This window comes from Hibiscus syriacus, unplaced genomic scaffold (assembly GCF_006381635.1).
Source record: "Hibiscus syriacus cultivar Baekdansim isolate YM2019G1 unplaced genomic scaffold, ASM638163v2 tig00011718_pilon, whole genome shotgun sequence".
Classification (NCBI taxonomy): Eukaryota; Viridiplantae; Streptophyta; class Magnoliopsida; order Malvales; family Malvaceae; genus Hibiscus; species Hibiscus syriacus.
The window spans coordinates 767,189-837,279 of NW_024062254.1; the positions used below are offsets into that span (position 1 = coordinate 767,189).

At 35.7% G+C, this 70,091-nt stretch overlaps 7 protein-coding genes and 1 pseudogene across 13 annotated transcripts in view; 5 read left to right on the top strand and 3 right to left on the bottom strand.

The window, feature by feature from the left end:
* The first annotated feature begins 2,632 nt into the window (after nt 1–2,632).
* LOC120204785 (dihydroxy-acid dehydratase, chloroplastic-like) lies at nt 2,633–6,187 on the top strand. The gene is made up of 5 exons (XM_039204803.1): nt 2,633–2,908; nt 2,994–3,105; nt 3,254–3,323; nt 3,427–3,485; nt 6,053–6,187. Exons 1-5 carry the CDS (start codon nt 2,838–2,840, stop codon nt 6,185–6,187), a joined length of 447 nt encoding a protein of 148 aa, XP_039060734.1. The 5' UTR covers nt 2,633–2,837.
* A 657-nt stretch (nt 6,188–6,844) lies between these two features.
* LOC120204786 lies at nt 6,845–11,841 on the bottom strand. The gene is made up of 5 exons (XM_039204805.1): nt 11,812–11,841; nt 11,064–11,699; nt 7,599–10,871; nt 7,301–7,508; nt 6,845–7,212 (listed from the first exon to the last, which is right to left on the bottom strand). Exons 1-5 carry the CDS (start codon nt 11,839–11,841, stop codon nt 6,845–6,847), a joined length of 4,515 nt encoding a protein of 1,504 aa, XP_039060736.1.
* Nucleotides 11,842–12,937: 1,096 nt separating this feature from the next.
* LOC120204867 lies at nt 12,938–14,233 on the top strand. The gene is made up of 2 exons (XM_039204876.1): nt 12,938–13,162; nt 13,281–14,233. Exon 2 carries the CDS (start codon nt 13,337–13,339, stop codon nt 13,889–13,891), a length of 555 nt encoding a protein of 184 aa, XP_039060807.1. The 5' UTR covers nt 12,938–13,162; nt 13,281–13,336; the 3' UTR covers nt 13,892–14,233.
* Nucleotides 14,234–26,076: 11,843 nt separating this feature from the next.
* On the top strand, nt 26,077–31,993 carry LOC120204868 (annotated as a pseudogene).
* A 13,237-nt stretch (nt 31,994–45,230) lies between these two features.
* On the top strand, nt 45,231–50,826 carry LOC120204869 (mitogen-activated protein kinase 16-like). Of its 4 annotated transcripts, none has more exons than XM_039204878.1 (11): nt 45,231–45,630; nt 45,728–45,895; nt 46,376–46,784; nt 46,922–47,049; nt 47,157–47,216; nt 47,463–47,612; nt 47,719–47,874; nt 47,960–48,171; nt 48,451–48,552; nt 49,337–49,497; nt 50,135–50,826. In XM_039204878.1, exons 2-11 carry the CDS (start codon nt 45,872–45,874, stop codon nt 50,407–50,409), a joined length of 1,677 nt encoding a protein of 558 aa, XP_039060809.1. In that variant the 5' UTR covers nt 45,231–45,630; nt 45,728–45,871; the 3' UTR covers nt 50,410–50,826. The 4 variants fall into 4 exon arrangements, with proteins under 4 accessions (XP_039060809.1, XP_039060808.1, XP_039060810.1 ...); XM_039204877.1 differs by lacking the exon at nt 45,231–45,630 and adding an exon at nt 45,672–45,718 and having other exon boundaries at nt 45,770–45,895; XM_039204879.1 differs by lacking the exon at nt 45,231–45,630 and adding an exon at nt 45,672–45,718 and having other exon boundaries at nt 45,770–45,895; nt 50,138–50,826.
* Nucleotides 50,827–51,080: 254 nt separating this feature from the next.
* LOC120204871 (BTB/POZ and MATH domain-containing protein 2-like) lies at nt 51,081–56,012 on the bottom strand. Of its 3 annotated transcripts, XM_039204883.1 has the most exons (6): nt 55,064–56,012; nt 54,424–54,772; nt 53,907–53,916; nt 52,670–52,743; nt 51,759–52,035; nt 51,081–51,406 (listed from the first exon to the last, which is right to left on the bottom strand). In XM_039204883.1, exons 1-6 carry the CDS (start codon nt 55,480–55,482, stop codon nt 51,222–51,224), a joined length of 1,314 nt encoding a protein of 437 aa, XP_039060814.1. In that variant the 5' UTR covers nt 55,483–56,012; the 3' UTR covers nt 51,081–51,221. The 3 variants fall into 3 exon arrangements, with proteins under 3 accessions (XP_039060814.1, XP_039060813.1, XP_039060812.1); XM_039204882.1 differs by lacking the exons at nt 52,670–52,743; nt 53,907–53,916 and having other exon boundaries at nt 55,064–55,505; nt 55,546–56,010; XM_039204881.1 differs by lacking the exons at nt 52,670–52,743; nt 53,907–53,916 and having other exon boundaries at nt 55,064–56,010.
* A 935-nt stretch (nt 56,013–56,947) lies between these two features.
* LOC120204872 (glutamine synthetase leaf isozyme, chloroplastic-like) lies at nt 56,948–60,868 on the top strand. The gene is made up of 14 exons (XM_039204884.1): nt 56,948–57,060; nt 58,249–58,515; nt 58,633–58,672; nt 58,763–58,866; nt 58,955–59,003; nt 59,110–59,216; nt 59,316–59,403; nt 59,525–59,653; nt 59,764–59,838; nt 59,958–60,011; nt 60,091–60,128; nt 60,229–60,388; nt 60,491–60,551; nt 60,642–60,868. The coding sequence occupies exons 2-14, from the start codon at nt 58,265–58,267 to the stop codon at nt 60,779–60,781; spliced, it is 1,296 nt and encodes a 431-aa protein (XP_039060815.1). The 5' UTR covers nt 56,948–57,060; nt 58,249–58,264; the 3' UTR covers nt 60,782–60,868.
* A 3,743-nt stretch (nt 60,869–64,611) lies between these two features.
* Nucleotides 64,612–70,091, bottom strand: part of LOC120204873 — a 9,570-nt gene continuing 4,090 nt past the window's right edge. Inside the window, exons 8-18 of one of the 2 annotated variants that reach the window (XM_039204886.1) lie at nt 69,526–70,091; nt 69,328–69,390; nt 69,203–69,249; nt 68,940–68,985; nt 68,725–68,804; nt 68,187–68,300; nt 67,709–67,790; nt 65,947–66,072; nt 65,666–65,746; nt 65,029–65,154; nt 64,612–64,838 (exon numbers count right to left, since the gene is read on the bottom strand). The exon at nt 69,526–70,091 is cut by the window's right edge and continues 526 nt beyond it. In XM_039204886.1, coding sequence (XP_039060817.1) covers nt 64,767–64,838; nt 65,029–65,154; nt 65,666–65,746; nt 65,947–66,072; nt 67,709–67,790; nt 68,187–68,300; nt 68,725–68,804; nt 68,940–68,985; nt 69,203–69,249; nt 69,328–69,390; nt 69,526–70,091 — 1,403 coding nt within the window. In that variant the 3' untranslated portion in view covers nt 64,612–64,766. Of the gene's footprint in view, nt 64,839–65,028; nt 65,155–65,665; nt 65,747–65,946; nt 66,073–67,708; nt 67,791–68,183; nt 68,301–68,724; nt 68,805–68,939; nt 68,986–69,202; nt 69,250–69,327; nt 69,391–69,525 lie in introns of both variants that reach the window. The other variant, XM_039204885.1, reaches the window with a different exon arrangement.

Here is a 70,091-nt window from a genome sequence, read left to right on the forward strand (position 1 = left end):
AGTAAAGCTTTAAGTCCTAGACACTCAGCTCTATCTATTTATGAAAGAGAATATCTTGCTATTCTATTGGCTGTTTCTAAATAGAGGCATTATTTGGAGAGTAGGCCATTTATTATTAAGACTGGTCATGAACCATTAAAATTTCTGTTGGAGTAGAAGCTAACTACCACTATTCAGAATAAAGGTTTGACAAAGTTATTGTGTTTAGACTATACTATTCAGTATAGAAAGGGGAAATCAAATGTAGTTGATGATGCTTTATCTAGAACATGGGAGGATCAAGCTCATTGTATGGCTATGGGTGACAGTTTTGGTTCCTACTTGGGTTCAAGAGATTGAAGACAACTATAAAAATGATTCTCTAGCTCAAAATTGGATTTCCATCCTAACTATTAATCTTGCTGCTGACAATAAATGGAAATATTCTAAGGATGTTCTTAGATATGATGAGAGAGTTTATATTGGAGCTAATGGAAGCCTTAGGTGAAAGTTATGCAGACTTTGCATGATTCTCCTCAGGTGGGACATTCTGGGCACATGCTACATATTATAGGATTAGGTCAAATTTTTATTGGCCAAATCTTAAAGCTATGGTTGCTACCTATGTGAGATGTTGTGAAGTTTTCCAGCAAACTAAGGTGGAACATGTAGCAAAACCTGGTTTGCTACAGCCCCTGCCTGTTCCTAATCAAGCCTGGGAATCATTACTATGGATTTCATTGAAGGATTGCCTACTTTCTTCAAGAAAACTGTATTTTGGTCATTGGATAAATTCACCAAATACAACCATTTCTGCCTCTATCTCATCCTTATTCAGCAGAGGTTGCTAAGCTCTACCTAGACAGTGTTTATAAACTACACGGCCAGCCTAAAATGGCCATTTCTGACAGAGATAAGACCTTTACTAGTTTGTTTGGAAAGAATGATGAAACAATTGGGTACAAGGACATTGTTCAGCACTGCTTATCATCCTGAAACGGATGGACAAACAGAGAGGGTCGTCAATCAGTGTTTAGAGCAATATTTAAGGGGCATTTGTTTTTATCAGCCTAGATATGGGCTAAATGGCTACCTCTGGCAGAGTGGTGGTACAACACACTTACCATACGAATTTAAAATTAACTCCTTTCCAGGCTTTATATGGTTACAAATCACCGTGTTTAGAGCAATATTTAAGGGGCATTTGTTTTTATCAGCCTAGATATTGGGCTAAATGGCTACCTCTGGCAGAGTGGTGGTACAACACCACTTACCATACGAATTTAAAATTAACTCCTTTCCAGGCTTTATATGGGTACAAATCACCTACTATGGTTTGGCCAACAGATACTACAGTTCAGTCAGTTAGTGAAATTATGACTGACAGGAAGCATATAAGGCAATTGGTCAAGCATCAATTAGAATTAGCCAGTAACAAAATGAAGTAGCAGGCTGATAAAATAGAACAAAAAGGGTTTTTCAAATTGGAGATTGGTGTACCTGAAATTGCAGCCTTATAGACAATCTTCGATTGCCCTGCGAAGAATCTTAAGTTAGCAGCCAAATATTTGGACCATACAAAATAATCGAAAAAATAGGTGAAGTAGCTTATCGACTGGATTTACCTGATTCTGCAAGACTCCACCCTGTATTTCATGTAAGTCTTCTGAAGAGATTCATCGGGGATTCATCAATGACTGCTACAGATCCTCCTGCCATAGACGAAGAAGGTCAGTTGCAAATAAAACCCTTGAAAACTGTGGGAAGACGTATCGTAAATAGAAATGGAAAACCAGTCACTCAACTTTTGGTTCGATGGCAAAACTTGGATGCATCGAATGATACTTGGGAAGATTATTCGTTTCTGCGTGGCCAGTTTCCTACGTTTGATCCTTGGGGACAAGGCTCGTCTCGTGGGGCGGGTATTGTTTTAGTTGGAGAAGAAGACGAAGAACGAAGGAATGAGCAGGATTTGGGAATGAAGAAAGGAGGTTAGGGATTTGGGAGAAAGAAGGGTTAGGGATTTGGAGAGTAAATTGGGGATTGAAATCAGAAAAGGAATTGAAGCACGAGGGGAGTTTGACTTATCTGATGAAGTGGAGGCGGGCCAAGGGAGTTTGGTGCGAGATGGAGTGGCCCAGTCAATGGCCCAATACCTGAACAGCAAAAGGAATCAGTTTGTTAAGCATTCAGTTATAGAGAATTGTCAGCTGGCATTACTAGATTTACCCGTACGAATTTGTAACTAAATAATACCTCTTGTAGAGCACATTTCCTTCTAGGATTTGAATGAATGAGAATTTCCTTTCTGTAAATACTTTTCTTCTTCTTCTACAACCTTTCTTCTTCGATAATTTCTTCTCTTTTATCCTCAATCTACAACATTCCCCCTGTTTGTATGAGTTTGAGGATTAAAATATGGACATGAATTTATCCGAGATTACCAGTGTGCTAATATGTGAAGATTAACTTCTATGACATAAATTTATCTGAAAATACCAATACATTTACTCATTTTGGTAGCCTTATTTAATTTCCCCCCATTTGTTGGCCTTGCAGTGTAACTCGTGCCCAGGCTGGAGCCTGTAGGGGATTGAATACCGCAAACATCATGGCTTCTGCAATCGAAGCCCTGGGAATGTCTCTTCCTTACAGTAGAACTATGCTCTCGAATCATTTTGATTGTGAAGTTGACATTCTGCCTTTTCCTTATTGTTTCTTTGTATCTGACAAGCTCTTCAATACCTGCTGAACACCCATGAAATTGGATGAATGTCGTTTGGCTGGAAAGTGTCTACTGAATTGTTGAAAATGGATTTAAAACCCCAAGATATCATCACCCCGCAAAACTTTAAATAATGCAATGGTTTGTTGTCAAGGCCCTAGGTGGATCAGCCGATTACGTGCAACATTTGATTACCATAGCAAGGTTAGAACTGAGTTTATGCCAGATATCCCTCAGGCCTTAAAATTATTGAAAATTTAGGGAAATGATCTTGGAATTGTTCATGCAGGTCTGTTGGTCTAGAATTGACGCTTGATGATTTCCAGGAGGTTAGTAATGAGGTCCCGTTTCTGGCTGATCTGAAGCCCAGTGGCAAATATGTCTTGGAGGATGTACACAAGGTATAAGATTAACTGCAGATCTTCTGCATCATTCTTATTTTTCAAGTTTATTTTTTCTTCCTGTGCTTAAGAACCATGACATCAGTAGCTTTCTCAGTATATGTTATCTATTCTATCATTTCAATAAATGGGAAAAATGTTTTGATAGATTGGAGGAACAACTGCTGTGATTCATCATCTTTTGGAGCTTGGATATCTTGATGGGGATTGCATGACTGGTATGTCGCTTGGATTCTACTTAGATTTCTATATTTATTGCAATTCTAGAGCTTTAATTTTCAATATTCTTAAATATTTGCTACGATGATTTTTCTACTGTAGTAACTGGGAAGACATTGGCAGAAAATGTTAAAAGCTACCCCCTTTTACCTGAAGGACAGGTAGTTACTGTTATTTTTTCCCACAGTTTTAACGGCATTTGTTTAAAAATGCGTAGCTGCACAGTTACTTGTCAAATGCTATGATTTGAACTATTTGTTGTCAGTTGGTACTGTTATTTTTTCCCCACAGTTTTAGCGGCATTTTTTTAAAAATGCGTAAGCTGCACAGTTTACTTGTCAATGCTATGAATTTGAACTCTTTATTGTAAGGTTGGCACTATTGTTTTTTCCCAAAATTTTAATGGCATTTGTTAAAAAAAATGGCGTAAGCTGCACAGTTTACTTGTCAAATGCTATGAATTTGAACTCTTTGTTGTAAGGTTGGCACTATTTTTTTTTCCCATAGTTTAATGACATTTTGTTTAGAAAATATGCGTAAGCTACACAGTTGTCAAATGATATGAATTTGAACTCATTGTTGCAAGGTTGGCACTATTGTTCTTCCCATGGTTTTAATGGCATTTTGTTTAGAAAATATGCGTAAGCTGCACAGTTTACTTGTCAAATGCTATGAATTTGAACTCATTGTTGTCAGGTTGGTACTGTTGTTTTTTCCCACAGTTTTAATGGCATCGTTTTTTTAAAAGCGTAAGCTGCACAGTTTACTTGTCAATGCTATGAATTGAACTCGTTGTTGTAAGATTGGTACTGTTGTTTTTTCCCACAGTTTTAATGGCATCGTTTTTTTTAAAATGCGTAAGCTGCACAGTTTACTTGTCAAATGCTATGAATTTGAACTCTTTGTTTTAAGGTTGGCACTATTATTTTTTCTCACAGTTTTAATGACATTTTGTTTAGAAAAAATGCGTAAGCTGCACTGTTCACTTGTCAAATGCTATGAATTTGAACTCAAAGTTGTAAGGTTGGTATTGTTGTTTTTTCCCACAGTTTTAATGGCATCGTTTTTTTTAAATGATTAAGCTGCACAGTTTATTTGTGAAATGCTATGAATTCGAACTCTTTGTTGTAAGTTTGGCACTATTGTTTTTCCCATAGTTTTAATGGCATTTTATTTAGAAAATATGCGTAAGCTGCACAGTTTACTTGTCAAATGCTATGAATTTGAACTCATTGTTGTAAGGTCGGTACTGTTGTTTTTTCCCACAGTTTTAATGGCATCGTATTTTTTAAAATGCGTAAGCTGCACAGTTTACTTGTCAAATGCTATGAATTTGAACACATTGTTGTAAGGATGGTACTGTTGTTTCTTCCCACAGTTTTAATAGCATCATTTTTTTAAAAATGCGTAAGCTGCACTGTTTACTTGTCAAATGCTATGAATTTGAACTCTGTTGGAAGGTTGGCACTATTATTTTTTTCCACAGTTTTAATGCATTTTGTTATAAAGAAATGCGTAAGCTGCACAGTTTACTTGTCAAATGCTATGAATTTGAACTCATTGTTGTAAGGTTAGTACTGTTGTTTTTTCCTACAGTTTTAATGGCATCATTTTTTTAAAAATGCGTACGCTGCACTGTTTACTTATCAAATGCTATGAATTTGAAGTCATTGTTGTAAGGTTGGCACTATTATTTTTTCTCACAGTTTTAATGGCATTTTGTTTAGAAAAAATGCCTAAGCTGCACAATTTACTTGTCAAATGCTATGAATTTGAACTCATTGTTGTAAGGTTGGTACTGTTGTTTTTTCCCACAGTTTTATGGCATTTTTTTTCAAATGCGTAAGCTGCATAGTTTACTTGTCAAATGCTTTTTCCCACAGTTTTAATGGCATCGTTTTTTTTTAAAATGCGTAAGCTGCACAGTTTACTTGTCAAATGCTATGAATTTGAACTCTTTGTTGTAAGGTTGGCACTATTATTTTTTCTCACAGTTTTAGCGGCATTTTGTTTAAAAAATTGCGTAAGCTGCACAGTTTACTTGTCAAATGCTATGAATTTGAACTCTTTGTTGCAAGGTTGGCACTATTGTTTTTTCCCAAAGTTTAATGGCATTTTGTTAGAAAAAATGGCGTAAGCTGCACAGTTTATTGTCAAATGCTATGAATTTGAACTCTTTGTTGTAAGGTTGGCACTATTGTTTTTTCCCACAGTTTTAATGGCATTTTGTTAAAAAAATGCGTAAGCTGCACAATTTACTTGTCAAATGCTATGAATTTGAACTCATTGTTGCAAGGTTGGCACTATTGTTCTTCCCATAGTTTTAATGGCATTTTGTTTAGAAAAATTGCGTAAGCTGCACAGTTTACTTGTCAAATGCTATGAATTTGAACTCATTGTTGTAAGGTTGGTAATGTTTTTTCCCACAGTTTTAATGGCATCGTTTTTTTCAATGCGTAAGCTGCACAGTTTACTTGTCAAATGCTATGAATTTGAACTCATTGTTGTAAAGTTGGTACTGTTGTTTTTCCCACAGTTTTAATTGCATCGTTTTTTTTTAAATGCGTAAGCTGCATAATTTACTTGTCAAATGCTATGAATTTGAACTCTTTGTTGTATGGTTGGCACTATTGTTTTTCCCACAGTTTTAATGGCATTTTGTTAAAAAAATGCGTAAGCTGCACAGTTTACTTGTCAAATGATATGAATTTGAACTCATTGTTGTCAGGTTGGCACTATTGTTCTTCCCACAGTTTTAATGGCATTTTGTTTAGAAAATATGCGTAAGCTGCACAGTTTACTTGTCAAATGCTATGAATTTGAACTCATTGTTGCAAGGTTGGCACTATTGTTCTTCCCATAGTTTTAATTGCATTTTGTTTAGAAAAAATGCGTAAGCTGCACAGTTACTTGTCAAATGCTATGAATTTGAACTCATTGTTGTAAGGTTGGTAGTGTTGTTTTATCCCACAGTTTTAATGGCATCGTTTTTTTTAAATGCGTAAGCTGCACAGTTTACTTGTCAAATGCTATGAATTTGAACTCATTGTTGTAAAGTTGGTACTGTTGTTTTTTCCCACAGTTTTAATTGCATCGTTTTTTTTAAATGCGTAAGCTGCACAATTTACTTGTCAAATGCTATGAATTTGAACTCTTTGTTGTAAGGTTGGCACTATTGTTTTTTCCCACAGTTTTAATGGCATTTTGTTAAAAAAAATGCGTAAGCTGCACAGTTTACTTGTCAAAAGCTATGAATTTGAACTCATTGTTGCAAGGTTGGGACTATTGTTCTTCCCATAGTTTTAATGGCATTTTTTTTATAAGAATTTCATGTCTCATTAAAAACATCCTTCTTGATTGAAGGTGCTTGTTGATAAGCTCCTTAATCAGCGAAGGAGGAAAAAAGTGCCTTAGGATATTATTGAACAAAACAATAATATACAAGATACAACCCTAAAAGTAAAGTAAACAGACAGGTCAACACAAGGCAACCTTGTGACCCATAAACATCAACATTTAATCAACCGATTCCTTCTTTAGCTAAGGCATCAGCCTCTAAGTTGGTTGTCCTGCTTACCCATCTAACCACACCATCGAACATATTAAGCCAGTAAACAATGTCTCTAACCAAATAAGCATAAACATGAGGACATAATTCAGCCCCCTTAACCCAATCCACTGCCATCTTTCTGTCACTTTCAATAATCAACCTGTCTTTGATCCTCGCTCGAAAATCAGCATAAATCATTAGCGCTTTTTGAATAGCTTTTAACTCCATAAATGTTGGAGGCCCCGGACCTGCAGTCTCCTTGAAAGACCTTAATGTAGTTCCAGAGGAATCTTTTAAAACTCCTCCTAAACCACTCTTCTTCCAATCCTTAGTCGTAGCTGCATCAATATTAATTTTCACAAAACCCATAGGAGGAGGATGTCACGGAATAGAAGACACAATCATATTAGAATGGGTGGAACAAACGTCCCCTAAGGAGGGGTCTGAAATGAGAGTCTTTAAGAATATACACCCCTTTATTCTTCGCTAGGAACCATGAAGCAAGCCTAAACCTTGCTAAGAAGAAGAATTCAACCTCATCCAACTTCCCTCCTTCAAAAACAATTGAGTTCCTCAATTTCCAAGTAGTCCAAATAACTACCCCTGGAATGAGAGACCAAATCGGAGAATTAGTCTTCAACGCATCCCAATTCAAGAGAAAACTTTTAGCATTATAATGAAAAACAGTTTGAATCTTCCAGAAGTTGAGAAATTTATTTCAAACAGCCCACACCACCGAACACGAGAAAAACAAATATGAAGGAGACTCTTCTTGCATCATGCAAATAGGGCATAACAGATTCTGAATTCCTTCTATTCCTCTTTTCACCAGTTCTGTTTTAACAGCTAACCTCCCTAGAACAACCTGCCACAAAAAGGACTCCACTTTTGGTGGCAGCTGACCACTCCAAACAATCTTACACCAGAAGTAGGCCTCATCCGAACCTAAAGAACCTGATGAGCATAGATTGACAGCAGATTTCACAGTGAACAACCCATCCCCAGACCCTTTCCAAATCATCCCATCCGAATTATCCAAATTTAGAGCAAAAGCCGAGATGATAGTCATCAAATTAGCCCACTGCTCTATCTCCCAGTCATTTAAATTCCTACGAAACTGCACATCCCAAATCCAGCCGAAAGAGCTATACTCCCCAAACTCAAATAATTTGCCTGTTTTGTTAATCGAAATGGAAAACAGTCTAGGGAAAATTAGTAGAAGTGGATAATCCAAAACCCAATTGTCCTGCCAGAATCGAATAAATTTACCATCTCCGACTAAAAAAGAATACAAACTTCTCAACTTTGAGCCGATAGGGCCATCTTTAAAGTGGTTATTAACCACTAATCTCCAAATCCAAGATACTCTGTTTGGAGTCTTACTATCAAACAATAACAAAGATGGGTCCAAATTATATTTAGAACAAATAAGATCCCTCCAGACAGACCCCCTTTCATTTGCAAACCTCCAAGCCCATTTTTCTAGAAGTGCTCTATTCATCAAATTTAGATTCAGCACACCCAAACCCCCCTCCATCTTTGGTCTGCATACATTCAGCCAGCTAACCCAATGGATCTTACTTTTTTCAGCACCCCCTCCCCATAGGAAATTTGACATCAGTGAATTCAGGGTTTTAAGAACCGAAACTGGTATCTTAAAAAGAGATAAATAGTAAATAGGAAGCGAACATAGTACCGACTTAAGCAAGACCAGTCTCCCTGCTAAAGAAAGAGAGGCAGCCTTCCATCCTGTTAATTTTTTGGAAAAATTACTGATTACAGGATTCCATATAGCAGCAGAATTCCTAGAATCCCCCAAAGTAAGCCCTAGATATTCAGAAGGAAAGCTTCCAACAGAACAACCAATAGTATTAGTCCACTCATTCACATCCTCATCATTCAAATTCACACCAAAAAGCTTGCATTTCCTCAAATTGAGCTGTAAACCCGAAATAACTTGGACTACACGAAACACCCTTTTTACATTTAGAATTTGCATTTTCGAAGCACCACTAAAGATAATGAGATCATCTGCAAACTGTAATTGAGAAAGATTAAAAGACCCCTCTCCCCTCCCAATAGCCAATCCAGAAAACAACCATTGTGAAACAGCCTTTAAAATCAGTAAATTAAGGAGTTCACCAATCAAATTAAATAGCAGAGGGGATAAAGGACATCCCTGCCTAAGACCCTTTGCCATAGGAATTTCCTCAGTAGGGACTCCATTAACCAGAACAGATACTGAAGCTGTTGAAACACATTTTTTGATCCAGCCTCTCCACCTTGAACCAAAACCCATTTTCTCCATAACTAAAAACAGAATATTCCAATCCACCAAATCATAAGCTTTCTTGAAATCAGCTTTGAAAACACAGCCTTTGAGTCCACTTTTCCTCAAAAAATCAATTCTTTCATTGGCAATTAACGAGCAATCTAATATTTGACGGCCTGGTATAAAAACGAATTGTGTGGGACTGATTAAATCTGAAATACAGCTCCTCAACCTCCTTGAAAGACACTTGGAGAGGATCTTATATAATCCACCAACTAAGCTAATAGGTCTAAAGTCATCAAGATCGCCACTATTAGAAACCTTAGGGATAAGAGTAATAAATGTATGATTAATACCGTGTTCCCACTCTTTTCCCAAATAGAAATTATTGAAAAATTTCATAACATCCCCCTTAAGCATATTCCAGAATCTTTTAAAAAATCCCATATTTAGACCGTCTGGCCCAGGAGCTTTATTCCCATTACAAGACTCAATAGACTCCCAAATTTCCTCCTCGGTAAATTCTTTCTCTAATCTCAAACTCTGTTCGAGTGTAATACTAGAAAAATCCAGCCCAATGTCTTCCACTTGAAGAGTAAACTGATCATTGAAAGCCTTGAAAAAATGATCTCTAACTGTTGATTTAATAACATTCGGGTCATGAACAAAATTGCCATTGACAAGAATAGCATTCAATGCATTTCTTTTCCTCCTAACTGAAGCACATGTATGAAAATATCTTGTGTTTCTGTCGCCATCTTCTACCCACTTCGATCTTGAGTTCTGGAACCAAATCTGCTCCTCTATCTTATACAGCCTCCATAGTTCTGCTCTTGATCTCTTCAACTCAAGTGCTATCTCAGAATTGTAATCAATTAGACCCTGATGAATATCCACCTCTAGCTTTTGAATTTTCGATTCAAGATCAGAAATCAAATCCCCTGGAAACTTGTCTCTCCTCCCTACCCAATTTTTTATTGCCATTTTGGTATTCTTCAGTATGCTGAAAATTCCAGCATTCCTCTGGTTTTTCTTACAATCTCGAATTGATAAGCTGACCACATCCTCGAATCCGACTTCATCCATCAGATAATTAAAAAGTTTAAAAGGTTTCTTTCCCCAATTATCCCCACCATTTTCAATAATTACTGCATTATGGTCAGACACAGACCTGGGCAAAAGAGATTGAGTTAAATCTGGAAATTCGGCTAAGAACTGGCTATCAACCAAAAATCTGTCCAGTCTAACATAGGTTGGTGAATCTTGGTTATTACACCAAGTATATCGACCCCCACTCAATTGCAGATCAATTAAACCTGTGTTCAGCAAAAAATGACTAAAAATCTCTACTGAATTCCTATTTTGGGCCCTACCCATCTTCTCGTCCTCATGAAGATAAACATTTAGGTCCCCTCCAACACAAATATGATCACTGTAACCTCCAATGAACATGCCTAATTCTTCAAAGAAGCCTCCTTTCTCCTCCTCAAAAGAAGGACCATATACATTGATGAACCTACATCTGAAATTATTTGCACGAAACCTCCCAGAAATAGCTATGAATCTACTGGAAACAAATTGATTATCCAACACAAAAATATTGTCATTCCAGCAACTTAGTAAACCCCCTGAAGCACCAACCGAAGGAGACTCAATACATCCTTGCAAGTTGTTTAAACCACACCTTCTAGAAATAGATTTTTGAATTTTCTCCAATTTAGTTTCCTGTAACCACAAAAAATGAGGGTAGTGATGATACAGTAATCTCTGCACAACCCTTTGCTTCTCTTTTCTACCCAACCCTCTGACATTCCAAGTCACAATAGATAACTTTAACATCATCATATAAAAAAGGAAAAACCTCCCTTGATCTTCGCCGAGAAATCAACCTTCCCTGAGAAGTCAATCATTCCTAACAGTCTCCGAGCCATTATCAAGACTAATAATTTTTTCAATGAAAGTCTTCTTCCCTTCCTTGAAGGAAATACCTAGCAACTGACAGACTTCCCAAGTTGCCATGGCTTCCTCCACCAATTTCGAAAATTGAGGGGAAAAGACAGTTAACATATTAACCAGGTCCACAGCTTCCCTTGTTAAAATTCTTTTTTCCCTCCTGAAATTCCTGCAAATCTGTGAAGCAGAAAGTAGGGTTGATGTCCGATCCTCAAAATGATTATTACAAAATAATGGAACCAACGCTGTATTCTGCTTAATAACAGAACAAGAGACATCAACATCCTGTTCAGATCCCCTGTTTTCGGAAGAAACCGGTTGAATAAAACCTTCAGGAGCATTTTGATCTTTATTCATAAAAACCTGACAGCCACTTTTAGAATCCTCCTTCCTCGAGCTTAGCCAAATTCTTCTACCTCTTGATCTTCTGTAGACTCTTGAAAAGCGACCGCTGCTCCTCTTCCCACCAATATTTTTAATTGATAAACCAGCTGAAACTGGAAAACCCAGTTTCCAACGATTCTGACTCTTCTTAATTTCTGCACAACCATTGTGAATTACTGAACTTCTTCCCCTCTCACAAGAAGATGAAGCGCTACACTATTGTTTTTTCCCACAGTTTTAATGGCATTTTGTTTAGAAAAATTGCATAAGCTGCACAGTTTACTTGTCAAATGCTATGAATTTGAACTCATTGTTGTAAGGTTGGTACTGTTGTTTTTTCCCACAGTTTTAATGGCATCGTTTTTTTAAATGCGTAAGCTGCACAGTTTACTTGTCAAATGCTATGAATTTGAACTCATTGTTGTAAAGTTGGTACTGTTGTTTTTTCCCACAGTTTTAATTGCATCGTTTTTTTTAAATGCGTAAGCTGCACAATTTACTTGTCAAATGCTATGAATTTGAACTCTTTGTTGTATGGTTGGCACTATTGTTTTTTCCCACAGTTTTAATGGCATTTTGTTAAAAAAAATGCGTAAGCTGCACAGTTTACTTGTCAAATGATATGAATTTGAACTCATTGTTGTCAGGTTGGCACTATTGTTCTTCCCACAGTTTTAATGGCATTTTGTTTAGAAAATATGCGTAAGCTGCACAGTTTACTTGTCAAATGCTATGAATTTGAACTCATTGTTGCAAGGTTGGCACTATTGTTCTTCCCATAGTTTTAATGGCATTTTGTTTAGAAAAATTGCGTAAGCTGCACGGTTTACTTGTCAAATGCTATGAATTTGAACTCATTGTTGTAAGGTTGGTACTGTTGTTTTTTCCCACAGTTTTAATGGCATCTTTTTTTTAAATGCTTAAGCTGCACAGTTTACTTGTCAAATTCTATGAATTTGAACTCATTGTTGTAAGGTTGGTACTGTTGTTTTTTCCCACAGTTTTAATGGCATCGTTTTTTTTAAAATGCGTAAGCTGCACAGTTTACTTGTCAAATGCTATGAATTTGAACTCTTTGTTTTAAGGTTGGCACTATTATTTTTTCTCACAGTTTTAATGACATTTTGTTTAGAAAAAATGCGTAAGCTGCACTGTTCACTTGTCAAATGCTATGAATTTGAACTCAAAGTTGTAAGGTTGGTATTGTTGTTTTTTTCCCACAGTTTTAATGGCATCGTTTTTTTTTAAATGATTAAGCTGCACAGTTTACTTGTGAAATGCTATGAATTCGAACTCTTTGTTGTAAGTTTGGCACTATTGTTTTTCCCATAGTTTTAATGGCATTTTGTTTAGAAAATATGCGTAAGCTGCACAGTTTACTTGTCAAATGCTATGAATTTGAACTCTTTGTTGTAAAGTTGGCACTATTGTTTTTAAAAAAATGCGTAAGCTCCACAGTTTACTTGTTAACGGCTGAGGGTTTTTAATTCTCATATCTTCTATGTTCTTTAGCGTGATCTTTATTTGTGTACCTTTAAGTCCAGAATGTGTGTTTGAATGTGTATTCCTTGTATGTCTATCTGCATTTTCTAAAGTCTGAGCTCGTAAATTTCCAGGGAAATGTTCATATTGTTATGTTGACACGAGCAATTGAAATAATGAGAGCAGTTCATAGCAAGGTACTGTGATTTCAAATTGATGGGCACTTAAATGTGCATATTTAAGAAGGTTTTAAAACTACCATTTTACATTTAGAATGTCATTAATTCCCCAACTAAAGCACATCTACATTCGTAGGCAATTCTAGTGGTGTATCATGCGGCGAAGTTCATGCCGATGTGGGCAGCGAGTTCATGCCGATGTTGGCAGCGAAGTTCATGCTGAAGTTGGCAGCGAAGTTCATGCTGAAGTTGGCAGCGAAGTTGGTGGTGTGGAATCTGGTCGCTGAGTTTGTCAGAAAGCAACTAACAGATTCCTTGGCACGGTTGACAATAGATTCCATGGCACCGTTAGCGATAAAGTCAACGATGATGTCAATGACTGTGGTGACATTTTTCGTGGCACCGTTAGCGGCAGTTTTGGTGGACAGGTTTGCCGCAGGTTTGGTGGACCGGTTTGTGACAAAGTTGGTGGCAAAGATGGCCAGAGAATTAGTGGCACCCAGGTTAGTGACTAAGTTAGCCACTAATTTTGTGGCGCCGGCGTATCTGGTGGAATGGTTGGTGGCGTATTTGATGGAATTGTTGATGGTGAAATTGCTGAAAAATCGGGTCGAATTCAATGACGATCTATATCATCCTTTCCTGCATTTACTCCTCAACTGCTCTCTTGACTTGTGCTTTTGTTTTTGGTATTTGCTTATTGGATGCGAGACATCGTGCCCCGTTGGTGGCATTCGGCTCCCTTAGCGGCTTATCGGGTCTCACTAAAGCCCCTGCTTACCGAAGCTCAATTATTCTAAACAGCGGGAAGAGGAATTCAAAGACATTGCAATGCATAAATGACAATTTAAGAGGACAAGTGTAGTACCATTTCTTTGAACTATATTTCTCAACTCTTTTGTGGGTTTCGAAACAGGTTCGTAATTGTACCAGCATAAGCTATTTCATGGAAGAGTCCCGGGGATGTCGGACGAGTGTCTCGGATGTCGGAAGATGTACGCGTGGGAACCGGCGGAACACGTGACCTAAGTGGAATCGTATATCTTAGAAAATAAAGGACATATTATGAACAAGTGTAGTACCATTTGAACCAGGAATGCATGCAAGTGCCTCAATGAGGAACAATGAATTATTTCAAGTGCATCACCACATCATCGCTTCCTTTAGAAACCTCTCACAGTTTATTATCTGAAAAAAAATGTTTTCGACGTCAATCGGATGAATTATTAAATTTAATAATTATTTTTATAATTAATCAATTAATTATAAGCTCATATTATGCTACTTTCTTATTATTTATCAATAATTCTTTTAAATCAAATAATATTTTTAATATTATAAAGTCTATCCTATTTTCTTAATATTAATCGATTATTTTCTTTATGATGATAATAATTTTAGTATGGTAAACTATTGGATTAATCACTTTCTTTTCATATATATATATATATATATACATTTTTGCTTATTAAATTTAAAAAGTGATGTTTTGATCACTTATATTATTGGCTTATTAAATTTTAGTCACTTTATTAATTGGTACATTTTAGTCATTGAGCCGTTTACTATTGTTAGTTTGATGACGTGGTGTGTTAGTTAAAAGGAGTTATTTTTTATGTGTCTCCTGAGCTTTAAAGAGAATATTAATTGCCTCCGAACTTTTGATGAACTATCATTTTACCTATTAACTTTAGATAAAATACCAATTTGACATATGAATTTAATCAAAGCCTTTCGTAGTCAACTATCGATAGTCAACGTCAGTCATTGTTTTTGTTGATTGTTGGACTTCAAAATTTCTAGTTCATTCATTTTGACGGCTTCAACACAAACCCAATACCTGTTTCATAAAAATATCTCAAACATTTGACCTATGAATTTAACTAAAGCCTTCTGTTGTCTTCAGCTATCGTCAGTCAACATCAGTCATTGTTTTCGTTGATTGTTAGACTTCAAAATTTTTAGTTCATTCATTTTGACGGCTTGAACACAAATCCAACATCCGTTTCATAAAAAATATCCCAAACACAATAACTTTAGCCTATAACCCTTCAACTTCCTTTAAACTTAAACCATAAATCCTAATAAAACAAATCCTCCATTGTGGTTTAACATGAGCCAATACCAATTTCTCATTATTAATTGGAGAAACCCTAAATTCTAATTAAACAAACACCAAACACATGGATATTAAAAGAGAAAATCTATTTTCGAAATACTTTAGTGGTCAAATAGAGAATCCTAACAATGAAAAAGTGATCATCAAAGACAACAATATATCTCAAAATCATGATAATCTGACAATCAGACGTTGAAATCGATGGAGGACGAGGGTGAAAGTTTGGGAAAAGTTTTGTGGCTTTTGTGAAGTTTCAGTGATAAACTAAATCAACATACCTTTTAGAGTAAAAAAGATGGGTCAAACAACATTATTATTGGCTGAAAGTGATTTCGAATGGTAACAGTTTGTTAACTTGTAGTTTCTGAATGCTAAATTTTGTGAAGTTTCAATTGTTTTGTGATTAAATGATCACCAGAGTTGCATTCGAGAGGAAGAAACATGCCACACCCCAAAATTCTTGGATTAATGTGGTAATTTTTAAATTTTTCATTAGAGGGACCAACATATTAGATTTTGGAAATTAAGATCTATTTTGCGAGCTTCTGATTAGGTCAGGGGCTTGGACCATGATTGTTCCATTAATCTTTGGCTTTGAATATAAAAGGGTGTGCAGTTTGTGAGGAATGAATTGTGGTCTCCTGAACAATCTGTCTAACCCTCGAATTCGTTCCGAACAGCTTACCTGTGAAAACCAAAATTTGCAGACTTTCTTCGTCCCCAAACCTGACCCTTCCATCGTTCTTCAGCCTCTAGTCAGTAGTGACCGTCACCGCCAATACCAACGGCTTCTTCACCACCAATACCAACGGCTTCTTCATCATCGTACGACCCCAAACCCAACCGCCTTTCACCCAAGCCAGTTGCCGTTTGTCGCAAGTCAATGAAAAACCGTTCGATGGCCCGTTGTTGATCTCCGCCTTCGTTGAACGGTGATCGTTATAGTCGGTATCGGTGTGAACGCCAGGCCACCGCAATCAAAACCCTGGTGGCCGATTGTCGAGGCTCTTCATCGTTTGTCGTGGAGAAACATTTGAAGCTTTGTCAGAGAACTAAGATACTACTTCGGTTTTAATGATTTATCTCATGAAATCCAAAACAAATTATAAAAATCAAAATAAAATTGAAAAATCAAAATTAAAAAAAATATATTTTTTAAAATATAAAATATTTTTTAAAAAATACATAAAATGTATAAAAAAAACCATATATTCATTTTGGCTTAATTATAAAATAAGTGTCCTTTTCACAAATAGATGTCCAAACTTTTTTTTAACGATCCATGTGCGAATGTTACAAACATTGCAACTTTAGGAGTCTGAGCCATAAATGCCATTAATTTTCTCCGTTAAGTGATACATGTCAAATTTGGTAATTTTAAAATTTTTATTTAAAATCTAAAAATTAAAGCTATATATATTTTTGAAAAAACACAAAATTTGAAATAGCTCTAGAACTTTGAAAACCTTTATGTCAACCCTTAAACCTATATCGACCGTCGCCCTTTGCCATCGATGAAGTTCCACCCAACCTCACTTCCCTCGACAATCAATAACCGTACGAAATCACGACCAATCGATGGTCAATGAACGTTTTGTACCCTCTCGAGCCTTAGGTTGAAAATCGTGATCCCACACGATCCTGACAATCAATCGACGACAGTTATAGCGGCATATGACAGGAAAATGTTAGACTACATTGGCGGCGGTGTTCATGGCCGACAATGACGACGAAGGCATGTAAGAGATTTAGGGTTTTGAGTTTTTTTGTAATTTAATAAACATTAGTTTTTTTTAATAAATATAACATTTTCTTTAAATTTTTAATTTCAAAATTAATAGAATGTGACACGTGTCACTTAAAAGAGAAAATTAATGGTATTTATAGCTCGAACACTTAAAATGGTAAGTTTGTAGCATTAGACATTCTCAAAAAAAAAATTTAAACGACTATTTATAAAAAGTTGTATAATTTGGACACATATTTTCTAATTAAGCCTTCATTTTTTAATATAAACTAATAAACCCTATTGCTTTCTATTAATAGTCTCTCACATTGTGGCATTAGATGAAACCTAAGGTTTTGTTACTCTAGAGACTCTTGGGAGCCGCCAGAAATATCCCCGTTGGCTCGCCGACATTGGAGTTTCTTGAAGAGAAAATCTGAACGGTGATAGATTCTAAGTGCATACCTGCATTTGTTGAAGCTGTCGGAGGGAGTGAAACGGTTCGTTGAGGAGATCGGGAAGGCTGGGTTTAGATTCAGTACGGTCGGGGTTAGCAATGGGGATACAGTGCAGTCGAGGGTTTTGGACGCCGATAGCATTGAAACTATGTGAGCTTTATTATTCAAACTTTACTCTTTAATTGCTAATATGCTTATTGATTATAATTGTGAGAAAATGTAGGGAAGAGAAGACCAGGGATTCATCTGCTGCATTTCTCTCACTTTTGGCTTGAATGGCAGAACCTAATCAAGGTGATCAATTGATTCATTAGGGTTATAAACTGTTTTTGCTATGAATGGAGGTTTGGATTGCATGGAACTTGTATGATCCTTTAGTAGAGTCATTGCTTAGAATTTCTTACTCTTTAGGGAAGAGGTAGAGCTCAAATCTATCTGCAATCTTTTGTTTAGGGAAGAGGTGGAGCTCAAATCTTTTGTTTGGGGAGGCTCAATTCAAATCTAACTTGCATGATTTGATGTTAGGGGACGAACTTGAATTTTTAAAATTTCGGGGCGAAAATAGATTTTCAATAAAAAATATATTTTAAAAAATCTAAAATATATATTGATTTTAAACCCAAATATCTATTGAACACAAATATGGTTATATTTTTCTAAGTTACTTCATATATTTCACACAATCATCATAGAAAGTAAGTAGTCTGAATGGTTAATCCAATTCTAGCTGATGATAGTGTTGGCCAATATCAATGGCATTTTTTTTATTTTCATATTGGCATTTTGCAGCCTATCATTTTCCAGGCAATACGACAGAGTATCTGCCATCCAGGCCGTAGGGATGACGTTATTGCTGGTTTATTACTTATTTGGACTCAAGTATGCATATGGGTTTGACATGTCAAATGAGTCAAACTATAAGAAAAAAAACCAGAGTATAAGAGACAAAAGACACTTAGTTTTAAGGGTAAATTACGGTTTTAGTACTTAAACTATTAGTTTTGATTTGTTTTAATACTTTAACTCTCAATTTTTTTTTCAAAACCATACATAAAGTTTAGTTTTTTTCTTCTCATTTTAGTATATGTTCAAAATTTAATGTCACTTTTTGGAATAAAATTAAAAGTTTAGGTATTAAAACGGACCAAAACTGATAGTTTAGGTATTAAACGTGTTAAGTTTTTAACGGCGGATACTAAAATGAAACAAAAATTAAACGTTAGGTATGATTTTGAAAAAATTAAAACTTTAAGTACTAAAACAGACTAAAACTAATAGTTTAAGTACTAAATGCATAGTTTACCCTAGTTTTAAATATAAAAAATATAAAAAATTATTGCTAGGAATATTTTGGGCCTTCTAATGGAGACTTTATTATTATTATTTTTATATTTCGAGACATATAAAGTTCATTCTATGTTCATTCTTTGACTTTAGGCTTGATTTTTATTTGGAGATAAAAATATAGAGTCCGAGTGATATGGGTTTTATTCACATTCCTTGTGTTTCTATTTGCATTGACTGAATATTTGGTTATGCTGCTGCCACATTTTCAGGGGAAAGTAGCTTTCATTAGAGGAGGGCCTAGCAAGTGCAATAATGGATTTGAGAAGGTATTGAGATTTAAAACAGATGAGTGCTTGAAAAAAGTAGTTCAAGTTGATAAGATTAGTGGTAAATTTAGTAGGCAGCTGTTAGTCGAATTTGGTGGCAAAGTTAGTGACGAATTTGATGATAAAGAACGATATTTATAAACTTTGTTATTTACTTTGTCACTAACTTTGTCACTAAATTTATAACCTTCTATTGATTTTACCATTAAATTTGTCATTAAATCTAATTAATAGTTTCAATGGTAAAAAATATTATTATTTCTAAAAGATTGAGAGTTGGTGTGTGTATATATATATATATAAAGTGTGCGTATGTGTTATTAAGATAGTAATTCTGATCCTCTAAACTACAAGTTCAAAGCAATAAGCAAGCGATCTTGATTTGTGCATCAACATGATTAGGGCTAATGTAACATATATTATTTTAATGGGTAAATTATGTGTTTAATATTTAAACTATCTGTTTTATTCCGTTTTAGTTCTTAGATTTTATTTTTTTAAATCATACTTAACGTTTAGTTTGTGTTTCATGTAGTACTCCACCGTTAAAAACTTAATGGCATGAATAAAGCGATCTCGAAGGTAAAAAAATTGTTGTTATGCCTTGAAAAATGACGAGGCAATGAATACCCTTCAAGAACCAAGAAAAATCATTTAAACTTGTCTTTAATTTGATTAGTTTAATTCAGGTTTAAAAGGTCTAATCCATCATTGGAGGTTTAATGCAAGTTTAAAAGGTCTAATCCCCTTCTCCTTAATACACTTTTAGGGTACCAAAATGAAATAAAGAAGAAAGAAAGAAATCCATTTTGATTTTAGGATACCAAAATGAAACTTAAATTAAAACGTTAGACATAATTTTGATATAAAATAAAGTTTAAGCTATTAAAATAGAATAAAATTGATAGTTTAGATACTAAATGCATAATTTACCTATTTTAATTGATTTGTCCATATATTTAAGAAGAGTTAGATATTTAGTATATGTTGGAAAAATAATCTAATTAATTAACACCGTTAATATTTTATATTAGTATTGAATAGAGCCAATAATATAATGGCACATATAATTATAATTTAATTTTTTATGTTGTTCCTTTGCCCTCTTGTAGCTTCCTTTTAATCGACATTTGTTTGTCCACGTGTCAAATATATAGAGAGAGAGATAAAAGAAAAATTTTAAAAATGGGGTAGAATTGAGGTAGACTTTAGCAGGAAGTTTCTTGAATATCAAAGCTAAACTAAAGGTTTGGGACTAAGATTATTATAATAAAACATATAATTTATTAAACTATGATAATTTTTTTATTATTAAAAATTATAAAATAAATATTAAAATTTTGATGTTATTATATAAAAGATATTGTATTATATTTATTTTGTAATTAAATTAATAATTTAATAATGAATTTATAATTTTAGAAAACTCGGTGATAAAAAATAATCTTAACATAATTTAGTGATGGGTAAAGTACACAAATGGTCCATAACAATAGGGTATTATTTTATTAAGTTCGTTGTCTATTAAAAGTTACAAAATGATCATTTGATTTTAGAGTGTTGCTTTGTTGACTCCTTCAATTATTAAAAGTTATAAATTGTTCACTGACTATTCATTATGTTCTAAACCTTTTTTTCTGTTAAAAAATTGACAATTAAGTTGGATTTTAATATGATGACTGAGATATGATAGTCTTTAAAGATTCTGAGATTATATTTTATTATATCATAGTTAGCATATTAATGTTTAACTCATAATATCGTCAGTTTTTTTAATGGAAAATGAAGTGTTTGGAATATAATGAATGGTCGGGTGGCCATTTTATAACTTTTAATATCGATGGATTCAAGAAAGTAACTCTTTATAGTCAAATGACCATTTGTCATTTTTAATAATTGAGGGACTTAATAGAGTAGTATCTTAAGTCGGAGGACCCTTTATGCACTTTATCCTTTAGTGATTTAACAGTGGTTGTTATTGTCCATTTAAAAGGCATCACGTATCCTAGAGCATCACTTACTGTCGACTTAACCACAAACCAACACCCGAGCCACTTGTCCGAGCCACCGCATTTCTAACCCGGTGAGCCACCGTCCCCGTCCCTTCAAACCGTCGCCAATGGTCTCTCCGTACAAATTTCTCCCTTTTCTCCAACCGTACGGCGCAAACAACACAGCTCAAGGATAACGATGGTGAAGCCACAGGCCGTGCTGTACGCAGTCTGATTACCGGAAGATGTCTTGCCGAAACCCAAAGTGGGGATATCGTCGACAGGGACGAGAGGGATGGGCAACGGTTTCCAACCAAGGGATTTGGTTGCTGATAGCATTGAAACAGTGATGAGGGCATATCTTTATTCCTGGTTGTGATGAAAATGTAAGTTTCATTATTTCAAATTTTACCCTTTTTTTATTGTTCCTCCTGATTTTGGTTGATTTGTTTATTTAGCATATTAAAAATTATGTAAGGCAGTATGAACTTAAAAAAAATTATTAAAAATTTTAGGGGTGCGGAGTTATGGAATCTTAAGGGTACGAAATTGGATAATCAATAGAAAATATAAAATATATAAAATATAAGATAATTTAAAATTTTTAGGAGGTTTGACAGCACCCGAACACCCCGCCGGTCCATCCCTGGGTGGTTCTGTGGTTGCCAGGTACAATTATTAATTAAAAAAGAACTCAACATCTCAAACATTATTTGATTATACTTGTATTTTATAAACCTATCATTTTCCGGGGAATACGACATAGAATCTGCCTTCCAGGCTTTAGGGATGACGTTTTTGCTAGTTTATTACTTATTTGGACTCGAGTATACATCTAGGTGTTTGATCTGTCAATTGAGTTAAACATAAAAGCACAAGATACGGCACTAAAGACATAATATATGTTTAATTATATTGTTCGATTTTAAATATAAGAAATATATAAAAAGTATTTCTAGGAATATTTTGGTCCTCCAGAAGTAAGACTAGTAGAGGTTTTATGTAAACGTTTATAATTTTTTTTTATATTTGAGAATAAATAATGTTAATTTTATGGTTTTTTATTAATTTAGAATTCTTACAAGTAATATTATATGTTCTAAAGACTCTGAACCATTTGACAATAAACGCTCAAATATCCTACAGTTTCTAGTACTCAAACCTGGGAGCTCTAAGAATAAAAACCATTCCTTTAACCACTGAGGTAGCTTGGTTCGTGTGTTACTTTTATGTTCATTCTTTGATTTTAGGCTTGATTTTTATTTGGAAATAAAAATAAACAGTCCGTGTAATATAGGCTTTAATGGCATACCTTGTGCATGTATTTGTATTGGTTACACTCTGAATATTTGGTTAGGCTGCCACATTTTCAGGGAAAAGCAGCCTTCGTTAGAGGAGGACCAAGCAACTGCAATAATGGATTGGAGCAGCTCTTGGGAAGGTACTGTGCTCTTGGGCAGGGTTAGTGGTGGCATGATGGGGTAAATTTTTTATTAAGTTAGTGGTAGATTTGGTGTTCAAGTTGGTGGAAATTAGTCACAAATTTGGTTGTAATTTGGATGACAATTGGAGGTAAATTTAGTAGAAAACTGTTGGTGAATTTGGTGGCAAAGTTAGTGGCGAATTTGATGGCTAATAACGATTGATATGAAGTTTGTCATTTAGTTTGTCACTAACTTTGTCACTAAATTTGCTATCTTCTATTGATTTTACTATCTAAATTGTCATTGAATCTATAATTAGATTTGTCACTATTTTTTTTTGAATCTATCACCGTATTTATCACTAACTTCGTAATGGTCATAGATTACTTCTTGAGATAATTTATGGCTAAATGTTTTACTTGTCATTTGGTTGTAATTTTGCATGCTGGTTGATGTTCTCGTTATATGTCATGGTCATGGTCATGGTCGTGGAAAATTATACTTAGGTATATATGCATGTAAAATTTCCCTGTCATGTGCTTCGATCTAGGTGTCCGACGTCGATACTTCAATGAAAATGAAAGGTCCGAGCAATGTAGGCTTGAATCTCTTTCCTTGTATATCTATTTGTAATGGCCAAAGTCTGAATATTGGGCTGTGCTGGTAGATTTTCAGGGAAAAGTAGCAGTCGTTAGAAGAGAGGGAGCAGGCAAGTGCAATAATGGATGGGAAAAGGTCTTGGGAAGGTACTTTCTTCCATTAAATGGGACTTTAAAATGTTACTATTACACTTGCAGTTCCATTAAGTTCCCTAGGCAAAGCACTTGATCATTCTTGGGCGGGGTTATTGGCGACATGATGGGTTTATTTGTTGACAAGGTTGTGGTAAATTTAGTGGTGAACTTGATGTTTGAAGCTGGCTTTAATGTTAAAGCTAGTGGCGGATTTGGTGTCAAAGTTAGTGGTGAATTTCATGACAAAGAACGACTGATAAAATTTTTGTCATCTAGTTTGTCATTAACTTTGTCACTAAATTTATAACATTCTATTGATTTTGTCATCAAATTTACCACTAACATTGTCATCAAGGAGGGATGAAAAACGGGCGGTGTGAGTGCGGATACTCCTTTCTCCATCCTCATACTCACATAATATTTTTGTATCCACCACCTATCCACTGTTCACGATGGGTAAAATTTTTAATCCATACCCGCCCACATGGTTACATTCTCAAATCCACTCTCGCACCCACTATCCATCTAGATATCCACGACTCATCCTGTAACCGTCTATACCCTCTCGTATTCGCCCATACCCGCCAATTTGAGAAAGGAGAAACAAAGATCTTCAATTCTAAAAATATTTATACCAAAACATTTGATTAAATTACAAGTCTTGTCCTATAAATTCTTATGATTTACATAATAGTATCTAGAATTATATCTAAATTCATAATGGTTCAAAATTTATATAGTGAGTAGTAAATGGGTAGGCGGATGAGTGACGGGTGGATGCGGGGCGGGTAAGGTTTGGGTATGACTTTTTACATCCATACCCACCCACTACCCACTAAAATTATCCATCTCCGCCTCAATTAAAACGGGTACGGTGCGAAACCTACGAAATTATACCCGTCTACCATCCTTATCATCATGTTTTTCGTGTCAAATTTGTCGATAACTTCAATTAAGAATGGAATAACTCTTTGGTCAAGGGATTTAATCACTACTTCAAATTTAGGATTTGATCTCAAAAAGCATATCAAATCTACATTATAAAAGTGTTCATCATTGATCTTACAAACTACAAGATAAGTTCAAGAAAGAACTAAACAAGGGATGTCGATCTTTGCTCCAACATCTCATTTCCTTTACCCTTGAGGTCTCTTTTGAACATTATAAAAGTTGGAGGTTGATATGCTTGGATGGTGATTGTATTTATTAATATTTTGGAACGAATTTAATTAACCCGTAGAAAATGAGATGAAAGCAACCTGAAACCAACTGATGCCGGTGGATGACGCCATTGTGAGTAAAAGTAAGGTAAACTATTTATTTAGTATATAAACTATCAGTTTTAATATGTTTTGGTACCTAGGTTTTCATTTTTTTAAAATCATATCTAATTTTTAATATTTATTTCATTTTAGTATCATGCTGTTAAAAACTTAATGCGTTTAGTACTTAAACTATTAGTTTTGTTTTGTTTTAGTAACTAAACTTTTAATTTTTTTTAAACTTAATGTTAAATTTTGAATGGGTGTACTAAAGTGAAAAAAATTTAAAGTTTTTAACTGTATGTATTAAAATAAAGGGTAAATTACATTGCTCTTCTCTTAACTTTATTCTCTCTTCTATTTTACTCATCGTACTTTTGATTTTTCAAATTTGCTCATTGAGTTTTATAGATTGAATCACTTTGCTCACTTTGTTGTTAACTTTTTATCGGTGTTATGACATAGCACAAGAATCAAAACGACGTCATTTGCATGATTTTGAAGAAAAAAAACTAACCTTTAAGTATGTTTTTGAAAAAAAATTAAAAGTTAAGAAATTAAAATGGATCAAAACTAATAATTTAGGAATTAAATGGATCAAAACTTGATTTTAAAAATTTGAAATGAAGCTCTTTTAGTTAGAAATCACTCTCCTTAAGGTTTGGATGAAGAAAACCCTCCTTTTCTTGTAAAGACAAAACTCAAAGCTTGAATCTTTAATAATGATGTTGTTGGGGGCAATTAGGACGAAAATGAATTAATAAAAAGGTTCAAGACCTTACCTTGGAACTGTCGTTACTTAGAGAAGATGAAGGAAGAAGAAATTAAGTAGAAGATAAGATAAATGAGAAATGAAACTCACGTCCAAAAACTTATAAAATCCCTAATCTTAGCTTTAAAATCTCATAATGATCTAATTGTTCTTTTAGTCCTTTACATTTTGTCACTTATTTAAAAATCTTCTTTTTATGGTTAATTAGGTCCCAAAATCAACTCAATTACATGTCGGGTAAACATGAAACTACTAGCTCGAAATTTGGGATGTTACAATATATGCATTGTATATATTATAAATATTTATAATATCATAATATTATAAATATTTATAATTAAATTTAAATAAAATCTCAAAGATTCGATTCGACTCAATTCAATTTTATAAATTCAACTTGAGAATATTTCAAGTCAATTTAAAGTTTATAAAATATGATTTATCAACTCGAATAATTTTAATTTTTTTAATTAACTCGACCTTATCTAATGTTGATTAATGGACATAAAATCCAAAATTCGAGCAAATGGCTGAGATAATGTGTTGAAAAAAAAATCCTCAAATAGTCTTCTTACATAATTATTTCTCAGGTTAGGGTGTTTTGAACAATAATTTAGAGAAGATCCTAAGATTATCTCGCGTCTTCACCCAATTCCTTTTTTTCTCTCATGAAAAAAATGAAATTGCATGATAATCTATGCGTTTTTGTCTTGAGACGATAGAAAATACTCTAATTCAAAAAATAATTTGGTGATGGCCTTATACCAGGATTTTTTTCCAAGGCCCTATCTGGGCCAGGAAGCCTCCGAAATTCGATATCGAGTAATAAATACCAAACGCTTTGCTAATCCGCTCTAACAAATACTAATCAACTAGACCCGTTATTTTCAAACTATTCTAGGCAAAAATTTATAGGGCTCCGATATCCGGATCCGACCCGGACCGGGTTATCCAAATTGAAGATTGGAGAGACAAAACCGAAATTTGTAGAGGCGAGGCTTGAGGCTCTCTGAGAAGCGTTGATGGCATTGCCTTCTTAGGGATTTGAAGGATACAATTTCTTCTGTGATTTTGTTCCATTTTTTTCGATTCCGATCATCACGATACAAAATCTGGTAACTATTTTTGGTACTGATATTATTATATATATTTTTTTAATTTCTCAATGTCAAAATTCCTTGATTTTGTTTTTGTTTTTTACTTTTGTGATGCCATGCTAATTTATTTTATTTTTTGAATGTGTGAATCTTGAAAATATTAACCCTAAATGCAGGAAAAAGTTTTTTTAAAAGAAAATTCGGTATGATTATTTATCTACATCGATTTATATTCCTTTTTGTATTATTAATATCAGTAATTCAAAGTAATTAATATTTAATATTATTAGAATTATAATTTTCAGGATATTTGTTTTTTAGGGTTTATTTTATTTTATTATAATCAAACTACCATTTGTATAATTATTGCCTGGGTGCAATGACTGAGAAAGGTTTGTTTTTCTATGCTTCATAGCAACAATAAATTTCTAATTGTGAATTTATGTATTTTGATATTTACTAGAAGGTTCTTTTTGAAGAAAAAAAATGATTTTTTTCACTATTTTGTATTTATAGTATAAGGCCATTGTTCTTTGATTCCATTTTTCTTGGTAGGTGGATGTTTGGTGTGTGTAAAGTTTATACGTTAAATAGGAACCAGTTAATGTAATTGTAAGTTTTAAAAAATGCATGAAAGTCCTGCTTCTGTAAGTAAAATATATTTGCAAAATTTTACTTTCGCTTGTACTGATGCTGTATTACTCATCTGCAAGAGAGTTTTTGATGTCTAACTTTCTCTATCACTTTTTATGTTGCTTATGGAATAATTAACATTTTAAAAAAGTCCGAAAGAGTAATATAGGCGAGTAAGGTATTGATTTTTTTTTTTTTGATACACAGGTATTGATTTTATTAGGTGGGCTAAGTTGCTCTTATATTATCATCATGAAAAGGTAACCTTCCTAGTGGTGGCATTTAGTTTTGGAGTGTAATGTTGTTAAACTGCCTTTGGACCAGATGCAAATTCGTGTGTTTCTGATTGAGGTTTCATGTGAAGGACTGACTTTTATGTTGTGTAATACAGAAAATGGAGGACATGGACATCGATTCAGTAGTGGACATACCCGACACTCCTGATAGGCCATCTTTAAAGCAAGTGAAGGGAGGGAACTTTGTTGACAAAGTGGGAGGTTCTAATACTACAGGTGAAGGATCTTTGGATAGGCTAAGGGGCAGAGGTAGACTGCTTTCTGCAAATGGGTTCAATAGAAAACATTATATGCATCCGCAAAAGCTTTCTGATAGTACTTGTGATATTGAGCGTCTGAAAAACACGATTGTCTTATCTCCGGAAGAGAATGCTCGAGAGCGTGCTCCTTTATTTAGAAAAACAAGAACAGAGAGAAGCAGAAATTCCCTTGGAGAGCAAAACAAGGATAAAGGAAAAGCTCCTTGCTCTAAGTTACCTTCTAAATCATCTGGATTCCCCGAAGATCATGCCATCCTAGATTTAACTGAACAGAAAACACACAAGCATATAAGTGAAATGGAATCTCTCCAAAGTGGATCTGAAAACTGCATAGCTGAAGGAAGAAAAGGTCAGGCACCAAGAAATGGTGGCTTTCATGCATTTAACTCTTCAAGATTTTCTGAAACATCTCGAAATAGCTGCAAGGGAAAGGAGAAAGTAGATGATATTGGACTTAAAAGTATAGGTTCAGTTACAAGTAACGGAAAAGGGGTAAGTCTTTCTAATGGTTCCCCTCTTAGAATGGAAAAACAATTGCCTGCATCTCATCAATCAATTGCCTCACCAAGAGCTGTTGAGAAAAGAAGATTGGTCCGGAATGGCTGCATCTCCCCCCATAATATAGCCATCAGGGCTAAACAAAATGAGAAATCCCAAAACAACTTTACACCTGAACAAAATTTTGTGAATGTGGGTAGCAGCAGTCCTTGTTTGATTAGCGAGATAGTTGCTGAAGATAATGATAATGATGGTAAAGGAAAAAGAGTTGCCCATGCTCATGCATCTACGGGGCATGATATTAATTTTATTAGTTTATCTGGCAGGTAAATTAAGCATTTTACTCTAGCTAGATTTCTTTGCTTATTGTCTATTGGATGTTTTCTTCCTATTGTGTATCGGTTTCATTTTTGTGTTAAAACTTTGCTAAAGAGACAAGCATGATCTGTCAGAACCTTTGGAATAGTACGTAATAAAAACGACTAGTTTTTTTTTTTTAATTTTTATTCAGGACATATTATATTGATATCTGGAGAATCTTGGTTGTGTTTTTCCTGTTGCAGTCCTATGAGTAATAATGGAGAAGCTGGTGGTATTGGTGATGCAAATAGAGATGCATGCTTTGAAGAAAAAGGTGGATGGAGAAGCACTCGCAACCGTTCAAAGAATGTAGATCAAGCATCTAAACATCACTTAAGTGGATTTAATAATGTTGGATGTCAAGTGAGTCAACGAAATGAAAATGGATTTGTGAAAAGAAATCATGCTAGTGGAGGAAAGATCAGGATTCTATGTGATTCTCCTGAAACTCACGCAACTGAGACAGCTCCTGTGATCTCAAAAATAAACCAACCAAGTGAACCTTCTCATGCAAACATGCTGCCTGAAAGGCAAATGAAACATATATTATCTTCAAGAAATAATGGTGAAAGCTCAAGGGTCACTCCTAATGACCCAGACATTGTGTTTCTTGGTTCAACTTTGGAATCATCTCAATCAAGGTCATCTAGAATTCATATTGCGGAACATCTGAATGTTATGGATCTTGACAACTCATCTCAAATGAGAGGGATACATGCCAATCACATCGATTCTATGAATGATGAGGACACAAGCTAATGCAAGACAAATTGAAGCAGATGAAATGCTGGCCCGTGAACTCCAAGAACAATTATATCATGAGGTCTTGATCTTTTATGATGACAGTTTGATGCTTTCTCCCTTTTTATCTTTTACTTTGTTATTTACATGCCTTAGCTTTAAATGTTTATGAACCTTTTAACAGGTTGATGAAAACATTGCACGGGCACTTCAGCAGGAGGAAGATGCATTCCTTACTACATCTTTTCGGGCTCTCCATGAGCCAGATCATGTTAGTAAGCTTGAGTTTGTTTCTTTTCTTTTTTTCGTTGATAATAACCAGAGCCTACACTGCATGAAATAGACTGTGCATGCGTGAAATCCATTCTGGTTAAAGGTGTAATATATATTTGCTAGGTATTGAAACATGCCATACAGTGGGCACGAGCCTTGCTGTCAAAAGTAGAATAGACTTGGGTTTAGTAATGTTCTCCCTAGATCCCAGCATGGCAAATCATCAGGATTATACACAAAATGATAATGGGCATAAATCTTTGTTTGCTTGTTTAGACTCGAGAGTGTGTTGGCATCTTTGAATATATATATATTTATATATATTTGTATTGATAATTAAGTTTATCTTGCTATCTTATCTTTTCTGGTAGCAACACAAGATTGAATGTGTTGCTTCCTAAGTGGCTATTTGTCCCTTGGTTTCATGTATAATATTGGACATTAATGTTCCCTTGATCATTGCTAATTGGGTGATCTTGTTCTTGTTCCTCTATCAGTTTCCTTTGTTTATCAGTTGACTCTGCCCCCCCCCCCTTTTTTCTCCAATAACCCCTTCTTGTGTATCGTACTTTATGGCATGCGTAGATAATTTAAGGAAATAGTTTTATTTCAATCAATATGATAGATTTATATGTTAGGAATCCTTGGCTGAACCAGTATTTAGATGCTTAAAAGCTAACCAACTTTATGAATTCTCTCCTGTTACAGCAGAGCCATTTGACCTTCACTCTATTATTCTGTTTGATTGAAGCTAATCTCTGCTAGCTGAAAAGAAGGGATATCATTTATTTTGTTTTAGTTGAGTGGAAGAACATTTTTTTTGTGGGATCTGTACCTGTATTATCCTATCTAGTATCATGATAATGTTATATGCTAGTATTCAACCTAGGTTTCCCTTTTTTGTTGTATAAAATAGATGTCTCGCTTACGATTTTTTTATGTACTTTAGTATGTATTTGTTTTCTCATCAACCATATGAAGTTGATACTTCTCTTTTTTGGATTTGTATGAGTTCCTGTAATATTATTCTTTGCCTCTTATGCAGCAAGGCCCAACAAAGCAATATCGTATTCAGCCTCCATCGCGGAATTTTCAGAATTCTTCGAATAGGAGAGGAGTGCAGACTCAGTTCCCCGATTCTTCTAGAGTTTCAAGGTTGAGGAATCGAGTTTTGAATCAAACTCAAGCAGCACCATCCAGGACAAGAAATTTTCGGTTCCCTTTAGACATGGACTTGGCTATGGTAAACCCCCCCTCCCAACACAGTTTTTGGTGTAGTGTATCCTGTATTGCTTTATTTTCAGCAATAACTGAATCATGGCTTTCTGGTACAGAGACTCGATATATTGGAAGCCATGGAGGCTGCGATGGGAGATGCTGATGACATGGGAATGGCTAGTCGTATCTTCCAAGTTCAACGTGATTTTAATGAGTAAGATTGTTTTCCCCATTATGGACATGTTTTGACCATGTTGAATGATCTTACCTTGAATTTGATTGACAATTTATTTAGAGTTTGCAATGGTGGCATTGTTTATTGAAACGGTAAGTGCTTGGACTGCGTAAGGCAAATGCAGCCTCAATATGGCTCCTGCTTTGGTAAAGACCAGCTCTGGCAGTGGCAATGATACAATGTGAACAATTTTAAATTTTGGTAGACATCCATTCAATTTTAAATCACACTTCAGTGTGGATTAATATTCCATTCACTTTGTCTTGCAGAAACGATTACGAAATGCTGTTGGCCCTTGATGATAACAATCATCAGCATGGCGGTGCATCGGTTAACCAGATTAATTGTTTGCCACTGTCCAAAGTACAGGTATATGTGTGAGAAAACACCATTTAAATAGTCGTTCTTTTAGTTTTATTTCCTCATCAGATGCTTACGTTTCGTTATCCAGGTCTAATCGCTACTATTTTTTAATTAAAGCAGGCTGATAATTACGAATCTTGTGCCGTATGTCTGGAGACCCCCGCCATTGGAGAAACTATTCGCCATCTTCCTTGTCTACATAAATTTCACAAGGATGTAATGCCTTCATCTCCACAATGCCACTTTGCTTTTCCGTTTTCTCAGATTGCTTTCAAGTGGCTTATCGCTGGAAGTTAACAGTTTTTTGTTCTTTGTTCGCTCAATGTGGCAGTGTATCGATCCATGGCTGAGGAGGAAAACGTCATGCGTCATCTGTGGCTTGAATGGGAATGTTCCGGCACAATACTGATGAAAGCAAAAGGTCTCAAGTCAACATGCATTGGAGATGGGTATATTTCTTCTCAATAAACTCATAAACCTTCCTCCCAACTCCATTCGAGCCCTGAAGAAAGTTTGCCTGTTGACTCGAAATGTAGCTCTCGACGAGGTGGAAGGATCGGTATACTTGATGAGCGAATAAACTCGGAACTGCATCGGAGCAAAGATGGCTTTTGGAATTCTAATGGAGGATGAGGATGGTAACCTTTCATTCTAAGCTAGTCTGTAGAGAGTAATGGCATGCGATTAATAGGCATTTACCTCGCTGAAAGCAATTTTTTTTGGGTATAAGTATGCTAGGAGTCCTTCTATGATACCGAGAAGTTCATTTTAGTCCCTTTATGTACCTTTGAATTTTTAGCAAAAAGGTGATTATGGTTTTGGCACCTCTCGCGTATTAAAATTTTCGATTTAATCTTTGAACTTTAAACTTAACATAATTCTCTCTCTCTTTTTATAATATAATTATTTAGACCATTTAATGATATTATGAAATTAAATAAATCAAACCATGTCACATTATGGGTAGTAAATATTTGAATTTGGTTATGGTAGTGGGACCAAATAAAAAGGTGAAGTGGATTTTAGTGAAATGGAAAGTGAAATTTGTTGAACACGTGTCATGGATTTATGGGTACAAGTACCCCTCTCCTATCACCAATTACCAATAACGTCCCCAAATTAGCAAGCCCTATGAAACCTAAAATTAACTTATTCGTTCCAAGTATATCACATTTGAAACTTATTTTGGTTGTTTACCATTTAGTAATGCTCCTTTCCTCATGTTATATCAAAATCTATTAGAGTAAATTACGTATTTAGTATTTAAATTATTAATTTTAGCTTTCAAAATTTTCAAAATCATATTTAATGTTTAGTATTTGTTGACTATCAAAATTTTCAAAATCATATTTAACTTATTTGGGTACAAGCACCGACTTCGACTAGAACGGGGTTTGTAGATCTCAACCGCTGGCTATAGATACAGATGTTCATGCGAATCGAATTCCCCTTTGCTTCTTCGACCAACGATCAGAGAGTCGAAGAAAAAGAAGAATTTACCAGGAGTGTGCTTCGTCGGCGTACGATACGACACCGACGAGAATTTTACGTCCTTTCCATACGTGCGAAGTGGTGGTTGTGAACGGAATGTGGTGTCCATTCCGCCATGGACACCACATCTTGTTTCCTATAAATGTCGAAAAAGTCGTGTCATAGAGAGCCTCTTGATCAAATGATTTGCTGGCATCAAGTATGAAAATGGTTTTATGGGACAGAACAAGGGATGATAACATTCGGGGGTTGTTATTCTGACTTGATTCGATCCGATCTGAATTTTTAGAGTATAAATCCAACCCGAACTTACCCGATATAAAATAATGATTTAATTAAAAAATTAATAATTTTTCGTGTCCACATTGAAATTTAAATTTTCTTCGATTAGTTACTTGTTTTATTCCCGTTAGATGTTAGTCGAACACCATCACTGACGATAGAATTCATCGTCATCATAAAAGCCAGAATCTACTAAGCCAATTAAGGCAACTGTATCAAATCCCGAGGCCGTGAATGAAAATAGCCAAAATAAAAGGAAATTGCCAATTTCCAGTGAATCGGCTCAGGGAGAAAATCTTGCTCATATTCCATTGCCTAATTTGAATATTTCTAATGGAAGTAGGAATATTTCTAACGGTCTTACCTTGAATGCAGGATCCAGCTCATGCAAACCTACATGTGATAATCCAAGGCTATGTCAAATACATTTGATACTAATTTGGGGAATAATACTGCGGCTGCCCCTGCAAAGGAAACCCATTTCCACGTGCCTATGCATGGTGCCATGCAACCGATTCTCGTCAGCACTCAGCAAGATGAAACTATTAATCTCAACGGGGCAAGCTTCTCCTCTAAGACCAACCTTATCTTCAACAACTCGACAAGTTTGAATGACCAATTGGTTGACACCACTCTTAATTCTACTTCTCAAAAAGTTGTGAGCTTTAAAAATGGCTCAATTTCGGATGAACAAGCTCAAGGGACGTATGGGGACCAACAAAAGCCGAGCTAACCCGTACGTGATCAGTGTTGGGAAATAAAACCGACTACGAGTAATTTCCTTATAACCAGATTAGTGAGAATGTGAAATAAAAGCGGAAAAATAATACTCGAAATTGATAACGAGATTTAGCCAATTATGCTTACGTCTCCGGACTGCTGCAGATCTTTTACTAAAGAGAAAATTTACAGGTGTTTACAAAACACACTTGAGAGAGAACTAGAAGATTTTGTGATGGTTTTGAAGCTAAATGAGCTAGAGTATTTATAGTTGAAGTTTAGGGACTCATCTTGTAAATATCCTAAAGTATACAGGGACTAAAATGTAATTAACCCTATTATATTTTAATTAAAAAATTTAGTAGCACGTGCACCAAGTTATTTAGCCGCCGGCTGCTGGCTGCTTTTGACATTTCAACAATCTCTCACTTGAAGACTGATTTTAATTTGTCTTCACACCTCGATCAATGCAACAACATTTATGGTATTGTTATTTTAGCATGCCAACTGAAGCTGAACAAACTTTAGTTTGTTCGTAGTCACCGTCTTTGTCAACATGTCTGCAGGATTTTGAGATCCACTAATCTTTTCAAGTTTCAAAATGCCATCTTCCAGAAGAGACCGGATAAAATGATATCGCAATTGTATGTGCTTCGTCCTAGAATGAAAAGACGAATTCTTCGCTAGATGGATAGCACTTTGACTATCACAATACAAAACATTGTTTTCTAGTTTATTGCCTAACTCTTCCAAGAAACTTTGGAGCCAAACCATCTCCTTGCTGGCTTCCGTAACAGCGACATATTCTACTTCAGTTATGGAGAGAGCAACTATCTTCTGTAGTTGAGAAACCCAACTCACTTCGGTTCCTCCTAGAGTATAGATATACCCTGTAGTGCTTCTTCTGATATCAACATTTCCGGCTAAGTCAGCATCTACATAGTCTGTCAGTATCATATCTCCACCTTTGAAACAAAGTGTTTTGTTCGTGGTACCCCGCAGATATATGAGGATCCATTTGACTGCTTCCCAATATAACTTGCCCGAATTATTCATGTACCTGCTAACAGCTCCCACTGCATGAACAATATCTGGTCTAGTACAAACCATGACATACATCAGACTTCCAATTGCTGAGGCATACAACACCTTCACCATATGTGCACGTTATTCCTCCGTCTTTGGTGACTGTTCTTTGGAGAGTCTAAAATGAACACCTAAAGGTGTACTTACTGGTTTAGCATCTTGCATGTTGAACCTGGATAGTACTTTGTTGATGTACTCAACCTGTGATAACATCAAAGTCCCATACTTTGTGTCTCTCTTAATCATTATCCCAAGAATCTGCTTTGCAGCGCCCAGATCCTTCATAGCAAACTGCTTCGACAATTTTTGCTTCAAGTTTATAATCTCTTGCATGTTTGAGCCTGCAACGAGCATGTCATCAACGTACAATAATAAAATAATGAAGTTGTTGTCGAACCTCTTGATGTAGCAACAATGATCTGCTTGCCATCTGGTAAAACCACTGTCACTCATGAAACTATCGAATTTCTTGTACCATCGTCTAGGAGCTTGTTTTAAACCATACAAGCTCTTCTTCAACATGCATACTAGGTTTTTCTTGTCTCTCTCTATGAAGCCTTCTGGCTGCCTCATATAGATTTCTTCCTCCAAATCACTATGAAGGAAAATTGTCTTCACATCTAATTGCTCAAGATGTAGATTTTTTGCAGCTACATTTTTCAACACCAGTCTGATTGTAGATAGTTTCACAATTGGAGAGAAAATTTCATTGTAATCAATACCTTCTTTTTGATGAAAACATTTGACAACCAATCTTGCTTTGTAGCGTTTGCACCCATCGTGCTCTTCTTTGATCCTGTAAATTCACTTGTTGTGGAGTGCTTTCTTGCCTGGTGGTAATTCAGCTAAATCGCACGTCTGATTTGACATAAGCGAGTCCATCTCATTTTTCATGGAAGACTTCCACATGACTAAATCCTCCACCTGCACTGCTTCATCATAGCACTCTGGTTCACCATTGTCAGTCAGCAACAAGTAGTGCAAAGAAGATGAATAACGTTGGGATGGTTTAGGAATTCTTGATGAGCGTCTCAGTTCTGGTGTGTCTGGTTCTTCTTGAACTGCTTCAGGATTGATCTGAACATCATTTCCAGAAATCTCCTCGAACTCAGCAAATTCCTTTGTTTCATCTTCGGTATTGGAGCTACTTGATTCTACGTTTGACTTGTCTTTGTACATCATATTCTCATTGAAAATGACATCTCTACTTCTGATGATCTTTCAATTTTCATAGTCCCAAAATCGGTAACCGAACTCATCACCACCATAACCAACAAAGACACATTTGTGAGACTTGGCGTCAAGTTTACTTCTTTCAGCAGAATTTATGTGTACATAAGAAATACAACCAAACACTCATAAGTGTGAAAGGTTTATTTCTTTCTTGCTCCAAGCTTCCTCTGGTATTCCACCATCCAAAGGAACTGAGGGCCCACGGTTGATCAGGTAAGTTGCAGTGTTGATAGCTTCAGCCTATAGAAATTTGGGCAATCCGACATGTATCATCATGCTTCTGACACGTTCATTTAGAGTTCTGTTCATACGCTCTGCTACGTCATTCTGTCGCATTGTCATGAGAACTATTGTCTCCATCTTGATCCCATTGTTTGCGCAGAAATCTCTGAATCTACTGTTTCTGTACTCTCCTCCATTGTCAGACCTCAACCGTTTGACTTTCAAACCAGTCTCATTTTTCACCATGACCTTCTATTTTCTGAATGTATCAAAAACTTCTGATTTTTTCTTCAGAAAATAGACCCACACCTTCTTTGTTGAATCATCGATGAAGGTGACATAATATAGTGAGCTTGCAAGAGATAGAACTGGAGATGGTCCCCATACATTAGTATGAATCAACTCTAACTTTTTAGCCTTGGGTGTCTTGTCAATCTTTGCAAATCTGACTTTCTTTTGTTTGCCAAAGATGCAGTCCTCGCATAGTCCGACATCTATATTCTTTAGATCTGACAGCTTCCCTTTTGACAAAAGTGTTTTTATCCCTTTCTCGCTCATATAGCCAAGCCTATGGTGTCATAGGTTTGATTTTCCATCAGTATCTGTTGCTGTAATGATATTCTCTAAATTTGAAGTTACATAGAGAGTACCAGTCTTCTTACCACGAGCAATGACGAGTGCTCCTTTGGTAATCTTTCATTCATAGCCTGAAAAGGTTGTACTATATCCTTCTTCATTAAGCTATCATACAGAAATCAAATTTCTTTTGAGGCCAGGAATATGTCTCACTCCTATCAGCTTCTAGGTGGTATAGTTTGGCAACTTTAATCGGATGTCTCCTTTTCCGACGATCTTCAAGGTTTCATCATCAGTTAGATGAACCTTCCCAAAATAACCACTTACATAGTTTTCCATGATTTCTTGGCATGAGATGGAGTGGAAAGATGCCCCTGAATCCAAGATCTATGATTCAATCGGACTGTTGACACTTAGAATCATGGCATCACCTGTCTCTTCTGCCATGTTGGCAGATTCTTGTGCGCCAGTATTTTTCTTCGATGCTCGGCAATCTCTTTTAAAGTGACCATTCTTGCCGCAGTTATAACAGGTAAAATCTTTCTTTCCCGTTCTTGATTTTTCCCTTCTGGATTTGGATCTGCCACGATTTGAATTTCTTTTTGAAGTTCTCCATCTGGACTCTGTGTGCAAGGTTGAAGAGGTTGATGCTTCACCTGATTCTCTCCATCGAATTTCTTCGCTCAGTACCAGATCCCGAACATCGTCGAATTTTAATTTACTATTTCCCGACGAGCTGCTAACTGCTGTAACAGTAGCATTCCAACTGTCTGGTAGAGATGATAAGAGAATTCGAACTTCATCGTCGAATTCAATTTCCATGGAAGTCAACTGGCTTGTGATTGTGTTGAGTTCATTCAGGTGTTGAGTCACTGATACACCTTCCGTCATCCGCAAATTGAATAATCGCTTCATCAAGTGAACTTTGTTTAAGGTCGATGGCTTCTCATACATACTGGAGAGAGCCGCCATAAGACCCGCCGTGGTCTTTTCCTTTACTATGTTGAAAGCAACATTGTAGGATAACGTTAGTCGGATAACTCCGAGGGCTTGTCTGTCGAGAAGAGCGCAGTCTTCATTCTTCATTCATTCTTCATTCTTCATGCCCTCTGGTTGCTTTCCTGAGAGAGGTTGATATAGATTTTTCTGATACAGAAAATCTTCAATTTGCATCTTCCAAAAGCCAAAGTCTGCATCATCGAACTTTTCAATTTTCACATTCCCTTCGTCTGCAGCCATCGCCCCCACTCGAATCTGGATTTGTTTGGATCATTTCCGTCAATTCTTGCGAACCACCGTGTATTAGAACACATCTGTCGACAAATTCATATCACCGACAAAAAATTTTACTATTCACGAAATTTACTATTCATGTAAATAGTAATGAATAGTAACCTCGCAAAAAATTGACAAAATTCACAACCAAAAGCTCTGATACTAGTTGTTGGGAATTAAAACCGAGTACGAGTAATTTTCCTATAACCATATTAGTGAGAATGCGAAATAAAAGCGGAAAAATAATACCCGAAATTGATAACGGAGTTCAGCCAATTGTGCTTACGTCTCTGGACTGCTGCAGATCTTTTACTAAAGAGAAAATTTACAGGTGTTTACAAAACACACTTGAGAGAAAAATAGAAGATTTTGGGATGATTTTGAAGCTAAATGAGCTAGAGTATTTATAGTTAAAGCTTAGGGACTAATCTTATAAATACTATAAAGTATACAACGACTAAAATATAATTAATCCTATTATATTTTAATTAAAAAATTTAGCAGCCCATGCACCAAATTATTTAGCCGCCGGCTGCTGGCTGCTTTTGACATTTCAACAATCAGGAGTAAAGGACCAAAGTCAAAAACTAAATTGTCCAGTAATATTCCCGTGAACGAAGCTATGCATTTAGCAGTCGAAAATATCAATGCTAGGCTCGGGGAGCCGACCAAGGATGTTGAATGCTCGTAGTGCTTCAGGCACCGTCTCCCTCTAATTTTCTTTTTTTTCCTTATGGATTTCAGCTTATTAATTTGGAATTGTCAAGGTTGTGGGGCTCTCCTTGAAACCCGAATTAGTGGACGCAAAGCTGATGGCGTTATCAGAAAAACTGGCTTTAATAATTCTTTCGAGTGGAGGCAGCCAGTTTTTTTAGGGGAATTTGGCTTCTCTGGAACGACTCTCTGCTCGTGGATGTCTTAGTTGCTTATACGCAATTTATCCAGGTTAAAGTTCGCTGGCGTCATTCCTCTATTTTTTTTTCTTTAACTGTTGTTTATGGCATCCCGGACAGATCCAAACGTAAAATCCTCTGAAGGGATTTAGAGGATATGCGCAAGTCTGATGATAGCCCCTGGATTCTTATCGGCGATTTCAATGCGATCCTCTCCATTGATGAAAAGCGTGGAGGTGCACATCATGGAAAAGGATGCGGCCTTTTTGCTGACTTCTTTCATTCTCATAAAATCCTCTGAAGGGATTTAGAGGATATGCGCAAGTCTGATGATAGCCCCTGGATTCTTATCGGCGATTTCAATGCGATCCTCTCCATTGATGAAAAGCGTGGAGGTGCACATCATGGAAAAGGATGCGGCCTTTTTGCTGACTTCTTTCATTCTCATAACATGGTGGATATGGGGTTTAAAGGTCCTCCGTACACTAGGACACGATGGGGCATTTGTGAGCGGTTTGATCGGATGGTTCAGGATGTCACCTCAGGCATTCGTTAAGCATCTATCACGCGTCAAATCGAATCACCGCCATCTCCTTCTCCAAACAACGGGATCCTCTTCCACCATTCTGCCCAAACCGTTTCGCTTTCTCGCTGGGTGGACGAAACATGATCAGTTCAATTCTTTTGTGCGTGAAAATTGGCAGTCTGAAGGTAATCTCTCTGACCCAATAGAAAATGCAACTTAAGAGGCATCTACGATCACTTATTAAGTGATCATGTTCAATGCATAATTTTACTAACGCACTTATTAAGTGGAACATGGAGGTCTACGATCACTTTTTCCAATAGAAAATGCAACTTAAGAGGCATCTAGCAGCTGTCCAAGCCGAGATCGATAGAAGAGGGACTACTCATCTCCATAGCAAATAACTTACGATCCATACGAAAATTGAAGAGGTTCTTGATCATGAAGAGTTGCTTTGGCGACAAAATCTAGAAGCGACTGGATTATAGAAAGTGATAGGAACTCTAAGTACTTCCATAGGCGAGCAATCATCCGACGGAAAGCTAATCATATTCAAGCTCTTAAGTTGAGAAACATCGATTAGTGTTATGATGAAGATACTCTCCGTGAGGAGGCCATTGCGTTCTTTGCGTAGCTTTATCATGATGAGGGTGGCAGAGATGGAAACTTTCCTATACGAAACTCATTCCCTAGACTTAGTTCTGCGGACACAAGGAAACTGAGGGCAGCCGTTAGCGATGTGGAGATAAAAAATGTTCTTTTCGACATGAGTCCTCTTAAAGCTCCAGGGAAAGAAAATTCATGCTTTGTTCTACCAAGGTCAATGAGAAATCGTCGGGCCTTCTGTCTGATTAGGGGCATTTTCAACGGGAAACCCGATTGACCCTGAGATAAATAAAACCCTTCTCGTTCTAGTCCCCAAAGTCAATAATCCAGAGACGTTTGGAGACTTTCGCCCGATCAGTCTTTGCTCTGTTCTCTGTAAGCTCCTTATAAAGATCATAGCTAACCGTTTCAAGGTGGTGTTCCCTTAAATCATAGCTTCGAATCAAGCAAGTTTTATTGCTGAGAGAAACATAACTAATAATATTTTGATTGCGCAAGAAGCAATTCATTCGGTGAGGCGTAAGAAAGGCAACGTTCAGTGGATGGCAGTTAAAGTAGACTTAGAGAAAGCTTACGATCAAGTTTGTTGGGATTTTCTAGAGGATTCCCTGTGCGATATGGGTTGTCCGACTAATATCAAACGGATCATTATGAAAACTGTGACCACTTCTTCTATGCAGATTTTCTGGAATGGTTCGCTGACTGAGGATATTAAGCCCTCTAGAGATCCGACAGGGCTACTCCTTTCCTTAACTTTTTGTGCTTTGTATGGAGCGTTTGGGTCAGAGTATTCACTACGCGATGGATAACAAGATTTGGGAAACTATGATTATGGCTCAAGGTAACCCTTCCATTTCTCATTTATTTTTTGTAGGTGACCTGGTTTTATTTTGCAGGGCGAAACAGTACCAGGCTAATCTCTTAAGAGCTATCCTTGACCAATTTAGTAGGTTCTCGGGGCACAGAGTTAATTCCAATAAAACTCAAGTGTTTTTCTCTAAGAACGTTGACCAAGATATGGCTTGTTCCCTGTGTAATTTTCTTGGTTTTCAGCATTCGGCGGATCTTGGGAAGTATTTGGGTATGTCCCTCTTTCATAGAAGGGTTACCAAGAGTACTTTTCAGTTTGTTATCGACAAAGTTCAACATAAGCTAAGTGGTTGGAAGGCCTCTAATATGTCTTTTTCTGGCCGAGTCACTTTAGCGAAATCTACTCTGCTAGCTGTCCCAAACTATTTTATGCAAACTGTCGTAATTCCTAAAGGTGTCTGTGAGAAGCTTGACCAAATCGCTCATCGATTCATATGGGGAGATTCCGGGAATAACTCAAAGGTTGCACTTGTTAAATGGGACGATTGCTGTCAACCTATAAGGAATCTTTCTACTTACTTAACAGAGATGCTTGGGACACGGCTGATAATAAATGGAATCTCGCTTGGCAATTCTGTGGTCCCTAAAGAGTTCGAAGCTTTATTTTGGCTCATCCTCCGACAGCGCCTTATGACTAACGTTGAGCGAAAGAGGAGAGGTTTCACGGATGATGATTGCTATCCTATTTGTGGAGCTGCTATCGAAGACATCATTCACGTTCTCTGGGACTGCCATATAGCTTGTTCGACATGGAGGCTCCTTGTTCCCAATCGTCATGCCTCGGTTTTCTTTTCTCTTCCTTTGTTGGATTGGCTGCATTTAAATTTATCCAAGGAGCCAGCTTTTCGGGATTACCATTTGGCGTCTATGGAAAAGTAGGAATCAGTTCATATTCAACGGTCAGGTGGAGTCCAATATGGCAATCATGCTCTCGGTAAAAGCCTGGGCTCATGTGTTAAAGCAAAATCACACTCTTCATCCGGGACCAACGTGTCATAGAAGGAATGCTAATTGGTGGAGAATGCCAGGAAATGGTTGGTTCAAGCTTAACTCTGATGGTGCCATGGACCCTTCCTCGATGCAAGCGGCTTGTGGTGGAGTGATTCAGAATAGTAATGGTGTACAGGAACATTGGTCGGTGTTCAGCCACTCAGGCCAAACTTTGGGGAGTTCTCGATGGTCTTGGTCTCGCTTGGTCTCTCGGAATCACTCAACTTTGCGTGGAGGTGGACAGTAGTAAAGTTGCCAGATGCCTTGCCTTGCCTCGCCTCCAACCCTTCATAAGTCGACAATCGTTAGAAGAATTAGAGATTATTTGAAGCGCTAGTGGACAGTAATTGTTAGCTCCATACCCCAGACGGTGAATTCTGTGGCAGGTAGCCTTGTCAAAATCGGTAGAAGACAGCAACTGAGACGCACTCTGCTCCACCAACCTCCTGCTGAAGCCCATCGTCTTCTTCTCTCTGATGTCACAGAGATAAGAAGAAGGGCTACCCACTAATTTTAAATTAGTGGTTCATTTAAAAAAAATTACTATTATAATTGTAAATATTTATTATAATTTAAAATATTTATTATTTTTAATAAAATTGTTTTAATTTATGTGATTAATATTTTTTCATTAGTAAGACGGAATCAGCTAAAAACGGTATCGCAGTGACAAGCTTGCTTGGTAGTCACGAGCTCACAGCTAACGGGTCTTAATAGGAGGGGATGACCCCACGGTGATTACGATGGCAAGTGGTGGACACACTTCATCACCGATCCATGCAGCCGCTGGTTGTCACATGTGGGTCCCATACACGAAATTAAAATAGCAGGGATAAAGCGCGTGGACTTCGCCACCACCTTTCCTATGATTTGGGGTTTTCTTGGGTAAACTACATGTTTAATACCTAAACTATCAACTTTGATATGTTTTATTACTTAAACTTTCAATTTTTTTAAAAACATACCTAACATTTAGCTTTTGTTTCATTTCAGTACCTCTACGTTAAAAACTAAACGTTAAGTTTTTTGGGGGAAATGAAAGTTTAGGTACTAAAACGGGCCAAAACTAATAGCTTAGGTACTAAACACGTTAAATTTTAATGGATACTAAAATGAAACAAAAACTAAATGTTAAATACTGTTTTTTAAAAAAATTGAAAGTTCATATACTAAAACGGACTAAAATTGGTAGTTTAGGTACTAAACGTGTAGTTTACCATTTTTCCTTTGGGTAAACTATGTATTTAGTACATAAACTATTATTTTTAGTCCACTTTAGTATCTAAACTTTAAATTTTTTTCAAAATCATACCTAACGTTCAATTTTTATTTCATTTTAGTACCCTCATTAAAATTTTAATTTTGAAAAAAAATGAAAGTTTAGGTATTAAAGCGGACCAAAACTGATAGTTTAGGTACCAAACACATTAAGTTTTTAACGGGTACTAAGATGAAACAAAAACTAAACATTATGTATATTTTGAAAAAATTGATAATTTAAATACTAAAGTGTACCCTTTTTTATAATCACACTCCATTTCCTTACTTTTTGCTTTATATTGCTCTTATTACCAAAGATAAATTACTTTTAATGCCATCTCATTAACCTTAACCCTTTTACATATACTAACATTATTGATTAGAGCTATTAACGAGGGTATATTTGATTTATTTTTCACATATTTAAGTGATATTTAAATTTAAAATATTAAAATTACTCTAACGTATATACCTTTTTATCATTAAATTTGAATAAAAAATATTATTTTGATTATGAAAATATTAAATGAAAATGATTCCAATTAGAAATTGTTTTTAATAGGTGAGGCAGACAAACCAAAGGTGTAGGAAAATAAAATAAAATAAAATAAAAATGTTTGTGTTTGGATAGGGAGAGACATTGAGGTGTATGTGGTACCCATTTTTTTTTATATAAATATCATTCAATTGTGTGGTCCATGAAACACACCACGTGCTATACTTAGGGACTTAGATTAGAATAATACCAAGACGGTTATTAATAATAATAAATAGGATAAAGAAATTAAATGGTCCCCGACTATAGGGTGATGCTTTATTGAGTCCTCCGACTATTAAAAGTTACAAAACAGTCTCCCGATTATAAGACGTTGCTTTTTTAAGTCCGATGACTATTAAAAGATATAAAATGGTCACCCGACTATTCAATGTGTTCTAAACTCATCTTTTTCCCGACTATTCAATGTGTTCCAAACTCATCCTTTTCCGTTAAAAAATGACGATAGTTTAAGTTAGACGTTAACCTGCTGACTGAGATATGATATAATATGAACCTAGAATCTCAAACAACTATCATATTACAGTCAATGTGTTAATGTCCAACTCAAACTACCATCTAATTTTTAATAAAAAAATATGAATTTGGAACACAATGAATAGTCAATTGACCATTTTTTTAATAGTCGAGGGACTTAAAAAAGCAACGTCCTATAGTCAATAATCATTTGTTTACTTCACCCTAATAAATATAAAGAATGGTCTCTTGATAACAAATAATATGTATTTTTAAATATTATGAGGTGATTATAAAGTATTATATGTTTAAACTTTTTTAATTAGTTGACAATGCGCACACACCTTACATATACAATTACTCGAATTAAAAAAAAAACATATAATTATGAATAAGTCGCAAAAGCAAATTGAAAATTTTACCAAAGACGAGGGGCAAAATTGGGATTTAACATAAAAATGATAATGTTATCCTTTTAAACCCCCCACTTTAAATTGATTTAATTATAGGGTAAACTATGTTTTTTATATAAACTATAAGTTTTATTTAGTACTTAAACTTTCAATTTTTTAAAAAAACATTCTTAACATTTAATTTTCATTTTATTTTAATATCCCGCCGTTAAAAATTTAATGCGTTTCATATCTAAATCATCATTTTTGGTTCGTTTTATTACCTAAATTTTTAATTTTTCAAAATTTGACGATAAATTTTGAATGGGTGCTAAATGAAACAAAAACTAAAATTTTCAACTCCATGGCACTAAAATGAGACAAAAACTAAATTTTAGGTATGATTTTAAAAAAATTAAAAGTTTAGATAAAAAAATGAACCAAAACTGATAGCTTATGTACTAAATATATAGTTTACCTTAGTTATATTATTTTTCAAATATTTCCAGTTGGGGCCCTTCAATTTCATATACATAAAAAAGGGCCTTGAAGCACAACACGCTTAGATTTCCACTTCTTCTCCTTTGATCTGTCCCTTCTAATCTTTCATTTTGAGGTCTAAAAGCACTTCCCTCAAAGCAAATAAGAAGGGGGGAAAACCAGTCTTGATCTATTTATCTTAAATAAAGCTTGATCATTTAATTGTTTTTTTCTTGTTGTTTTTATGGTGTTAATCGCCTTGCGTAGATTCTTCACCTAGTGACTCATTTTTCCAGCTGAAATTGTCTTTAGTCTCCTCTGCAAAAAGCCAACATCTTCTGGCCTTGTAGTGTTTTTTGGCCTTTGGAAAAGCAATTTCTCTCTCTCTATTATTAGCAAAAGCTGTTAACTTAGCCTCAGAATCTCTAACTAGCTGAATCTTGAGTGTTGCCTGAGCTTGAACTACTTATCTCAAAACCATTTCTTTGGAGATTTTTGGGTAAGATTGTTTTGTTTTTATTGTTGATCTTGATGTTTGGTGTTAATATTTTGCTTTTGGGAACTGTTTTGATATCTGGGTGTTTCCCCTTTTCTAGGATTTTGGTCTTGGCATTATTGGGCCCTTACCATTCCGTGATCTTTTGATTTGGGGTTTAAGTGCTAAGTGAAATTAGTTTCTCCTTTTACTTTGGGGCTTCCTGTTAGATGCCAACTGTTTTCTTCCCAAAGTTCAAGCTAAGATGCAGCCTGATCAGAGAAGAAAGGTAACAATTTTTGTATAGTTTCTATATTTGCTTGTATGCAAGATCTACGGAAGTGATGTATTTTTTTAAAAAAAATAGTACGTGTTGATTGGTATAAACTATACTGTCCTTGCTTGGGTTATTAGTCAATGAATCTGCCTCGTATGATCACTGTAATTTTGTGCATTTTAAGTTACTAAATGGTTGACTTGATTGCCAATACAGATCTGTATTTTGTGTATTTTCATGTTCTGGAGGTTGACTAACAGGAGTTATATGTTATAATTTCCTTTTTCTTTTTGCTTCTGATTTTTGTAAATTCTTGAACTGTCCTTGTTGTGGAAATAAAATTTCTCTCAGGCGAATAATTTTTTTACCTTGAAATAATCGATCACGTCCTTGTTGTGATCCTTCATCATTTTATGTATTACATTCTATTTATAAGATGTAGGCCTTCAATGTATCATTGATCATACTGTATGCTTCATCGTCACTCTGCAGTCGGCAGTGGATGTAGATTTTTTCACCGAATATGGTGAGGGGAGCAGATATAGAATAGAGGAAGTAATTGGAAAAGGAAGCTATGGTGTTGTTTGTTCTGCTTATGACACGCATACTGCAGAAAAGGTTGCAATTAAGAAGATCAATGATATATTTGAACATGTATCTGATGCTACCCGGATTCTCAGAGAGATTAAACTTCTCAGGCTCCTACGTCATCCTGACATTGTTGAGATCAAGCACATCTTGTTGCCTCCTTCGAGAAGGGAATTTAAAGATATATATGTGGTATTTGAACTAATGGAATCTGATTTACACCAGGTTATCAAAGCAAATGATGATTTGACCCCAGAACATTACCGGTTTTTTCTTTATCAGCTTCTTCGGGGCCTGAAATACATTCACACAGGTTTTCCCCCTAGACTGTTGATTTGATCTTCTTGTTTGAATGTAGATAACAATTTGAAAATGCATGGCTATTATGAAATTTCAAGTACTTGTTGGTTGCTTCTGATATCATTGTTTTAAATGTTTTTGTTCCTGTAGCCAATGTTTTTCACAGGGATCTAAAGCCTAAAAATATCTTAGCCAATGCTGATTGCAAACTGAAGGTCTGTGATTTTGGACTTGCAAGAGTAGCTTTTAATGATACCCCCACTGCAATATTCTGGACGGTTGGTTCTCTTTACATGATGCTGCTTTCAGGAAATAATTTAGATATAATATGCAGAAGTAGAAGCTTGTTTCTTGTTTCTGAATTAAATATTAACCGTCTTTTTAGGACTATGTTGCAACAAGATGGTACAGGGCTCCGGAATTGTGTGGATCCTTCTTCTCCAAGGTGCAAAAATTATTGGTGCACTTTATTTGATTGAAAGGAGCTTAATCTTTTCTCTCTCGTTTATATTCTTGTTGATCGATATGAGGGTTTTGGTTTTGTTTCCTAAATAATTTGGCAGTACTCACTGTAGTCCAAGCCATTGTTTTAATGTTATTTAAACTTTATTCGATGACTTTAGTTGACCTCTATAAATGCCCTCTTTTTTTATGCATATATTCACATTTAGTCTTTTTCGTTCTATTTCAGTATACCCCAGCAATAGATATATGGAGCATTGGGTGCATCTTTGCTGAACTTTTAACAGGGAAACCTTTGTTTCCTGGAAAAAATGTTGTCCATCAATTGGATCTGATGACTGATCTTTTGGGAACACCGTCTGCTGAAGCCATTTCTAGGGTATGTTGGCATCCGTTTGCATTTTTACACTGTTCTATTTTAAGCCAGAGCTATTTAACATCAGTTGTTCTTTTCTAAGATATGGATATTTTCTGACTCTGAGCAGATACGTAATGAGAAAGCTCGGAGATACTTGAGCAGCATGCGAAAGAAAAAGCCCATTCCACTCTCCCAGAAGTTCCCTAACGCAGATCCTCTTGCAGTTCGTTTGTTAGAAAGGATGCTAGCCTTTGAACCCAAGGATCGACCTACTGCTGAAGAGGTATATGTTTATTACTTTTCATCTACTTTTTTCCTTTTAATGTATGGTTTACTTCTAACATGGATACTTTTTTCCTTGCTGTCAGGCCCTAGCTGATCTATATTTTAAGGGCTTGGCCAAAGTTGAAAGGGAACCTTCTGCTCAACCTGTTACCAAGATGGAATTTGAGTTTGAGAGGCGTAGGATTACAAAGCAAGATGTTAGGGAGCTCATATACCGTGAAATTCTCGAGTACCATCCTAAAATGTTGAAAGAGTATTTGGAAGGATCAGAGCCAACAGGCTTCATGTATCCTAGGTATCATTCTAAACTAATTATTTTTCTTGCATCTTTAATTTGTATGTCATCTTATGACACCGTTATTCGTTTTATGGTTCTATTACTTGATATTTCCCCAAACAGCCTTGATTTATTTGTTGTGCTATAAAAGAAGTCTTTCCCGTGTTATTCAGTGTGAAGAGATTCCTACTCTACAATTCTGCCGTGTTGATTTAATTCATCTTGTCCTGAAGACCATTGTTTTACGTTTCTGAATCTCCTAATTGAATAGGCTGTCACTTGTGTTTTTGAATGCAGTGCGGTTGACCATTTCAAGAAGCAGTTTGCTTTCCTTGAAGAGCACTATGGAAATGGGACCACTGCAGCTCCACTTGAGAGGCAACATGCATCTTTACCAAGGTACTTTTATCAAATAATTTGCATGCTGCTGTCGATATCCCGGGTTGCATTTTAGGTGCTAAACAGTGTTGTCAAGGGCACTCTAGTCACTAGAACCCTTATATTGCCTCGGGCACAAGGCACAAAATAAGCACAAGCTTGAGGGAAACAAAACTCAATATACATATGTTTGAGTTTTAGTAAATGTGTGTTTATAAAGCTTAAGATTTAAAGTAAAACTCTAGTCTGGACTAGTTTATCGACGAAACATACAATTTTTTATTGGTCAACATGCATGATTTCCTTTCTCAATGTTTGTTGTTGAAAGCTCATATATTGAGAAGTATAAGGTTTAATATTATCCCTTTCTTACTAGTAAAGGTATACCAATGGAAAAAAGTGAAAAATAAGATAAATTAACAGAACTTCAATCAGGTGGGCTTTTTTAAATGCCCATTGCCTTACCAAAACTGCGTCCTCAAATAGGCTATGCCTGAAAAGGTCAGGGTTCTCCTCTTTTTGTATAATTCTAAGGTGCAGGTGTGTGTAGGCGCACGCTTTGACACCACTGGTGCTAAAAGTTACATACTTCCACCAATAGCTTTTTGAAAGGCAAGATGATTTTGTTAACAGGGGGAAGTACAAAGCCCTTCATATGTCATAGAAGTAAAATGAGCACCCATCAACACCAGCATCCAAAACTACAATTCCCATAACCTTGTAATTGTCATAGGAACATGCATTTTCTCCTATATCCTTATTGTGTATTTTTATACTGACAAGTATCCTGTTGAAATGTGTGCAGGCCATGTGTATTATATTCAGATAATTCGGTACAAAACTCAACAGACGTGACAGATAACTTATCTAAATGTTCCATCAAGGAGACTGAGAAACCCCAAGTAGAGAGAAGCTTTGCAATCCCTATGTCAAGGCTTCCCCCTCAAGTTCCTCAAAGCATCCAAGGTATGAATGTTTTTCTCTATGGATATAGATTGGCCTTTATTCCCCAAATTTATTGTCGCATTTTTTTGTATTGGTTCATATTACTTCCTCAATATTTATTGCCATGCTTATATCTCACTGAGATTAGAAACGGTTATAATAACCGTCTTGCTTCTGATTTTAGAGGCCATCTTATCTTTATTTCATCTAAATCCCTGGCAGAAATACCCCCTACACTTCCCACAATAACTTAGTGAAGTAATATGAAATAATTATTTCTAAATGTGTACATATACTTGTGTCCGAGGAGATGATGTTTTTAGATTTTGATGTTCGAGGTGGATTTTCTTTTGTCTGGCAAATGCTGATTCATTTGTGTTTTGTAAATGCATAATCTTTTTACCGTTTTCCATAGAACAAAAGGATATTTATCTTGTTAAATGACCCTCTCCTCCCTTGAATCGATAACCACTTGAGATTGCGACAGAAATATGATATTTACACATTTTAGGCTTTCTTTTGTTTGTTATGGAAGTTCAAGTACAGGGATTAAAATAACAGATAGAAAGCAAATATCCCACAATTTGCTGGAAGCAGCTTCCATCATCTCTTTACTGTTCCATCTAACAAACAGTGCATATGCTCCTAATGAATACAGCAGGTGCTGCCAGACCTGGGAAAGTGGTTGGATCAGTAATGCGTTACAACAATTGTGGGGCAGTAGCCGCAGGTGAAGCTCTTGAACAACGAAGAATGGTTCGAAATCCTATAGTTCCAACTCAATACACATATCCACGAAGAAATTCAGTCTGTAAAAACGATAGGGGAGAAGATGAAGTAGTTGAAGGTTCAACCGAATTGCAGCCAAAACCCCAGTACATGGTTAGGAAAGTTACAGCCGCCCAAGTTGGATCCAGGAGTCAGTGGTATTGACGTAATATCAACTACCAATGGCCAACAAAAGCGCCTGAGATGATTTAATCCTGTATCACTCTTCCTACCACGAGGGGGTCATCTGTTGAGGCAATGTTGTACATGCTCCGGCAGAGCTGGTTACGAAAGACGAACTACACACGTTAAGCTATAATTGTAATTTATAGCACTAATTTGGAAGAGATTGAACTGTGCCTACTATCCTTCACCTAATGGTTTTATGGTCTAGGTCAATGCCAAGTAAGACTTGAGGAGAAGGCCAAGTGAACTCTTAATTTATGAAGTTAGCTTCTACTTGTGTTATTTTTTATTAACACCTTTTTCCGCCAACTCAGCTTGCAGTAATTTCTATATGATGCTTCTGTTTTAGTGATATATAATACTTGGTCTTAGAAATGAAACATGTTCTGCTTCTTTCTCACTTTGGCTTCTTGTTGATATCGTCACATTCATAGATAGACATGCAATTGCAATAAGCTATATGTAAAGTTGAACATATTCACAAGGGAAATATGTTTAAAATTATTATGTGCAGTCTCATTTGGCTTTATGTAAATCATCATGTTAGTTGTTTGATCTTTAGATTCTGAGCTAATCTTCACATCTGAATCTGTATAAAAGGATGAATTGTGGCATTTAGATCATTAACAAGAATCAATACACAAATCATTGTATAAGAAACAAATCATCCTTCACCATATAAATTTGCATATACTCACCGTTGTTGGTACAAGCAAAAATCTAAAGCTACCTTGCTCTCTCTTATTAGTTTTCCTACTAATCAAAGGATGATTTACATGTTATTCCCTAAATCACTGTAGTCTTGGTTTGACCCGCCGTCCATTAGCATCAGAACCATCTACCGGTGCTTCTTTTCTTCGATATCCACATGCAATAACAGAATGCTCCCCGATTCTTGCAACATATTGCAGCAATTCAATCAGAACACCAGGGCAACTTTCCTTCAGATACTCGAATCCATCTGTTTGCATCACAGCTGAAACCAATGCAACAAATTTGGTCATTCCTACCAATCGCTTTCAAAACATTAAAACAAATTAAAAAGTGTTGCTCTTTTAGAGAGAAATTCTAGGAGTGACAATCAATTCTCATCATGCATATATTTGATTGAAAAGGGAAGGATGAAAAGAGGGGACTGGAAAAGTAGGAAGACAATAAATTTAGACATAAATTCTAGGAGAGAGAACCAATTCTCATCATGCATATATTTATTTGAAAAGTGAAGGATGAAAAGAGGGGACTGAAAAAGTAGGAAGGCAATAAATTTAGACATTCTCTAAGCATATTATCAGTGAATCTAAAATAGAATTGATTTTTACAGTCCCTACCTTTTAAATTTTCTGGCAATGCAACAAATTTTAAGCATACGGCTTTCAGATGCAAACAGTTGTGCTGTTCTGCTAAGGCTAATGTAGTTGCAACTGTGTTTATTGCGACACCCTCACAAAGTTTAGCCTCACAGAGAATTCTCATTCTCTCAAGTGCGTAACGGTCAGCAGCAGCAAGCAGATGCTGAGCCACAAGAGTTGAAGCCCATTTTGAAGTTGAACCCGCTAGCTCTTCCAAATCTGGTAAGGTATCCCAGTAAATGAAATGGAGCAATGCCTGCAAACATCCAACCATGGTAATAAGAAGTTATATGTACAAGATCACTTACCAAGTCACCTTGGGAATCCTTGCAAGACTCCACAAGTTTTTCTAGGAAAATTTAAACAACAGAGATGTAACTTAATATGTTTAATCAGGGTCAAAAGAAAAGAGAGTTAAAATATTGGTTCATGGCAAGGAAATAGCAAAGCAGGACCAAGAATCTCATAGCATGGACCTGCTATCAACTTCCACATTCCAACTCCATGTTCACCAAAGTAAAATGAAGCCATGACGTCATCTGTATAAAGTTTAATAGTTACCAAGATATGTTTCATTGCAGTTTATCCACTATCATTCATATTAAGCAACATTTAGAAATTGAAATAGATATTAACACAAAGGAAATATCTAACACTTAAGACATTCAATGCCTGATGTCACAAGTAAACAACTGGATTTACTCATCCAAATGCTGGATCCTCAATGCATCTAGCAAAAGCACTGCAGCAGACAGCTCAGAAATTTCGTCAAAACATCTTATGATTATGAATTCCATGTCAGCTAAAAGTATACTTGATATTGTTCCTAGCTCAAGAGGTAGTGCAAAAAGAAGAGGCAATTAGAAAGGAAGCAAAAGAAGACAGTAAACCTTAACCGAGGTTAGGAAGAATAATGTACAGGAGCAGCACCTTAGAAGAGGATTCCCGATGTACTCTCCTGTATAAGCCATCCTGTATGGCACCACAATTACTCGACTAACAAAAAGAACCAACAGACCTACCTCTGAACCTTGCCATACCATCCAACAACATACGAGGAACATATTATAGGTTCCTAAGACACACAACAGCTTGAGGAAAGTAGGAACAATCATCATTTTCTGCTCCTAATCACAACAATCTGTGCTTCTAATTGTAAAATAAGTTGAACATTCAACAAACTCGGGTTTGTTATGGCAACAGAAAGCTAAATTTCACATGAAATCACTATCCCTGAACCAAAAATTGAAATACAGTAAGACCGTCGCTCTAGAGAAATTCACATTAAACCCTTGATCCCAGTGAAAATAACATTCTCTTTCTCGGTACCTATTACCATCCAGCTAGCACTAGATAGAGTGACGATTCTGAAGCTAAGTTATACATACAACCCAATGGGAACTTAAGAACTCTAGCCAAGAAGCATTCGTATGAGCCTTCACTATACCATCTATATGCAAGTTTTCTAATAACTAGAGAATACTTAACTAAATACAGCAAAACATCCTAAGTTCCTAACAAAAGAAGAAAAAATAACTTGCAATTCCTTAGTTTTAAAAGGCGCAGCGAGGCGCAAAGCGTCCCTGGAACCTAGGTTCGGGCCACAAGACGAAGGCGGGCGCCTTTTGTAGGCGAGGCACACTTTTATACTAAAAACCCTATAAATTAATTATATAAGATATTTTATACTCAAAACGATATGATAATCATATGATAGATGGTTAAATATAAAAATATTCAATATAATTACACTAACAAGACTTTAACATAACAAAACATAAATCAATATAAGAAAGCATAGTTCAAACTTGAACACTAATAGCATAAACAACCATAGTTCCAGCATATGAATATTCCCAAATAAATACGTAAGCATAAATTACAACTTCCAATGAAAACAAAGACCCCATAATTTTACCGTTGCACAGTCATTATCCATTAATTTAAAAGCAATTATAACTAATAATATTTAATGTGGTTGAAAAGTTTCCTTTTTAAATTCTTGAAAATTTAAAAGTAATCTTAATAAATGATTTTAATTTAAAATATCAGTTTACTAGGTTAAACATTTCTTTATATAATCATTCAGCTCTTAAGATAATTATTTCTCTTTTTCTTTTTATCAATTTTTACCTTCCTCTTTGAAAGAAACCCTAAAAAACACTCTTCCTATCCCTTAACTTGGCCGCCATCACTTCCGGCACACTTTCTCCGGTCGGAGAACAGAGATGGAAGCACATCCTATAGGCGCAAAAAGCGCAGCGCCTGCGCCCATTTGGAAAAGCGTGAAATGCGCCGGAAGCGCGCGCCCCTGTTCACCGCCTCCCCTGTGCTGCCAGAAGAGATTTTTCAGGCTCCCCACTGCGCCCGGCGCCTTGGGCGCACCTAGGCGCGCTTTTTAAAACAGCTACGGAAGCCAACAGTGACCTAAGCAACATTCTTAATTCCAAACACTTAAAATAGAAAGAGAGACAAATGCACATAAACAAAGAACAGAACCATTCATAGCTTCAGCATGGATAAAATACTATGCACCTTAAAAGATAACCTAGGTTTCAGCAATATTATGGACCTGCTCAATAGACAAAGAAAGGGGATGAAAAGGAAATTATGAAATAAAGTCAGACCAAGAGAGAAGGAGAACCTTGAAAACAGGAGCTTCCATGTCTTCTACTGTAATGCACTGCGTGTTCTGATCCTTCAATGGACCAAAAAGTTGCGCCCTGAATACAGGTGAACGTACTGCAAGGACCAACTTGTGGGCAGCAAATATTTCCCCATCAACTTCAAATTTCACATCAGTTCCTTTTCCACTTTCTAATAACCTCCCAAAATGCTGACCAAGATCAGAAGGTGGCACTGAAATAGAATAGATTTTAGGTCCCTCCGTATGCGACTTAACTACGCCAACACAACAGCGAAATGAAAGGCAATCATCTTTAAGGTAGTCTGATGTCTCTAGAAGAGTTCTTTTGAAAAAGCGTTTATAACCCCTGCAACACAAGAACGGACAGCCATTTAATGGTGCTTTCACACAAAATGCCAAAAATTCATTAATCTAAATTACCGACCTACAAGAATTGATCATCATAACAAGATATAATAACAGTATGCGTATAAACCTTTGATTGGTTCAGCAACTTAATCTCAACTGAAACTTTAACAATGGTTATCTACCTCAAAATTTCCAGTCTAAATTCTAACTACCAAGGCAGAAACTAATCCAAGGGGAAAAAAACTATAATAGTAGTTTTCTACAACGCAAAGAAAACCACAAAACTCACCACATGCTCCCACGGTACTTAAGGGTATAAGGCCCGCTCTCAAGCATCCTCCCAAAATGGCTATGCACCTTGTGACGATCTTTTCCACTCTGGTCCAAAAGCGTCAACTCAAAAAGGGCTCTTACATCCGTCCCTTCACTCGCCAAAGCAATAAAAAGCGAAATGTAGGAAGCATTATCTTCAGCGCTCTTTCCATCCGGGTAAAAATAAATGGCCCATTCATAGCCCCCCACCGTAAAAGTATCTGAAGCTATATATTTTCCCACTCCCATGCCTTTGGCAAGGGAGTATCCGTTGATCTTGAATTCATGGGACCCGTTCACCGTCTCAGTTCGAGACGTCGAGGAGGTTGAAGAAGAAGCAGTAGAAGAAGATGTTGAGGGTTTCGAAACTTCTTTGTGAAAACTAATTGTGCCCATCACGTGTGGAAAGATTAATTTGGGATCTTGATGATCTGGGTATACTATTTTGATTGAAAACGAAAGGGGTAATCGATGAATTTTCACAATTCTTCTGGGTTGAATTGGGGATTAAAACCAAGGAGGTTTTTACAAAAAGGGTAAGCGAGATTTTTGAAGCGTGGATCTTCTTTCGTTTAGAAATTCAAGAACCGGGTATTTCTTGTTTTGATATGAATTGAGTTGGGTAGGAACCGCCTCAGGGTTTTTCCGATCAAATGATAACGAATTCCGATCAGAATTCAAGAACCCTAATTTGAGAGAATTTCTAAATCGGAAGATGAGATCGATAACCAAATATAGCAATGGATGGAACTATAAAGAGAGCGGTGAAAACAAGGAAACGGGAGACGAATTATGGAACAAAGATCGATGAATTTTGGAAATTGGGAGATGAATTGGGGGAGGTTGAGAAGGTTCGAGAAGGCTGTTTTTGGTTTTTGATCAAAGCGTGACGCCAAAGTTGAAAACTTGAAGAAAAAGAACAGCGAATATAATGCAGAATGAATGCAAAATGGCACACGCTTTTATATAATGCAAGCAAGGAACCTTGCTTGAAATTTCTCTGTGGACTTCCCAATTGACAAAACAATACTTTTTGGTGAAGTATCTCAATTATTATTTTAAAAAAATATTACGTTTTCATTTCATTTTAGTTATTTGTCGTTAAAAAATTAACAAAATTATTGGTCCAGTATTATCTTATGATGACGTATCAACATCACCATTAAATAGTTAAATGATATAATTAACAAAATTAAAAGATCAGTGATCAAATTGAAATATCCCATAATGAAATAGTCACAGGTACAGTTTAAGGAGGACTTTGATGGTCTGATTTCGTCATATTTTGATGCCACCGTGATTAAAGAAAGACGTAGGATCTTATGTTAGTGGTAAATTTCTAAAATGTTACGAGATATAAACTTATAAAATTCTAGGGACAAAATCATATTATCGATTGAAAATACAAATAAGATATTTAAAATACATATTAATCTGATTCTATTTGTCTCTTTCAGTCTATTCTTACATGACTACTCCGATATGTCTCGTAGATGAGAACTTAAGTCATGGGAGAAAGATTTAATTTATGAGTAAAAGGATACGAGAAAAATTAACCATGAGTTGAAATAACATTGGCATCGCATAAATCATGTTATTTTAGACCTTAATTCGAGTAATTCACGACACCAATCATATAAAATAGATTAAAGCCTAGAAAGGGATTGCTGTAAATGAGGTATTTTCTACTACATGAATGAGATAAGCTCTGCACATTATCATCTAACAAAATTGAACCATAGCCAAAGCATCCCCTTGGTGGCACCAGAGAGCCCCAACACTAGTTTCCTCCACTCATAACATATCCCTATCTGTTCATCAACAGCCACAGGCAACTCCTTTTTCTCTATCAACCACCTTTCGTTTACCCTTTTGTTTCGCTCCACTTTCCCTCTTTCTTCTCCATCTACACCCAATCCAAGCAAAACCCATTTTTCTGGTCCCTTGTCAGTCCATTTTTCAGGCACTTCCCAGGTCAGTTCTCTCTTCATCTATGTGTTGTTTTCATTGAGGGTCGTTAAGCAAGAAGGGTTTTTTAACCATTTTTGTCTTGTAATCTTGTGCTTCACATTATGGACTTATGGTGTCAAATGACTTTATGATTACATAATCATGTAGTAAGCACTACCTTTTCACTTGCGCATGAATATGGTTGTATTTAATGAGTCTTGACCAACTAATGTGAGTTGGTAATAATCAAAGTCACCTTCCGAGATGAATACGTTATTTTATGTTAAAGGGCTTGGATTTAAGAATTTATATTAAAAATTAGACTATTAATAGAAAATGCAAAGAAAAAAACAAAATTTTAGAGGATACGATCGTATCTGAGCAGCCCTCGATCCATCCCTGGTAACATTATAAGTCTACTTTCAGATCTGCTTTAGATGCAAGGATCTGATCCAGGCTTGTTGGAGCTTCAATCATGGGTGCCTCTTGTTGCCCAACAAGTGTTTAACCTTTTGTTCATTGAAAGAAGGGATCTTATTTGAATGCCCCCCCAGTAGTTATTGAACCAATGGAGTTTTCCTACTGGTAAAGAACCAGTGGTTAGAATTTGGAGCTTTTGGACCAGCAGCTCGCTCATGAAGGAGAGAGCATAAACCACTAGGTCTAGTCCCTTTTCATCAAGTCTTGTACATGATCCACTAAACTGAAGATTGTGGATATAAATCCTATGTTTTCTGCTACTTATTTGCTAAACAATGCTGTGTTTAAGACATCCTTTTGGGTTCTTGGTGATGCTTTTGGCGGAAGAGAAAGTAGTGCGGAGGCCATTCCAGATGAAGGCAGTGGAGCAGGTAGGACACTTCCGCAGGACGTACAGGGGCCTTCACATGTAACGGCCTCCGCACAACTTTCTCCTCCGAAAGCATCAACAATCGCTTACAGCCATCGCAACCCACATTTTACCATCAACAGTTCTAAAACTTAAAAGTATGAAAATGTTTGTGGTCTAAGATTTAGTCTGACCATGAGTTGAACAGGAAAGGAAAATGGTCTTTTTATGTACTTGCCATCATTCTTTTCGTTTCTCTTCTTCAGTGTAAAGGATCTAAGAATAAGAGAATGACTTGAAGTTTAAGGCCTTTTCTTCTTGCATAATCTGCATTGACGTGTTGAAGTTGAAATTGTTTGTTATACTTGTTTGATTCCTCTCAGTTGGGAGAAGGGGGAGATGGCACAGATTTTAGCACCCTCGACTCAATGGCAAATGCGATTACCGAAGACCTCGACCTTTGGAAGTCCCGTTGCGACGAAAATGTGGAGTCCTCTGGTGTTAAAACATAACAGGAAAGGAGCAGTTAAGAGCTCTGGCAAATTTAGAGTTCTCGCTTTGTCTGAGAACAGCACTGTCAACAGGCTAGAGAAGTTTCTAAACATGGACATCACTCCATACACTGAAAAGATCATTGCTGAATATATTTGGTACATCATCTTTCTAACACATCTTATCTATGTTCCGAATAAAATATGTGTAGAACAAGGTACTTCGGCAACATAGGTTAGCATTATGAAGTCACTTCTGTTTCTCCATTGGAACAGGATAGGGGGCAGTGGAATCGATATGCGTAGCAAGTCCAGGGTAAGGATATTAGAAGAACTGAAATTTTGTGATTTTCAATCTGGTATTTAGTTGTATCTCATGTTTCTTCTGCCTTATTACAATTTGCAGACAATATCCAAGCCGGTTGAACATCCCTCTGAGCTTCCCAAGTGGAACTACGATGGATCAAGTACCGGACAAGCTCCCGGAGACGATAGTGAAGTTATTTTATAGTAAGATAAGACCTTTCATAAGAAATCTGGAAGTTTATTTATTGCTTGTTATCTTCAAAACACCATTTTGACTGAAAACTTCATCCAGCCCTCAAGCAATCTTTAAGGATCCTTTCCGAGGAGGTAACAATATCTTGGTGGGTACTCATCGAAGCCGTGTAACTAAAGTTTTCTAACTGATTGTTCAAAGCTCTGTATGTAAATTATAGTGTGGCTAATATTTTTCTTATGTGTTTCAAAAAGGTACTTTGTGATGCATACACACCAGCCGGCGAGCCCATTCCCACAAACAAGCGCGCCAGAGCTGCTGAGATTTTCAGCAACAAGAAGGTGGTAGATGAAGTACCATGGTATGAGTTACTTTTCCTTCAACTTTCTTATTCTTTCGTTTAAATTTGGATTATTCGAGAGCTATATCGTACTCTTGTGTTTGCCTTTATTCTGATTAGGTTTGGGATCGAGCAAGAGTACACTTTACTTCAACAAAACGTGAAATGGCCTTTGGGCTGGCCTGTTGGAGGCTACCCTGGTCCTCAGGTAACGATATGACTCGACTTTTATACGAAAGTAAAAAAGTTGTAGAGATCTGTAAATTCGTGTTAATAATTCATTCCTACAAGAACTTATTCATTAACATGGTTTTTTATTCCAAATTCAGGGTCCTTATTACTGTGCAGCTGGAGCTGACAAGTCATTCGGGCGTGACATCTCGGATGCACATTACAAAGCTTGCTTATATGCTGACATTAACATCAGTGGAACCAATGGGGAGGTTATGCCTGGGCAGGTCTGCTGCCTTCTGAGTCCTCATCTAGCTAACGGAAATTAAGTACTCCTGCATTCATGCTTGTTTGTTTGTTAGTTATCGCCATTTTGATCCTGTGACCTACTATGCAGTGGGAGTATCAAGTCGGTCCAAGTGTTGGCATCGAAGCCGGAGATCATATCTGGTGTTCCCGATACATTCTTGAGGTATTTCTTCTCTGCATGTTTTCGTTATGGTCTTATGGAGGCCCCTGCAATATTCGACCTCTGCAACATCTGTGTCAATCAATCCAATAACTTACCAATAGTTTCCTCTGTTCTTATAGAGAATCACCGAACAAGCCGGCGTTGTTCTCTCCCTTGATCCCAAGCCAATTGAGGTAATGTAACATTCCACAACGTTTGACTCTTAGTATTAGTCCTCCAGAGGATTTACTCAATTTGTTTTCCTTTTGCTAGGGTGACTGGAATGGTGCTGGATGCCACACCAATTTCAGGTCTTATAGCCGAATTTTCTTAGTTTTATTGAGCTATATGCATTGGGAATTTATATAGTATCACTTCTCGAATAACAACGAAACGTATTTCTTAACGCAGCACGAAGAGTATGAGGGAAGAAGGAGGCTTCGATGTTATAAAGAAAGCAATCCTGAATCTGTCGCTTCGCCACAAGGAGCATATCAGTGCGTATGGCGAAGGAAACGAGAGAAGACTGACAGGAAAGCATGAAACAGCCAGCATCAACACGTTTTCATGGGTACGTCTCATGAGATATCTGTGCCTTGCGGTGGAAGCCATTGGAAAACTTTAGACACTTCCCTTAATGACCGTGAAAAAAATTTCGGGTTCGAACTTGCAGGGTGTGGCTAATCGCGGCTGCTCAATCCGAGTAGGGCGTGACACCGAGAAGAATGGGAAAGGTACTACCATCAATGAAACTAGTGAACAAATCTTGTTAAGTTGGAGAATCGATTATGGATGTTAAGAACTATAACTTGTTTCATTGTTAGGTTACTTGGAAGACCGGCGCCCGGCTTCGAACATGGACCCGTACGTCGTGACATCATTGCTGTCGGAAACTACACTATTGTATGAGCCGACACTCGAAGCTGAATCCCTTGCTGCTCAGAAGATAGCTTTGAAGGTCTGAGTTAAAGCAGTTCGGCTTGGTTCTAGCTCATTTACAGGGACGGTTTTGCACTTTTTATAAATTGCATGGCTTTTAGGGGAAAACCCTGTAAATGAAAGGGTCTTAAATGGATTGTTTAATGGATATTTTAAGTTTGAGTTAATTGTCTCCTACATCCTTTACTTATGATTTTATTTTTAAATTAATCCTTAAACTTTTAAATATTTTGATTCCATCCTAAATTGTGACTTGTAAATTGGTCTGATCTTTTAAACATTTTAATTTTATCTCTAAATTACGAATTATTCTAGATTAATCTCAATTTTTTGAATATTCTGAGTTAATTCTAAATGAGGCACATTGAGTTGAGAGGTTAGGATTAGAACAAATTGAGTTGAAAGAATCATTATCCTAATAAATTGTTATAGTATTTGATATAAATTAATCGATCAATAGATTAAATATCAATCGTTAAAAAATAGGCTTAATATAAAAATAAGTATCTAAATTATACTCAAAATTAATTTTTCGCTAAAAATAGGTGTCTAAAGTTTTCTCTGTTACACTTTTAAGTGTCTATCGTTAAAAAAATCGTTAAGTGGCATTAGTCAAGTCCATATTTTAAAAAATATATATAAATATGACGATTTTTTAACGGTATACACCTAAAAGTATAGTGGAGAAAACTTTAAGCACATATTTTTAGCGAAAAATTCTGTAATCAGTAAAACATTTTTCGAGGAAACTTTCTCTCCTATTTCACTCACAGTACTTTTAATTATTTTCAATTTATTCATTGAACTTTAGACATTGAATTCTTTTGTTCACTTTAAGTTGATGTGGATTATTTTATTATTTTTTCATATCACGTGTCATATTTTATTAATATTTTTAATATTAAATATAATTAAAATAAAATTAATTTTAAAATTACAAATATACCCTTAAATTATACTCAAAATCTCAAATTATATCCCAAAACCTAATCCCGAATTACGAACTCACTCACCATCACCTCTGGCAAGTTCACCGTTTTATGATGTTTGCCTGGCGTGGGGGAAAGAAAAAAATTGGGAAAACGAAAAGAGTGGGAAAGGGAGACGAGACAGAGGCACCAACAAAGAACAAGTCATAGAGGTGCAGCCTCTTATTACACCACCCAACATGATGATGACTAAGACGAAAGCTTCAATTTTCAACAGCTGTCTCAAGATTTGAACAAGATGAAGAACCAGAAGAAGAAAATGACCCAAACCCATCACTGGAAATGCCAGCAAATGTTGTCAAACGCGAATCCCTGAAGAACATCCTGCAAGTTGAGCACGGTCTTGTCGGAAGCAGAGCCGGAGAGCATCGAAATCAAACGGTCGCGAAGCTCGGTATCAACAACGGTTTCTACAAATTTGCAAAGAGATTTTGTGTTGATTAATGTTCGTTTATTTAAATGATAAATGAATAAAAATTAACAAACATAAACGAACGGATGTAAAAAAATATTAGCGAATACAATAGACGAATACAAATAAAAGTAAACGAACACAATAAATGAACATAAATAAACGTAAATAAACATTAATGAAAATATTTTTTTCTTTTCTAACAATTTTATGATTATATTTTATTTAATAGTTTTGAATTTTTTATTTGTATTTAAAATTAATTGAATTTTAAAATCTTTATGGGTATCAAATTAAAATTTATCGGATTTTAATATTTTAAATAGATCTAGAGAGATTGAGTCTACCTTACGCCCAACACCTATATAACTTGGTCTAACTATATTGGGAGGCCTAATTGGCTTGACTTAAAGGTCTCAGTTTGACCCAAACTACTAAATCGGATTTCAGGATATTATATGAAGTTTTCAACCATTATTAGAGTTTTATGTGATATTAAGGGGTGATAAATAAGACTTTAAAACATGCTATAACACTAAAACGTAAAATTTACCGTAAAAAACACTCAACATGCTTCAAACTCAACCATTAAGTTAGAATACATTCCTAGTGACCCATAAGTGGTCTGGAAAAATTGTAAATATGTTACCTTGCTTCTTTGGTTGCTAGAAACTCTCCTCAAACAAGCAATAGGAAACTTTCTCTTTTCCCCTTGCTCTTGAGCTTTCTCACGCTACTTTAACTAATCAAATGAAGGAAAAAAGAAATTATTAACTTAACTAAGAGGTTGGATTAAGGTTAAAAACACTTTCTATAACTTAAATTCACAAAAAAAACAATCTATAATCCAAATATTCTCTTAAATCTCTCTAAAATTCATTTTTAAAAAACTAAGGATAAAACTTAAAAAATAAAGTTTAAATGAAAGTTTTTTTTATCGATGATTACTAATCTTATCTTATCTAAACTCAACAAAGCTTTTGGAGTTCTCACTTGAAGTAAGAAGGAGAAGAGAAGAAAGATGAGTCTTTGGTGAGCTAGTAGGGGAGTAGTTTTACGTGAAATCTTATAAAAAGGAAGGGTTTTTCATCTTTTAATTCAAGCTATGGGTAAATTGCCCCTTTGGTCCCTCTTCTTTATTTTCCTTAAAAAATCACCCTACAACTCCACTTGGTCCAACTCAAGCCCAAACCCAACATAACTAGGTCCATATTATTTCTAATAAGTCTTTTGGGTTAGTTGAGCTGAGCTGTTGGCGATCAAACATGGTTTAGTTCTATTTTTAAAACTGGATTTGAATAAGAAATATAGACTGATATTGGAAAGTGGCTACAAGTCTGCTTTAGATTGGATTGTCGACCACTCTTCAACCCTGGTCCCTTTGCTATTCTTGTCCGTGAAATAGAAGCGATTGTAAAGGATCGCGCAAGTATCTATCGACATGTTAGTCGATGCGCGAACGCAAGGGCGGGTGAATTGACTAAGAAAGGAATGAATAGTTGGTTTAGGTTGGGTATAGTTAAGAATTTTAGGCTTGGTTAACAAGGTTCCTATTGTTGGGTGTTGGGTTCTACTGTTGCATTCTTGTTTCTTGGTGGTGTTCGTAATCTATTTATTCTAATAAATTTCGTGGTACTCTTTTTCTCCTTTCACTACTTTTTGACATTTTTTCGCGGAGTGTCGAGAAACGTAAAAGGGATTTTTAATTAGACCTACTCTTATAAAAAAAAAAAATTAGGTACCACAATAGATAATAAATATACAGAATTACAAACAAACTCAGTGAGACATTAATTAAAAAAAACTTATATCACAAATAGGTACCTAAAGCAATGATAGATTTAGAAATTTTTTTAAGGGTAGACACTCGAATTCCAAAAATTTCACGGTAGTCACGTGGATCCACCACTAACCTAAAGTATACTTTCTTTTCCATTTAAATACCAAAAATATTTTTTTTTATAAAAATAAGTTTTCAAGTTATTTTTTTTATCAAAATAAGTACCTAAAGTATTTTATATCAAAACAGGTACCTAAACTATTCAAATTTTTCATCTAAGTCTTAAAAGTTGACATGTAACATTAATTAAAGAATACTTTAAGTACTTGGATGAAAAAAAAATTGAATACTTTAGGTGCTTGTTTTGATAAAAAAAAATACTTTAAATACCTATTTTAACCAAATAGATAACTTCATATACTTATTTTGACCAAAAAATACTTGGGTACTTGGATAAAAAAAGAAGACATACTTTAGGTATTAGTCATACAAGCAATTAGAAAACGAGTATTTTCTTTTTAAATTTGGCCAAGTGTAATTCCCTTAATTTCAACCAATTTAAGAAGTAAAAAATGTACAATTAGAGTGTTTCAATTACACCCAATCTAAGAGACCCTTAATTACAATACTTATCTAAATTGTTGCACGTGTAATTAGTAATTACACATAAGTATACCCAAACTGAGGAATTTCCAAATACACTCATAATGTAATCATGTTAATCGTGTTTAAATTTGAATCATCGTATACCTATTATGATGTTAAAACCAGTAGTTGCAACTTGCAGTTGCAGTCTGCTACAAAATTCCGAGAATCGTCGTCCATATGTCTATCGGCTCGACACGCTTTCCTCCTCACTTTTTCTCGAGCTCGCACCAGCCCGGTAATTCGACCTCACGCTCTGAAGGAAGCAACAGAAAGCCAGTTTCAACATTTAGCAGGGTGACCATGTTCGAATCATTTGATCAGGTGACGCCTAAAGGGCCCAACTTTTTTTTCATTTTTCAATTGATAATCACTAGGTACTTGGTGGAACAACAGTAGTCAAAAGTCATGAAATGAAGAGTGATTCAACTGTGATGTTGTTGTACCTCTAGCAGTGATATGTAGTAGAAATCCTCCATGTGCTGCATGAGTGCACTCCCGTCGCGTATCGCACGGAATATGTTGATTTCGGTTTGTAATATCTGTTCAATCAGTTCCCTTTCTCCTTTCATCTGCACCAGACCATTTCCAATCAGAATGCAGTTTATAACAAATAAAACTCGTGGACCGATATATATGATAAACTTTAGGATCTAATCATCGGTATAAATCATGAAGCAGGCTTGATAAAACAGTGTAAATCCCTAAAAGGATTTGTTTTTATATCTTCCATGTCCGTTTTGTGGTCTATGTTTGAGATTCGTGACTGCCCTTCCTAACGATATGTATGCATTTCTCAGAGCCTTTTGCTCTGTTTAGCATCGTAGCTCGGGTAAAACCTGTAAAAAGCAAGGTCTTTCAATGGTTTCCATCACGTCCGCCATGTGCATGAATGTCGTATCAAATTACCAAGAAATTGATATCTCCCTGGACTAGGCCTTGGAACATATGCAGATGAAATCGGACTAAGAAACGATAAGGGACATCTTTTCGTGCCGATGCATGAAAATATCAAGATTTAAAAACCCTTTCTAAGTAGAAAAAAGAAGGTAAAAGAAAATATTTAGACAGCAAGAAACATACAAATTCAGTGACAAGAACATCTGGTGTGTATTCCCCAATGACATCTCCTTGGTAACCATCTTTCCAAAGCTCCAAACTTTCCTGGAAAAAAAATGATAGAACTTATAAGCAGATGCATGCATAAACTGTCACACGAGACCATAGATTATTCACATTAGCAAGGAAATAAGAATGGTATTCCATTTGACGAAAGAGCATCGGTCACGTTAAATCAACTTGGCCAGTCGAATGAGAATAATACAAGAAATAGTAGATGTATTTGATTAAAAAAGAAAACTCACCAAAGTATCTTTTAGTTCTCCAGCAGCCAGATAAACAGGCTGAGCCACATGGCAGTAACCCATCAAACGGGGGACTGTTGGTATAATGTCTCTGTGATTAACAATCCTCCAGCTATCTTTAACTTTCTGCAAAGGTATCTATTCAGTTTGCATAAACCTTAACCAATGATGTGTCAAACTTCCTAGATAAGATATAGATGTCAAACAGCGTGATCAATTGAGCATATTGATATTAGAAACTTCCCGTACGTGAATTTTTCCATGCATCAGGATGCACGGATTTAAAAGCACAAGCCAGACTGCTGAAATTTTCATGAGCATAGTATTTGGAAAGAAATTATTAAAACAAGTCTTATGGATAAATATTTAACAAAGAAAAGAAGACGCAGAATCACTTTTCTGACTCCAATCAAAACATGATAGGAGATAAAGTCGAGGGGAAACGTTCATAAAAAAAAAGGTTTTCACTATGCAAATTGGAAGAAGAATTGCTTCCTATCTTATGAAACAGCAAGTATTAACGTTTGTCAGCAATATAATTCTTCTGAACTTACACTAGTTTATTCATTATCATGTGAATACTTGGGTAATCTCATAGAGGTGGTAAAAGAAAGGGGGGAAATGCTAGTAATTGGGAATCATATCAACCATGCATCAATCCTAATTGGCAATTTTTGAGGAGGAAATATGTGAGCAAAAGAAAATTAATACAAAGACAAATGATTTTTTCAGATATTAAGAGCTGTGAAATCATTAGGTAGATGTTGGTGAGTAATTTGATCAGATTATAGTGATAGAATGGAAAGAAAATTATTTTCATTATTGCTTGATAGAAGAAAAAAGCGAGAGGAAAAAGATGAGCATTTTCTACTTATTAATTAAAAAAAAGGTAAAAGGATAACTTTTTCCCTGTAGTGGATCCAATTTATCACTTTCGCCTCTATTGTACTTTTACATCAATTTAGCCCTCAAAATTGCTAAATTACATTATTCTATACCCTACCCTTAACTTAAAGTCCTAAATTATAAACCCTAAACCACAACCTTATTACCTCTAATCCATAAACCTTAAACACTAACTTATCCATAAACCTTAAACACTAACTTAAGTTTTATAATTTAGTTTTTAAGTTAGGGGAAGAGTATAGAATGATGAAATTAAACAACTTTAAGGGCTAAATTGATGTGAAAATACGATAGGGGCGAAAATGATAAATTGAGTCTACTACAGGAGCAATTGTGACTCTTAAGCCTTAAAAAATCATTTCAAGTTAGAAAGTTAAAAGGAGAGAAATAGGAGAGGAGTTAGTCGTGTGTCCATTTTTTAAATTGTTTTCCTCTAAACTTGTAAAAGATATAATGATAAAATGATAGAAACGTTTTTTAACTTTCCATTTTCCAACTCTACCGAGCACTGGATGGAAAGAAAATCATATTCATATTCATCTTCATTTTTTATTATCTTTCGTATCAAACATACCAATGAAAAGAAAATATAAAGTTTTCCATCTTTCCACATGTCTACTGATCTCATTTTTCTATCCACCGACTATCTAACGCCTAGGTGAAACAAAACTTGATAAGTATACTATAGCTAGAAATTTACCAGAAATGGGTTGGCCTACAACTAAATACATTCTTTCAGCAAGAAAAGAAATAAAAGAAGGGTATATAGGACTAGAAAAGTTGCTATTGATCAAAGTTCTCTAAAAAAAATAATCATCATCATCATTAATGAAAATGGAGGAAAAAATTCCATTACCTCATTATATACTTCTGCAAATCTTCTGTTACCAACTCTAGGAGAACCAAAGTTATACATTGTCACCGAAATTGCCCCACATCTGATAAGCACAAATGAGGTTGGAAGTTCAATACACTACTTTTTGCTTATATATATAAATCATTACGTCTTTAGACCACAACATCTTGCAGTTATAAAAGAGATCTGAAATTCAGCTCTCTACAGTCTTTGACACATTCATGAAAAGTCTGAATAACAGTGTGTTTCCTCTGATTTACCACTTTTTCAAGTATTGAAGTAGTTGAGGATCAAAAAGGTAACTCGTTGCACTTACGCATATATTTAATTTATTTTTTTATTCCTAATCAATATATGCTTAGTTTCCCCTAAATAGCCACAATAAAATTTATCCGCCCTCTATACATTTTGAATTGCACTTAATACATAGAGACCAAATAAAGAATGCCATTCTTTAGTGAATGCGAGAGAAACTTACTTTGCTAATTTACTTGATGAAAGTTCAAGAGCAAGAAGAGTAGCTAGTGCACCACCCAAACTATGACCGGTCACATAAACTTGCCATCTGTGCGGTGGCTCCATAAGTTCCTCTCTGTCACACACATTTACAGAGAACTGCTGTGAATAAAACAATCTGTATTTTATAATTTCTAATATGTAGTGTAAAAAGCTGAAAGCCTTCTGCTTAACATCAATGCTCTATTTCGAATCAAATACTAAAATACATGTCTAATATCCTATAATAAGGTCATCAAGAGATTGAAGATAGATGGATCAGAGATCCAATATCATCTCAATGGCTAGCTTAAAATAATAATAATAATAATAATAATATTAATAATAAGGCAAGACAAGAAACTTTTGAAAGGCACCAATAAAGATTCCAACATAAATAAAAGCTAAACAACACCTATGAAGATTCATGGATATATGCAAAACTTTTGTACGAAATATTAACATGTTAGATTTAAGCTTCAATTGGAACATTAGCAAAGAGACTAAGAAAAAATGCTTACGTATATCCAACTGATGCTTTGATAAGAGAGATAATCCTTATCCTAACAGAATCGTATGCACTTAAAAATCCACTATGAACCTGCACAAATATAGTCAGCATTCACTATTTATTCAGGCAATTAAATTAAACAGATATCAACAATACATACATCTTATTTATATAGTCTTTGAAAAATATAAAAATAAAATGCAAAGTCTTAAAATGTTAGCATACTTGGACTTCTTGTTTGAAATCTCCACCAATCCTTTCAGGGTTTAGTCTACATAGGCAGGATAAAAGTTCGTATCAGAAGAAAACATTGTATGATGTGCCTTTCTAAATTAGATTTCATTATGAAAGATGTGTGCCTGAGGAAAAATAGAAACTAGGACTAATGTTTATCTGCAAAACTTCAGAGGATATACATTTTTAATACAACTGAAAAAGCTTTCAGGGGTAGAACAAGAAAGAAGAAAAGGATAGATATTTGAAATTACCCAGCAGGAACAAGCATTAAATCTGTCATTAAGTCCTTCCATCTTGCCTGGATGTCAATAAATAATTAATTTAAGCAAAAGATAAATAATTCAACTCAGTTTGAAAATAGATAGATGCAACTCACTTGCTCAGTCCCCCTAAAAGCAATAACTAATCGCCTCCTTGCTGAATCACGCCAAATCGCCACCTGCAGGTACCTTCAACTTAGTGCTAAAATGAAATAATCCTTGAAATCAAATAGTGAGGTGCTTGAAAGGTACGGATTCAAGAACAAAAAATTACAGTGAAAAATGAGCTTATTTCCAATGAGATAAAACGTCACCTGGGTGTCCGTGGTTTCATTATCCAGAAAACATATTTTCTCAAATTCCGATTTGATAAAACTTGGATGTCCCAGTGAAGTGGCAAGCATTGCCCAGGCTTCCATAGCACTTTCAGCAGTTGCAAAGAGTTTTTTCATTTCTTCAGCCTTTTCCTCATCTAATACTGAACCCTCCAGCGTGCTAGGGAGCTTCTCACCGCCATTGTAACTAGAGACACCATTTCCCACTTTTGTAGAGGAGTCTTCTTTATCTTCATTCTCCTGTCCTTCCTTTTTCGACTGAGAAACTGCTGCAGTCAACATCATTAATGCACCTAGGACAGAATCTGTTTGTCTTAATAAATCCTGTGTTGCCTTCTTTATGTCTGGAAGAGAAGATTGTAAAGTGCTAATGGTAAGTGGTCCAATCGCTTTATCGTTCTTATTTTCTGGATCTTCACGAGTTCCACACTCAGATTCAAGTGCATCATCACCTTGAATATCCTTATAATCTGGAGTTGCAAGCCCAGATTCAATATATTTAGCTTCTGCATTTTTTCGGGACTGCAGGCCAATTTTGTTTAACA

Bases quoted from the DNA above. Each gene is read 5' to 3' on its own strand.
- LOC120204785 (XM_039204803.1), top strand. From the start codon at position 2,838: ATGCAATGGTTTGTTGTCAAGGCCCTAGGTGGATCAGCCGATTACGTG. The intron at 2,909-2,993 runs GTTAGAACTGAG...TTGTTCATGCAG, and splicing joins CATTTGATTACCATAGCAAG to GTCTGTTGGTCTAGAATTGA. The intron at 3,106-3,253 runs GTATAAGATTAA...ATGTTTTGATAG, and splicing joins TCTTGGAGGATGTACACAAG to ATTGGAGGAACAACTGCTGT.
- LOC120204786 (XM_039204805.1), bottom strand. From the start codon at position 11,841: ATGCCATTAAAACTGTGGGAAAAAACAACA. The intron at 10,872-11,063 runs GTTAGGAATGAT...TTGTGGTTACAG, and splicing joins TTGATAATGGCTCGGAGACT to GAAACTAAATTGGAGAAAAT. The intron at 7,213-7,300 runs GTTTGTTCCACC...ATATTGATGCAG, and splicing joins CAGACCCCTCCTTAGGGGAC to CTACGACTAAGGATTGGAAG.
- LOC120204867 (XM_039204876.1), top strand. From the start codon at position 13,337: ATGCCGATGTTGGCAGCGAAGTTCATGCTGAAGTTGGCAGCGAAGTTC.
- LOC120204869 (XM_039204878.1), top strand. From the start codon at position 45,872: ATGCAGCCTGATCAGAGAAGAAAG. The intron at 45,896-46,375 runs GTAACAATTTTT...GTCACTCTGCAG, and splicing joins AGCCTGATCAGAGAAGAAAG to TCGGCAGTGGATGTAGATTT. The intron at 46,785-46,921 runs GTTTTCCCCCTA...TTGTTCCTGTAG, and splicing joins CCTGAAATACATTCACACAG to CCAATGTTTTTCACAGGGAT.
- LOC120204871 (XM_039204883.1), bottom strand. From the start codon at position 55,482: ATGGGCACAATTAGTTTTCACAAAGAAGTTTCGAAACCCTCAACATCT. The intron at 52,036-52,669 runs GTTTACTGTCTT...GGATGTTTGCAG, and splicing joins TCTTCCTAACCTCGGTTAAG to GCATTGCTCCATTTCATTTA. The intron at 51,407-51,758 runs GTAGGGACTGTA...CATTGGTTTCAG, and splicing joins ATTGCCAGAAAATTTAAAAG to CTGTGATGCAAACAGATGGA.
- LOC120204872 (XM_039204884.1), top strand. From the start codon at position 58,265: ATGGCACAGATTTTAGCACCCTCGACTCAATGGCAAATGCGATTACCG. The intron at 60,012-60,090 runs GTAATGTAACAT...TCCTTTTGCTAG, and splicing joins TTGATCCCAAGCCAATTGAG to GGTGACTGGAATGGTGCTGG. The intron at 60,389-60,490 runs GTACGTCTCATG...TCGAACTTGCAG, and splicing joins GCATCAACACGTTTTCATGG to GGTGTGGCTAATCGCGGCTG.